The sequence below is a fragment of the Hibiscus syriacus genome, unplaced genomic scaffold (genome assembly GCF_006381635.1).
Source record: "Hibiscus syriacus cultivar Baekdansim isolate YM2019G1 unplaced genomic scaffold, ASM638163v2 tig00003507_pilon, whole genome shotgun sequence".
Taxonomy (NCBI): Eukaryota; Viridiplantae; Streptophyta; class Magnoliopsida; order Malvales; family Malvaceae; genus Hibiscus; species Hibiscus syriacus.
Window position 1 is genome coordinate 974,279 of NW_024061975.1, and position 70,951 is coordinate 1,045,229.

At 35.6% G+C, this 70,951-nt stretch overlaps 3 protein-coding genes and 1 long non-coding RNA gene across 5 annotated transcripts in view; all 4 read right to left on the minus strand.

Annotated features, from left to right (window-relative positions):
• Window positions 1-9,911, minus strand: part of LOC120178804 — an 11,607-nt gene extending 1,696 nt beyond the window's left edge. The window contains exons 1-3 of one of the 2 annotated variants that reach the window (XR_005521547.1): window positions 9,861-9,911; window positions 9,338-9,451; window positions 3,988-4,105 (exon numbers count right to left, since the gene is read on the minus strand). This is a non-coding gene — a long non-coding RNA (uncharacterized LOC120178804). Of the gene's footprint in view, window positions 1-3,987; window positions 4,106-9,337; window positions 9,452-9,860 lie in introns of those variants that run through there. The other variant, XR_005521549.1, reaches the window with a different exon arrangement.
• Window positions 9,912-14,590: 4,679 nt separating this feature from the next.
• LOC120178212 (putative pumilio homolog 8, chloroplastic) lies at window positions 14,591-15,751 on the minus strand. Its single transcript, XM_039184141.1, has 3 exons — window positions 15,748-15,751; window positions 15,467-15,657; window positions 14,591-14,758 (listed from the first exon to the last, which is right to left on the minus strand). The coding sequence occupies exons 1-3, from the start codon at window positions 15,749-15,751 to the stop codon at window positions 14,591-14,593; spliced, it is 363 nt and encodes a 120-aa protein (XP_039040072.1).
• A 6-nt stretch (window positions 15,752-15,757) lies between these two features.
• Window positions 15,758-17,176, minus strand: LOC120178221. Its single transcript, XM_039184148.1, has one exon. The coding sequence runs from the start codon at window positions 17,174-17,176 to the stop codon at window positions 15,758-15,760; it is 1,419 nt and encodes a 472-aa protein (XP_039040079.1).
• Window positions 17,177-20,698: 3,522 nt separating this feature from the next.
• LOC120178232 lies at window positions 20,699-42,293 on the minus strand. Its single transcript, XM_039184154.1, has 11 exons — window positions 42,197-42,293; window positions 41,749-41,971; window positions 39,121-39,246; window positions 38,895-39,056; window positions 38,089-38,218; window positions 37,424-37,468; window positions 37,139-37,253; window positions 37,007-37,049; window positions 36,833-36,927; window positions 26,686-26,763; window positions 20,699-21,046 (listed from the first exon to the last, which is right to left on the minus strand). The coding sequence occupies exons 1-11, from the start codon at window positions 42,268-42,270 to the stop codon at window positions 20,986-20,988; spliced, it is 1,152 nt and encodes a 383-aa protein (XP_039040085.1). The 5' UTR covers window positions 42,271-42,293; the 3' UTR covers window positions 20,699-20,985.
• Between the last annotated feature and the right edge of the window lie 28,658 nt (window positions 42,294-70,951).

Here is a 70,951-nt window from a genome sequence, read left to right on the forward strand (position 1 = left end):
CCAAACGTTGAATCACAATTTCTGTGAGAACAATAAGAAAGGCTAAGTACTGATTGTGAGTTATACTACGTATAGGAGTTTTAGTTTTATAAGAATTTTATTTTTTAATTCTAGTTTTTTTATATAGATAGAGATAACTTCTAACTTAACTAGAACTCTTATCTTAGCTAGAACTTTTATATAAAAGATCTGCTGTAACTATTGATTGATGTATGGAATTAAAAAACAATTTATTTTTAAGTAAATTATCGTTCTACATGGTATCAATTTCGGGTAAATCCTTACTTGTTTTCTCTCACTATGGATCATCCCAACACAGACAAATTTTCATTAGATCAGAGATACAATAAGAAGATTTCAACAAAACCTTAATCCCTATTATTGACTGCGAACCGTCGCAAACCTCCATGGCCACTTCTTATCGACCGCCGCAAGCATCAACACTCGATCTCAATCTCATGTCGTCTCTGCCAAGCATCAGCCTGGAGTGCAATCAGAAAATAGTTCATTGATCTACTATTTGCCTAGCTATAACCCATATGCAACTTGAGCTTTAATGGGGGTTGACGTTCAATGCCTTGGTCAACAACCAAATTATTCATCAGGATATTATCAGCCTCCAGTTTCCTATGGACCAGAGTCCATGCCCTGTTACACATGAGATTCAGCATATGCTTTAGACGTTTTAAATGGGAACTTTGATGGTTTTGGAAATGTAAAATATGGTTCAGGTTCTACTTTTGCAAAGTCAAATGGTTTCAACTCCACAAAATCAAATGGCATTGGTGAAACGCGGCAAATCCTGGGTTAGAAGTATTGGGCTAACCCGAGATGGGCATTGGTTTAATTCCTCCTTGACCCAAATTAAAGAGGATTTGAGCTTGAGGTAAGCCCAATAGTGAATAAAAAGGATGTTTTTAATCTGTAATCAGAATTGAAGGGTCCAAGTAAGCAATTATACCTTGTTCAAAAATAAAGTTGATTTCCATTAAAATTTGGTGATATCACCGTCTGAATTCTAGCTTTTCTTTTCTTTACATTTGTCTTCTTCTCCCAAGTTTTCTTCCTCTTCTTCATCATTCTCTTGAGCAAAGGTGGAAGCTTTGTTTTAGTTTCAGTCTATCATCAAACCAAGGTAAGAATCAAAATCAACACCTCTTGAGCTTTCATTTGAGACCTTAAGATCAAGTTTTGGCCATGGTTATAAAAACGGGTTTTAGAAGGGTTTACGAAATTAGACGGGTCCAACCCATTTTTCATATATTTCTAGCTTTAGGAAGTGTTTTAAAACCCTCCTTAATCCCTAAAAACAGTTAGTAACCCTTGCATTTGGTTTTGTTTAGTATAAGAGGTTGGAGAAGGCTCATAAGCTAAGGGGAAGAAAAAGTTTACCTTGGGTTGAGCATTTGACGTTTCTAGCAATATAACATCAAAGGTAACTCACTATTGACTCAACTATACCATATGTAAGTCATTTAGATGAAATGTAGTAGGCTGCATAAGGTTGAAGCATTCCTATGGTAGATTTCATGTTTCAGAGTTATAAACATGTTTAAAGCCCTATTTATGCCCCTTTGTATCTTCATAAAATATTAATAATGTTTGGGGACCTTACTAAGGTCTTTAGGATAGTAGAATAGGAGTTTTTGCACCTATTTTATGCTCTCTACAGGTTGAGTTTCGATACTAGAGGGATAGTATTGAAACTTGTTCTTCTTCTCGGGCAAACTCGTGAGTTTCTGGGCAAGAGTATTGATACTCTTTCAAGAGTACCGATACTTTGGGTTATAGTTTTGAAACTCCCAGAAAGTATCAAAACTAGGTGGTTCAGAATGTTTAAAAGTATCAATACTTGTAGAAAATATTGAAACTTTTGCAGGAGTATCGATATTCTTGGGCTAGTATCGATACGTTCAGCCTGTATTGGACAAAAAGGCCAATTTTTAAGGGAATTAGACTCGAGGTACCCTAACACTTCAGTATATCCTCAAATAAGACTTCAAGCGAAAATAATATTAATATCAGAACAGTAGAGACGAAATAGTAGGTTTACATAAACTAGCATTGTTTGACGCTCGGGAAACAATCAGGACACGAGTTCCTTCGGAAACTAGGTCGGACATAGCCTTATCTATTAACATTGTAATACATGAAAGATCCTAGAGAAGAACATTTGGAGATGGTATATCGAATTTTGAGGTTTTTAAAGATGACATAAGGACATGGCTAATTTTTAGAAAACATGAAGATAGAACAATCAAGATTTTCTCAGATTCAAGCTGGGTTGGAGAATTAACATATAGATGATCAACTATTGTTCGTTTGTGTGGGGAAACTTAATGACTTGGAGAAGCAAGAAACAAGTTGTAGTTTCTAGAAGTAGTGTTGAAGCAGAGTATCGGGCAATAGCACTCTGAATTTGTAAAGGTGTTTGGTCACAAAAACTCCTTAGCTGGAGGTTTGCAATAGAATAGACTTTGAGCTTCAGAGTGACAGTAAGTCAGCCATAAGTATTGCTAAGAATCCAATACAACATAACAAAACTAAATATGTGGAGATCAACAGACACTTCACGCTGAGAAGGTGAATAGCAGAACAGTAAAACTAAACTATGTCTCTTCAAAAGATCAACTAACCGATGTCTTGACTAAGGCGCTTCCAAGGATCAATTTCGACGAGATCACATCCAAGCTAGGTCTTTATAATATATACTCCCTAACTTGAGGAAGAGTGTGAGTTCTATTGCTTATAGGGGTTTTAGTTTTATTAGAATTTTATTTTTTAATTCTGCTTTTTTATTATAGATAGAGATAACTTCTAACCTATCTAGAACTCTTACCTTAGCTAGGACTCTTAGTAATATCTTGTATAAAAGCTCTGCTGTAACTATTGATTGATGTATGGAATTAAAAACAATTTATTTTTAAGTAAATTATCGTTCTACAGTGATAGTACTTTGTAAACCGACGTACATGCATGGATACAAATATGGTGCAGGTACATTATGTGGATACTTATGGATGTTTGAATGTATATACCTTAAGTAATACTCAGAGACAAGGTCCTAGTGAACCTCAGGTTTTACATAGTAAAGCATAACTGAAAGTTATTAATAATGGGATTTCAAGAACTACCTGTAAATCCTATCGACATCCTCAAAATTTCCAATGTTCCCCCAACCATAACATAGAAGATCACCGTTTTCTTTATCTTCGTATCACCGTTTTCTTTGTCTTCATGGTTATTATTAAAAAAAATCTAATATCATAATTATCTTCAGATATATGATTTAGTGGAAAACGATAGATGTTATTGACAACCGTAGCACAGTTGTCAACCAACACAGGATCATCTACACAGAAATCACTGCTAACTAAATCTATATCGCCAGTTTTGAGACCATGGCTGGACATCATTGGATCATCAAAAACCATGCTTGTTGCCTCTTTGAGTGAGTCATTATCACCCAAAGCGAGAAATATGCCATCAAGTCTGTCAGGACATGGATCCTTTTTTAATATTCAGTTCTTGGTCAGAATATGAGAGCCTTCTCCCTGAAAATACCACATTTAATCGTATAATCTTCAATCCTAGAAACTCTAATCACTTAATGTTGTGGTTTCATTCGACCATCCTCTTGAAGTTTGAATTGAGCCTCATATTCATTAACAGGATGAGGAACTATATGATCATCGGTAATACTAGCATCGAATTCATCCAAACACAAGCATTATCTTCAAGATGTAACATCAATCACTTAAAGTTTAGTCATATTCAATCATTCTTTATCAAAGGAAATGAAAACAGAGAAGATCAAGTTAAAGATACTTCTAGAAGGATGAATTTTGTTCCATCCTATAACTAGCACAAAGTATTCCTTAAAATGGCAATGCAACCAAAAACAAGGTGGTTGCTAAGGCGGCTTGAGGCAAACCTGAAGAGCAATCTTCAAAATAGTAGCCATCCAATTATTATCCCACCAGCATAAATACTGTTACAAATTACTTTTTTTATAAAGCAGACATCTTGTGCCTATGCCTATACTCATGCTCTTGCACACTTCAACCCCAAAGATTTTTTACCATTGCACTGGATGATAATGGCTCTATTATACCAAAAATTGGCATTAGTAAACAAATCTAATATTTGGTTGTATTGTTTTTATCCAAAACATTGCTCCTAATAAGTCCAAGTTAGATCCTAAATCATTAAAGTGTGTACTGGTTGGATATTCTTCACTTAAGAAAGGTTATAAATGCTATCATCCTCCTTCATAACGATTTTTTACCACTATGGATATAACATTTTATGAGCAGGGTCCCTATTTCACTCAGGCTGAAATTCAGGGGGAGACATAGAAGGATTTTCAACCACATCAGGTATCTCCTCCTACTCTTCATTCTCAACCTTCAGAATTGCCACCAATTTTGTCCTTACCTACAGATTTGTCACCTATAACTACTCCCATTGATCCACCGGTAGTACCTATCATTACTTCACCTATACCCACTTTAAATACCCTTCCTAAAAATACACCTACTCCCATTCAAAATATTCCACAAACAATACCAATCAAACAACTTCGTTTCTATACAAGGAAAAGAAAACATATTCCTGAGGCTGTTTTGCAATCTGATGCTTGCCGAGAATTGGATTTGGGTCTAGCTGTCGAAATAGAAGAATAAATCAGTAAGTCCACTTCCCCTACTCTAGATGACTTCCCAATTGCTATTAGAAAAGGGGTTAGACAGTGCACGAAGCATCCTATTGAAAAATTTGCTGGTTATAATTCAATGATGTCGTCTTTTCAAGCATTTACAACAAACTTGGATAAAGAACAGGTTCCCACAAGCATAGCTGAAGCTCTAAAGGATTCAAAATGGAGAAGGGCTGTTGAAGAGGAAATTTGTGCACTAGAGAAAAATGCTACTTGGACCGTTACGGACCTTCCTCGAGTAAAAAAGTTTGTTGGCTGTAAATGGATCTTTACTGTAAAGTATAACTCCAATGGTAGCATCCAACGATACAAAGCGAGACTAGTGGCCAGAGGCTTTACACAAACATATGGGATAGATTTCACAGAAACTTTTGCACCTGTGGTGAAGCTGAATACTGTTCGAGTACTCCTAAGTTTGGTTGTAAATTGTGATTGGAAATTACACCAACTTGATGTAAAAAATGCTTTTTTTAACGCAAGCTAAAAGAAGAAGTCTATATGAAGTTGCCACCTGGCTTAAAGTCTGTTTAAGGAAGTAACAAAGTGTGCAAGCTCAATAAGTCTCTATACGGGTTAAAACAATCACCTAGAGCTTGGTTCGAGAGGTTCACTAAAGTCATTCTAAAAAACGGCTACAAGCAGTCCCTCGTCAATCATACTCTTTTCATCAAGGTAACTTCTACAAATACGAAAGCTATCTTTATTGTGTACGTGGACGACATAATTCTTATCGGAGATGATGAAGAAGAGATTTGCAATTTGAAGAAGTTGTTAAATAAGGAATTCGAAACCAAGGACTTGGGAAAGCTAAGATATTTCCTAGGAATGGAGGTGGTAAGGTCAAAAGGACTTGTGATCAACTAAAGAAAATATGTACTTGATTTACTCATAGAAACTGGTTTTCTTGGTTGTAAGTCGAATGATACACCAATGGAGGCAAGCTTGAAATTTAACAAAGAAGATTGGTCCTTAGTAGACAAAGATAAATTTCAAAGATTAGTTGAGAAACTAATTTATTTATCCTTGACAAGGCCAGATATAACATTTCATGTAAATGTGATAAGTCAACACATGACTAATTCTACTGAAGAGCATATGGCAGCAGCAAATAAAATTTTCAAGTACTTGAAGAAACTCCAGGACACGATTTAATGTTTAAAAAGACACAAGACGAAACTGTTAAGATCTTTACAGATTCTAGTTGGGTCAGAGACCTTACTGAAAGGAGATCCACTAGTGGCTACTGCACCTTTGTTTGGGGAAACCTTACAACTTGGAGAAGTAAGAAGCAATCTGTTGTTTCAAGAAGTAGTGCTGAAGCTGAATTCAGAGCACTAGCATTGGGAATATGCGAAGGAATTTGGCTATTTAAACTACTGAAAGAACTTGTCACTAATCAAGATGATCACTTTGAAGTTTTGTGTGATAATCAATCTGCTATTCAAATTGCCAAGAACCCAGTTCAACATGATCGGACAAAGCATGTTGAGATTGATAGGCATTTTATTGTTGATCAAGTTAACAAAAAGACAGCCACACTTTCATACATTCCTTCAGAAGAACAAGTTGCAGACATTCTTACTAAGGCTTTACCAAAGCCTGTTTTCAATAAATTCCTGGGATTATACAATGTATATTCTCCAGCTTGAGGGGGAGTGTAGGAATTATAGAAATATATGATTCTGTAAATATCCTTTAATTAAGGGATTCTGTAAATATTCTACAACCCCTTATTTTAAGGGATCATATCTCCTAGGATTAGTATTTTTCCTTTCTTAGAGTTTCCTACTTTAGAGAGATGATTTGTATATAAATATGTAATCTATTCTATTGAAAAGAATAAGAAATTATAGAGAATTACTCTGATTTCTACAAGCCTGTCAACTCTGTAAAGTGAATAAATCATATAGAAAACAACATACCAATAAGAAGACTGAACAACGATTCCTGCTAACAAAATCCAGTTTGGGTTAAATTATTAAAAACAACTTAAACTAAAAGAATAAACTCTATTTTGGGGTTCAATTCATTGAAACTTATTAGGATGTCCAAGTTCCAATTAAACGAGGAAAATTAAACAGCCATTCCTAGAACACAGATGTAATATATAATATGATATAACCTAACTTGACAACCAGGCTTAACACAAACACAGAAAGTACCCCCTCCATCGCTGACAGAGAAAGAAACACCAAAATATGACTTAAGTTTAGCATGTTCCAATAAACAATGGGCAAACTGACCCTAAATCCTAACTTATCAACAAAATCCAAGAGGAAACAGAAAATCCATAAAAATGAAACAACAAGCTTCAAACTACAGTACTTGAGATTTTCTTCAAAACAAATCCATCACCCTCAAATTTACAATAAATCCCTCCACATTATCATAACAAAAGAGGTGTTATTCCATGTTATATAACTTCAAGTTGACACAGGAGGTTATATTATTATAATATTTTTATTTCACTTTTATTAAATATTAGAGATATTTTGGATGACTAGGATTATAAGTTTCCTTTATGTTTTAAATCAAGGGCTAGGAATAAATTATCTTTCTAACCCTGATATAAATAAACTGTAAAAACATTACAGCTACAAGTTATCACTATTATTTTCTTTAAATTAAAAGAAAACTAGAGTTTCCGTTAATCCTATGTTCTCTTTAGTTCCATCTTTCCTACTTGTTTGTTCAGCCTTAATCTTTTGATTACTATTGGTTTTCTTCTTAACCACGTCAATATTGATAATCGAAGCCTTGTTAGATAAAGGTTTAAAGTAAAATTTACTTTTAAGCCATGGTTGGATGTCATAGAGGCCATCCAAGAGGAAATCAATGTTAAGAGATGGATTTGATTGCAATACAATGTGTGATAGAAGAATTGTCACGTGCAATTCATAATAGGCCACGACAGGAACCGGTGGGAGCCCGGACCGATCACAATCAGTTATACTGGACGGTAGTTAAATTAAGGAATCTGATCTAAGAGACGAAGAAAACCCCTTCAATGATGCTGGGCATGTAAATCAGGCGGCAAGAGGCATGCCGGAGGAGCGGTTGGCACATGCCCTTGAATTAAATTGGGGCAAAATAGAATTGAAGTTACTGGCTTTCATCATAAGATGCGTGTAGAAGATTATTAGGATTGAGAAGCTAGTTTTGAGACTTAATTCGAGTGGAAGTCTATGGTAGAGGCTAGGAAGGTATTGTCTGTAAAGCTAAAACTGAAAGGCATTGCACTTCGATGGCGGAAGAGAGTTGAAGAGCAGTGTTCACGCCAATGTAAGCCAAAAATTAGCATATGGGAACACATAAAGGCAAAATTGAATAAACAATTCCTACTCATTGGTTAAGAATTGGAGTTACGTGAGAAGTTCCACTCATTAAGTCAAAAGGGATTCTGTAGAAGAGTACACCTTTGAATTTAACACTCGTTCTATTCTAGTTGGGTTGCTTGAGTTTAAGGAACATATGATGTCTCCTTATCTAGCAAGATTAAATCAGTCTGTTAGGGATGAGATGGGAGTGGTTCTATTATTCAACCTTAAAGATGCACAGCAACATGCTTTAATGGCTGAAAGAGTGTTCGGAGATATGGTGCAAGAAAGCATGTGTCCGGAAGAATTGAAGTAGAACAATGAGGGATTAAAGCTGTTCGAGGTGTTAAAATAAAGCAAACACCCTTCAAAAATCATCCTGAGGCTTCTTCTATGAATAGTGGTGAGGGAAATATTGGAAATCTTGAGAGAATTGACAAGGGGAAGGCAATAACGAGATTTGGACCTGAAATAGTTTGACAGAACGTCTCTAAGGCTAGTAGTGACTCTTAGATTCGTTGTTTCACTTGTGGTGAAAAAGGCCATAGTTCTTATTCTGGTCCTCAACGAAGGGTGATTTTGACCAAGATGGAAGAGCAAGAGGACATTGTCCTTGACCCCACTTTTTATGAGTAGGTTGAAGAGCATGAAGAAAATGATATGTACCCTGTTCAAGACGAATCTGTGATTGTTCTTAGAGTGTTGAGTGTAGACAACATCAACTAAAGGTGAACTAGAGGATTGAAGGTAACATAGCATTTTCCATATTGAGGTGCATTGTGGTGGAAAGGTTTGTGACTTGATTATTGATGGTGGTAACAGGAGCTTATATTTCTTAAAATATTTATTTATTTTAGTTTTATTAAATATTAAAGATATTTTGGATGACTAGGATTATAAGTTTCCTTTATGCTTTAAATCTAGGGCTAAGATTAACTTATCTTTGTAACCCTAACATAAATAAGCTGTAAAAGTATTACATCCACAACTTATTATTTTCTTTGAATTAAACGAAAACTAGTGGTTTCCTTTAACCCTTAAGCTTTTCCTGAGTTGCATCTTCTTTCCTACTTGTTTGTTTAACCTTATTACTTTTGATTACTGTTGTTTTCTTTTTACCCACAACACAAGTTCTATTGACATGAAAAATATAGTGAACAACTGATGGTAAAACCAATCTCAAGTTGAATTAATAAGCTGAAAGTATTACATCCTACAAGAATATTTTACACATTGTAGCACTAGACTACTGGAAAATGGAAGTAAACTGAAATAAAAGTAAAAGATAAATAAGAAAACTTACCTCACACATAAAGTCAGACATTCCTCTGAGATCCTTGTCCACCACTAAACTCAAATCCCATCCTTTAATCAGTTGTCACGTTTATGGAAGGCAGTTGTTGTCTGGTCAAGCTTTCTGACCGAGAAAACAGAAATAGCATTTACTTTTCAGCATCAAAGCACGAAACGCAATCTGCATCTATTTAACAGTAAACAAATAGCAAAAAATCATTATTTTCTCATCTAAATCTAGCTCCAAATCAACTTTTTTTCTCATAGAACAAACAACAGAATGATCAATCCTATTGACAGAAAAAATATAATATTTTAGGCGCAAATAATAGTATCAGATTTAACTTAACTTCTAGTCAGCAGTTTATCATTTTTTTAAAAACAATTTAAAGTTCTGTTTCATTTCAAGAATTTGTCAGCAGCTAAACAAAAATATAAATCAACAACCAAGCGAAATCTAAACAGATCGACTAAAAGAAAATTTCCGCAGGAAAAAAAAATAATACAAAAACGATCTCCGAACAAAATCTCACCTGAAACTGACAAATTTCACAAAAATAAAAATTCAAATACTCCAAAGATAACCAGATTTTTCACTAGTAAACGCACAACTTCACCAACAAAATAAATATCCGAAATCTACAGTACGCAGTTATTCACCAGTTAACCTAACCCGCCTTTTTTTTACCCGCGTTTGGTTTACGAAATGTAATATTACCAGTGGGAATAAAAGATTACAGGAATATGATTACTGAGAATTTTGTATTTTGTGTTTGGTTGGTTTAGCAGGAATATAAGATTACCGTGTTTGGTTAAAAGAATAAAAGATTATTGGAATGTGTATTTGACCAAATTGTCCTTATTATATATTTGTATAATATTATAAATTATAAAATATTTATATATTTTCTTTAAAAAATTAAATTCATAATATTTATATAATTTTTTTACAAAATTAAAAATATAAAAAAGGTTTAATGAAAGGGTAAATTTTTTTTAACCCCTGAACTTCATATAAAATTTTAATTATAGATTTTTTTTGTAAATATAAAATAATTTAAGGATAAATTTGTAATTTAACCTTCGTAGAATTTTTATTATTCAACGACAGAAGAATGATATTTTTGAAAAAAAATAAAAATTTAAGGGCATTTTAGTCCAAAACGTTGGTATTGTTCCAATACCTAAGGGAAGGAAGGTAATGACATTCTCGGTAATATACCCAAAAAATCTACTATTGATAATAAAATATTACCAGAAATAAGATTCCCGACCAACCAAACATGGGAATATGAAATTTCCATCTTATGAGAATCCTATAATCCTTGAACCAAACACCTCCTTAATTCAAAAGACGAGATTTCGGGAATGTAGAGAGAACAAATAGATTAATGAAATTTAATATTTTATTAATTATTAAGAGTTTAAGGACGACGCGTGGCGAGAAGGTGAGAACAACGGCGGAGCTAAAAGGGGCGTGATATCAAAATTCGTGGATGAGAGTGGGGGGGCGATGAGATCCGATCAGTTTCACTTTACGTGATTGGTCCACGTCTTTATAGTTCCTTAATGTCGACACGTGTCCCTAAAATCTTCAGACATGGTTTAGGGCCAACCACTTGTTGGTGGCTTGGTGCTGTTGGTTTTTTTTTTATTCTGCTCGCCCACCTCTCAAGGAGTCATGGTTGCATTGTATTGGATCTGGATGTAAGATTTTATATTAAATATTTAAATATTGAAGATGATATGTTAAAATATTATTTGATTAATCCGGATGATTATAAGTTGTACTATTATCTATTTTAAAGAATTTCAACCATTTGATAATCAATATTTAAATAATTTGTAATCGTTAACGTTTAAACTCGGAACCTCTAACTATAAAAATTATCTTTTTAACCACTAAAATCTCTTAATTTATACTTTGACATGTTAAAAGTTTAGAATGTATCAATCTTTAAAAGATTATATTAAAATTTAGAATATAAAAATTAAATAATTAATATAAAATTTAAAGAAAATATATAAACTGTATAAGAATTTAAAATTTAAAAAGAATGTGGCTGCCCAACACCCCTTACTAGAGAGTATTATATTATTATCAAAATTCCAATTAATTTAGTAAGAGTTGGCAACCTAGAAGATGTTTTGTAAAACCATGCTCTATGGGATGATCGTTTTACCTGCTTTGGTTGAGTTAATTTTTATTTTAAAATTTTAAATTCGAGTCTGACTAAAATTTTTAAACTTGTAGTCAAGTCAAGTTAGATTCATGTTTAAAGTGAAAATTTTGACCTAACCTAATAAAATATTATAATTATATCTTATATTTTTAGGAATGATTGTAATAGTATCTTTTTCTATGTTATTATTTGCCATGGTTTTCAGAACCGGACCGGTTAGCGAATCGGTCATGCTACCAGTTCACTGGTTCAACCGGTCCGATCGGTCGGAAGAACCGGACGACGTCATAATTATTTAAAAACATTAAATAAAAATACCAAAAATATTTAATAAAAAATATTTTTTTATATCACAAGTCATATTCAAAGCAAGTCATAACATATATAAATTAAAAACCATAAAATCAAGTGAAACAAAATGATTCAAATTAACTACAACATAATATTTAAGGTAAAACATATTAAATAATAAATATAATTATATAACTATAATTAAAAAAAATTTGGGGTTAAAAAAATCATAACAAAATGATATTGTTTGGTTTAATTTTTTTTAAAAAACAATCCCACATGGCTAAGAAACATAGAAGAGAATCCTAAAAGTCTAAAGAATAAAAATATGAGAACAAAACAATCTCATATTGCTAAAAAACATAGAAGCGCATCACAACTAACTTCTATAAATAATATAGGTAATTTGGCATTCAAAATCATGGAGCCTTTTGTGAGCATTGAGTGAACTATTTTTTCACTTCAATCAAGCTCGAATTTTAGGTTTCAATCGAGCTTCTAATTTTTTTTTTAGTTTAAGCCTTTTTGAGTTCAAGTTTCAATATTATATTTCGAGTTTGAGTTGAACTTGATAATTTTTATCTTGTGAGTTTGAGTTGAGTTGAGCTTACTTTTAAAGTTTTCAAGTTCGAGTCATCAACAATACTCGAGTTCGACTTGGCTCGTTTAACAAACGACGTTGTTTGGTTTAATTTTTTTTAAAAAAACAAAAATCCCGGCTTTTTCCGGTTTTCAGCCGGTCCGGTTCGAACGGTTCAGCAGTTCTGGCCGGTTCACTAATAGCGGTTCAACCGGTTTAGATTGAACCGGACTAAGCAACGATTCCCGGTTAAAACGGCCGGTCCGGTCCGATTTTCAAAACAGAGTTATTTGCAATTAGGTCCTTATTTAACCTAATAAAAATGAGTTTTGTATATATAGGTCGAATCAGGTGCGAGTTTTAATCCTCAAAATCAGGTCAAGTTTCACGTCAAGTGAAATCCTCCTAAAGCTCAATCAGATACAAGTGTAAGAATTTTATTTTTAAGTCAAATTCGAATGGGCAAAAGTCCGACTCGACCCCTGACTATCCCTAATGCCTATGCAAGCTGTTAAAAATGACATCCACGTTGGGGGAACCCTAACAACTCGTATACATTGTACAATTTTCAAAATAAACAAAGATATTTTGACATCCAATGCATAGAGATAAATAAAGACAACAGAATAATACAATGTTCAAAACTTAAAGCAACTCTGAATCAAAATTGTTTTATTCTTTACACTCTCTTCAGAGAAGATGGGCAACAACACATGTTCACCATTTCCTTTTTATGGTTAAATCCACCAGAACAACAAGTAAAGAAAAAGCATTGCTTCTTACAGCGAGACAAGGGCAATTTACATCACTTCTTCAGAAGCTTTGAGAGAAAATCCTCTTGGAATATGGGCTGTTCCGAGAGATTGCTTTCCGGGATCCAATTGCTTCGACAAGTGAGTTGTGCAGAGGTCCCTGACATAGAAAACAAGAGCCGGATCACCGACAGAGACGCCGAAAGAAACCAATGAGAACATTGGCCCCGTCTCTAATATGAATATTGACCAAGACATGATCCTAATGCGGAATCGAGTTTGCGCTATTGTATGAGCATATATTTTCAACCAAAACAATGTGTTGTACATGTAGCAGGTACTTGGTAGTCGGTACAAAAAAACCAAGTGTGGTTCTCTTTTGCGGTATCGATCATTTTTATTCAGAAAAATAGTGTTAATTGAGGGATCATTGCGTTAATAAAAGGAAGAGTATTGACTTTACAACCTTGGACTCACGGAGAGCGGTTTGCACAACGTAGTTTGCATGCGGATCTTGTAGCAACCGTTCGAAGTGAGTAGCAGAGAGCAATTCACGAATGATTCTTGCCCGGCTCTCGTCATTTAATACAACAAGACACCTTTCAACCACATGACTGCTGAACTTTTGCGACGAGAGGTGCACATAGTTCCCTTTGAATTGAGAAATCAAAGTTGAAGTGGCAGATGGGATTTTTAACTCCAAGATAAACTGAACAACATAATTTCTGCAAAATGAAAAAAACGTAAATCTGCAGTGAAAAGAATGGGATAAATTTTATACCATAACAGAAAAAGTATCTATCATAAACTTCATTACAGGGGCCACTGGTCCCCAATTATACATAATGGACAAACCAGTCTTAGGCCAATGAAGTATTCCACAAATGGTAAAAGAAACAAACCAGATCCCATTTCAACAAATAGAAAAGCTTACACAGTTTCTAAGACTTATTTTTGCCATCGTTTTTGTAATGTAGACAAACAAAAGATGACACCCGTGGACCAAACCAACTGTTTAGGCCACCACGAGGCGCAAAAGAACAAGTTTCCTTGAGATGTCGAAAAAAGGGGAAAGGAAGAAGTGATTCATTAACATTAGTGATAAACATTGAAGGGCCTAGAGATGATAAACATTTGTTTTTGAACTACAATATGAGCACTAGACCACACAAGGACTAAATAGCGAAGGACTACCACCATCCCAGAGTTTTTCCTTCCACGCCTTCTGTATTTATAGTTGACCAATGAGTTTGGCTATTCGGCAAACTAGAAATTCTTATAATTACGTGCATATCTATACATTAAGTTATGTATGTCGAGCTTATCTGTTCTTTTTCCTAGAAAAAACTGAGCTGAGAGCTAAACCATGGGTAAAACTGCATTTCCCTTGTAAAAAAAATTTCCCGAGTGATGGTTGATAATTAATCAATTATAGACTAAGAATATAGTACTAATACTTACCCATATGCGTCCTGTGCAAGAAGAAGCCCATTGGTGGATATTTCTTCAACCAACATTTCTCGATATTCCCCAGTTGAGTGGCTAATGCATCGTTGCAAGACGCAACAGCCATGTTGATGGGTTGCAATATCAACACAGTACTTTGCAGCAGCAACAAAGATAAACTGCCAAAACAGTCAGATGAAAATTGTGAAATATCTGTAGAGGAGAGTAACGAGTCCGGGAAAAAACTGAACAGTCAAAATGAACGAGCACTTGTGCATCATTATCTTAACTGAATTTTAGATAAAACTACCAAGTTACATAGAAGGAAACCCTAATAAATCAAGTAGTTTGGCACCAACTACAACATCTGCAAGAAATAGCTAACAGGCAGCACAATGTACATTGACAGCAAAGATAAACGCAGCACTATTTTGCATCAAGTTTGCATTACTTTTCATGGTTCCAAAGACTAGTTGCTGTTATATTGCCGGATTAATTTTCAGCCCGCTTAAGCTTAAGACATCTAACCCTTTATCAAAAAAGGAAAAAGCATAGTCAGATATTATCGAGGACTGCTAATGTCTTGACTTCAGAGTTCAGAAACCAATTAATGATTAACCGAAGAATGTGACCTCTACAGGGACAGCCCACATGACTTGCAGTTATGAAGCACATGCCTTGCAATGCATTGCCTCGAAAGAGGAAGTAAACAAATGTCCTTGGCTTCTGTCAAACTAAGGCTCAATCTACTTGTGATTAAAGGGATACTATCCATTATGACATGTATTCATGCAGACCTCAAAACAGACATTCCGGTACCGAACTTGTACAAGAAAAATAACACATCATAAATTAATGCTCAGCAACTCAGCATATGGAAGGCATACCTTGTTATCTTCACTACTAAGACATTGCAAGCAACGCAGCACAACATGATTTCCATTAAGGTCCTTTATGAGAGATAGGAACCCAGGCTCAAGGGCAGATATAACCAGTGAAATCTGCTGCTTGGTTTTGAGAGTCTCGATCAACTTTTGAACTACACGAGTGCTAAAAGAATGAAAAACAATGTGAGAACCTGTGGATATGAAAATATTATATACACACACACACACACTCTTATATATATATGTGTGTGTGTGTGTGTGTTGCAATGTGTCAGACATACCCATGAGTGTTCAGAGATATTTGACAAGTTGCCCTGGTTCTTCAGTAACCATTAATAAAATCTGCATTCTCTGTTCTTCATTACATACTTCTAATAACTTCTGCATGAGATAGTTCCCAAAAGGGTTCATCATAAGTTCAACTACATGATCAATGATCTCCTTAAATATTATTCGCACATCCAGTTGGGAACCCTCATCAAATACCCGCTGTAAGAACCGACAGCCATGTTGATCTTTTGCTATTAAGTATATGTATCCATGAGCTTCTGCCAAAGAGTTACACTTTGGTGGCAAAGAGAAATGGCTATATAACTTAGAATTCTCAACATTTCCACGAGCTGCTTCCATTTGAGACCAACCATTCAGTTGTGACCTTCTCTCTTGACGCTCACTCGCACCGATCTCCTGCAGAAAACCCTTGTTTTGCTCCCTTGGACAATCAATTCCCTTATGGACCATATAATTTAAATTCTCCCCTTGAATAATGAAACTATCTTCTCTAGTAAAAGCCTTGAGACCTTCGAGTGGGATTCTAGCATTTGAGTGTCCTCTAGCCATCCCATTGGCTTGTGGCAGCCCACGATGTAGCAGATTTTCGACACTTGCACGAGGGGTTGCTTGAATCAACCTAGGAGAAGCATGACCTCCGTTCCAATTCAGACCGTTTCGTTTTCCATGGACTAAAGCATCGTTCACCGAAAGCTTACTCATAGAAGCCCTTAAGTTCAATACAGAATCTCCATCCTGGTGGTGATAATTACATGTATGTTCCTTTTTCTGCCAAGGAGATCCCATTGCACCACTCCAACAACCCATTCCCTGATCAGAAATCAAACCATCATGGGGAAACGCCATATTCATCCCACCATTGAAATTCAATGGAGCACTCATTGGAACAGTGGGCTGAATTCCTATAAAACCAGGAAACCCCTTCCTTATTCCGTCACCGGCCCTGTACTTCTCAACATTGATCGGATTATTGAGTAGGATCACATCGGATTCGAATGGAAAATCTCTAAAACTGGAATCAACCTTCTCTTGATCATTTCTAATATACATTTTACTACGATTTCTAAACAGACCAAATTCACCAATCAAGCCATCACTAGTACTACTGGCTCTGTCCCTGACAGCCGAATCCATGACCAGTGCAGCGGGCAAGTGCTGCGGCTTAAGGTCTTGTAATGGAGGTGATCCTTTTTCAGAAAACAGACTCGAGGAAGAACCATCCGAGTGTAAAGAGAAACCGCTTACAGGGGAAACACATGTATGCTTATGATAACGACTTGACGTTCCTTCGTACCTAAGGCCATACATGCCATTAAATGACTCATTCACATGATTATCATCACGTTTCTTATGTTGATGATGTGATGTTGCATGAGGGATCTCACCTAACAACATTTCAAACTCCTCATCATCCTGCATGTTTCCTCTCTTCTTCTTCCCGATCTCAGATATTGCTTCCAACACACATAAAAGAGAACACCAAGAAACAATCAAGACGCCCACATCAGATACAAATTTAAAAACACTTAAATAACAAATACCCAGAATGAACTTCGCTCAGATTTTGAAAACAAACATCAACAGAGGAAATGGAAGATTGAAGAGTTGGTGAAAATAATTTAAATTTGGGTTTTGGGTTTTCTTCTTTGAAGAGTTCGTGAAGCATGCTAAGATTGAAGGAGATCACATCACCATACGGTTACTCTAACAACCGTAGAAATATATACATACACTCTCCCTATTCTACTGTCTCACGCCATTAAAGCTGGGCTTGTAGAGAAGAACAAAACAAAACGCTATTTATATTTTGCTCCCATACCCCTCTCAACAACTGTACATATAATATTAAAGCACTATATATGATTTTGAATATAAAACTTATTTACAAATTTATAAATAAACAAAGACTTGATGAAAAAATATTTTTATCTTTAACCTATAGAATGTTCGCATCGATAAAATAAAGGTTTCGTTCTTTTTTAAAAGATTTAAGTTCAAACAAATATGTACGTTGTTTGTGCGTTGTCTATGACAAAAAAAAATATTGTGATCATATATTTACTCATAATTACCTCATATTATTTAAAAAATATATTTTATCTCTTGATCATAACTATTTTTAGTTATTTATTGAGAAATCTATTGTGTTACCGTAAAGTTGAATGTTATTTTTTAGAACACTCGAGTTTGAGTAGTTGTGAAGTATAAGTGAATTGTCAATAGATTACGAAAATTTTAAACAGATAATATTTTATAATCATCTTATATTATTTTAAAAAAATAATTATATTATGAAATAGTTATTATGATTGATGTTTTTATTAAATTTAAATTAATTAAAAATTAATATTTATATTATAATAAAGTCGCATATAAAACTATGAATTTAAGTTAAAATATTAATATTTAATTCAATATAATTTAAAATAATAGGTAAAATTGGTCCAATTTATTGCTTAAAATATCAGGGTCAGTTATTTAGATATATTTCAGTATTTTTCATATTTGCAATGCCTAATTTACTAAATATAACTGCAACTTTTAACTTCCAAAAATAGCCTACTACCATTTTTTTTTTAAAAATGTATTAAATTCGATTTTTTAAAAAAAATCCAAGTGATAAGATTAAGCTACAATATTTTAATAACAAATTAATAAAAAGATAATTATTTTGATAATTAGAATTTAGAATTGATATTAATTTTATTATATAAATTTTAAAATTGTTATTTTTAAAACGTGAATTTAACATAATAAAAATAAGACATGGCATATGCTCGCTGCTCTCTCGGGCTTCTTTCTTTCCAAGTAATTTTTCAGTTGAGCGACCTTTTGGCTACTACTTAAATAGGCAATAAATTATTTAGCCTACGCTCTCACTCGTTTACGTGAAGTACAAGCTCTTACCTATCCATTTTTTAAAGTTTTTCTTTTTTTTTTAAAAAAAAAGATTACAATATATGGGTGTTTTACTGTTTTAGTTATTGAGGTCAATTTAGTTTTACTTTTCAAAAGTTTGGTGAAAAATATTTTTTAAAATGATTTTGAAATATTCAGTTTAAAATTGAAGTGATTAGTATTGTTATTAAGATGTGTTTTAAGAAAATAAATGACTATTTTAAAATTTAAATATGATGTTGTAATCTATATATATATATATATATATATATATATATATATATATATATATATATATTTAAATTTTTAAATATTACTAATATGTAAAAATCAACTTAAATTACCATAGAAATATTTTATAAAAATTATAATGAGGATACGTGTTCTATAAACTATGTAGAATTTTAAGGAAAATATTTAAAAGGTTGATATTTTAGGGTTTTTTAGCCCAATAGGACAAACACATAAATTATTTGAGAATATAGACAAGTAAAAGTTTATTTTAATATCTACGATATTTTCTACAGTGTTTATAGAACCAGTCACTTCAACGTAATGAATTACAATAAAAATGTTTTTTATTTAAACTTATCACCTTAAGATGACAATTCTAATAAAATGTAATGTTTTTATTAAAATTTATAATATCGAGGTAAAAATTTGAATAGAAATATTTTTTTATTAAACTCGTCATCTAAACGAGATAAATTCTATGCATAGTAGGAAATGTTGTAGAAAATAAAACTGTGTGCCCTATTTACACAAAAGAAAATGGGGCTGCCCTGTTGGGCCAAAAAAACCCGTTGTATTTGACAACAGCAATGGCATACAATGGTCTCTTTCATTTTAGACTTGTTAATCAGTTGGATTGGATTAACTATTGTTTAAAATTGGATCATTTAGTTTTAAATTATTTTATCTCTAAGCTATTTAGATTTAAAGCACTAAGAAAAATACGAATTATATAGAGATCCAATATTGGAGCTAAATTTTCAATTCAATTTATTCCATTCGCAAATACCAACGGGTTGTTAATAGATTTCATATTTGAATGATAATCGATAGATTTAATAATATATGACATTTAATTTAAGGCCAAATTACCCATTTAATACATAAATTATCAATTTTAACATGTTTTAATACCTAAACTTTCAATTTTTTTAAAACCATAACGTTAATTTTCATTTTATTGTAACATCTCTCCATTAAAAATTTAACATGTTTAGTATATAAACTATCAATTTTGATCTGTTTTAGTACCTAAACTTTCTTTTTATTCAAATTTAACATAAAATTTTAAACGAGTACTAAAATGAAGCAAAAACTAAAATTTTTAATGGCGGGTGAAACAAAAATTAAAGTTTAGGTGTTAAAACGGGCAAAAATTGATAGTTTAGGTGTTAAAAGTATAATTTACCCTTAATTTAACCTTACCAATTAAAAGAAAAATGAAAATAAAGAAAATAAGCCCAAGCTTGATAGGATATAAATAGTTTGGATTAGTAGTAGTGAGGCTGAGAAACAGACAAGCGGGAAGTTATGGAGAAGATGAGGGCAAAAGAAGCAAATGGCTTCAAATCTAGAATTCTCTACAGAAAGTACTGCTTAACGAGTCATTTTTGTGGACGAAGATACCTTTTTCCCCAAAGCCCCTCACCTCGGAACAAGCCCGAACCATTAAGGTTGCTCTTCATAGCTGAATTCCTAATCTGGGTTTTTGTTAGTAATTTGATCTACAATCAATTAGTTCGGTGGATCAATGGCAGCCTCCATTTCATACTTACTGATGTGGTTGAATGTATGTTCTCCAACAAAGGGTGGAGAGGTTGATGCTGCTGTTTCAGCCCCTTCAGGGAAACGACTGCCTGAGGCCGCCCAAAGGCGGCTGAATTGCGCGCTCTGGAGATTACAAAAGTGCTCGACAACACAAGAAGTAAATCCCAATCTCAATCTGTGTTATACCTAGTTTCGTTTCTGGCTGCTATATCAAAACAATGATCGGTTAGTTTCTCCTTTTTCGGTGCAGAAGTATTTTAAGTTTAATAATCAGGAAACGTGATCTTGGTTGGTAAAATAAACCAAGGACAAAATCATTTTGTTTGGGTACAAAAGAAACCGTAGCCTCCTAAGAATGACTTCAATTCGCAACCAACTAGGCTAAGTCTTAGAGTTCGAGATCACTATAACCACAAACTGTAGAATGTTAGATCTCAAATGCAAATAACATTCGAGGAGCCTGTCCTATGAAACATACTTCAAGATGAAAATTTCACACACCTTACTGTACAGCTTGTACAACATCCTACACTGCAGCGGCTACTTTCGATTTATGCAGATGCAACCTCCTTAACTTCGTCATATGTTCCAGTTGCCTCATTAAAGGAATAACTATATCAGCAGAAGAGATAAGACAGATGAGGTTCTAAAGCAGGCATATGCAGAATGTAACCAGGCAAACCACAAACTGAAAACCAGCTTACGATGCCAACGCATTATTCAACTGAATTAATTAAACATGCAATTTCTAAATTTTTTCACTGTTCTAGCTTTGCCAAACAAGTTAAAGAGAACAATTTGTAAGAAAAAACGGTAATGAAAAGCATCCATCGTCCAATGGATTCAGATATTATAAAATTACTTCTGGCTAATTAATGATAATAGATATCTTACAAGTTTACTTTCTAACTAATTAACATTACCCTAATAATCTAAAACGAAAACTCATCAAGTGGCCTCAGTGGTAAAAGGGAATATTGTTCTCCCTAAAGGTCATGTTCCTGTTGAAAAATAAACAAGTGGCCAAGCCACTTTCGGTGGCAGCCACCAATTTTGTCAAAAAGGATTGGCTATTTGTTGAAAATCAATAATGGTAAAATCTCAATTTTAGTCATTGTAATTTAGGGTATTTACTAATTAGTCCTTAAGCTTCAACTATAAATACCTTAGCTCATTTAGCTTCAAAACCATCCCAAAGCATTCTAGCTTTCTTCCAATACTAGAGAGAATTTAGAGAGTTTCTTGAGAGTTGTTTTCTCCTTTTTATCAAGAGAGAATTATCATTGTTTTCTCCTTGGTAGATTGAGAGAAGTTGTAATTCCTATTTTCTCATAGTGAAATTCTTCTACCGTTGCCCGTGGTTTTTACCCTATTTAATTTAGGGGTTTTCCACGTAAATTTTATGTCTCTTTTTATCTTCATTTTTATTTTCTCAAATTATCAATTGCGATTTTTCTCTATCCGATAGCCGTCTTCCGCAACAATTGGTATCCGAGCTAGATTAGAGTGTGTAATATCTGCTTATTGTCTTTTGTTGTTGCCACCAAAAGGTGGATCCTCCAACATAAGAAAGTAAGAAGGTATTACACATTCTTTGAAGGTTCCAGAGAATTATTCACGATAGTGAAATAGTGGGAGCAATCCGTAAACGAAGCAATGGCAACGAAATTTGATATTGAAAAGTTCAATGGGAGAAATTTCTCATTGTGGAAATTGAAGATGAAGGCCATCATGAGGAAAGACGGTTGTCTAGCAGCTATCAACGAAAGGCCAGTAGATTTCACAGACGGCAACAAATGGATCGAAATGGACGGAAATGCTATGGCAAACTTTCATCTAACATTAGCAGATGAAGTATTGTCAAGTATCGAGGAGAAGAAGACAGATAAGGAGATATGGGATCATCTCACCAAACTGAGGCCACATCGTTGCACAATAAAATTTTCCTTAAGAGGAAATTGTACACTCTCCGTATGCCAGAATCTACTTCAGTGACGGAGCAATTAAACACACTGAACACGTTATTTTCACAGCTTACATCATTAAGATGTACAATAGGAGAACAAGAATGTGCTGAACTTCTACTTCAAAGTCTACCTGATTCGTATGATCAACTCATCATCAACTTGACAAACAGTAATGTCACCAGTCTAGTCTTCAATGACGTTGCAGCTGCTGTTCTCCAAGAAGAAAATCGGCGCAAGAACAAGGAAGACAGACAAGTAAATCTGCAACAAGAAGAGGCATTGATAACGATGAGAGGGAGATCAACAGAACGTGGCCAAAGCAGTAGTCACAAACATGGTTGATCAAAGTCGAGGAGCAAGAAGAATTTAAAGTGCTACAACTGTGGAAAGAAGGGTCACTTGAAGAAGGATTGTTGGAGTCTAAATAAAAACTTCAATCTAAAAGGTAATACCGCAAACACTTCAGATGATGGAGATGCACTATGATGTGAAGCGTCAACCACCGTGGAAGGAAGAAAAAGATTTGCAGATATATGGCTCATTGATTCAGGAGCAACATATCACATGACCTCAAGAAGAGAATGGTTCCATCAGTATGAACCTGTCTCAGGAGGATCTGTGTATAGTTGCAATGATCATGCCTTAGAGATCATTGGCGTAGGAACCATCAAATTGAAGATGTATGATGGAACAATTAAAGTTGTTCGAGATGTGCGGCACGTGAAAGGCCTAAAGAAAAATTTATTATCCTACGAATTATTAGATAATAATGCAAGAAAGATTGAAACACGGAAAGGAATCATGAATGTGTTCCGTGGAGCGCTTGTGGTGCTGAAAGGCGAAAAGATAACAACAAACTTGTACATGCTGAAGGGAGAGACATTGCTAGAAGCAGAAGCCTCTGTTGCCTCATGTAGTTCAGATTCTGCAATGCTATGGCATAAGAAACTTGGACACATGTCAGAACAAGGAATGAAAGTCCTTGTGGAGCAAAAATTACTTCCAGGCTTAACAAAGGTATCACTTACTTTGTGTGAGCATTGCATAACAAGTAAGCAGTATCGGTTGAAATTCAACACATCAAATTCTAGAGGCAAAAGTATTCTAGAATTGGTTCACTCTGACGTATAGCAAGCACCAGTAACATCCCTAGGCGGAGCAAAATACTTTGTCTCATTTATTGATGACTACTCTAGGAGATGTTGGGTGCACCCTATTAAGAAGAAGTCAGACGTATTTTCAACTTTCAAAAACTTTAAAGCGCGGGTGGAACTTGATTCTGGAAATAAAATAAAGTGTTTCAGAACAGATAATGGAGGAGAATACACAAGTGAAGAATTTGATGACTTTTGCAGGAAAGAAGGCATCAAAAGACAGTTCACAGTGACGAGCACTCCTCAACAAAATGGAGTGGCAGATCGGATGAACAGAACCTTGTTAGAAAGAACAAGAGCAATGTTGAGGGATGCAGGCCTAGAAAAATCATTCTGGGCAGAAGCAGTCAATACCACATGTTATTTGGTGAATCGAGCTCCATCAACTGCAATAGAGCTGAAGACACCAATGGAGAAGTGGACTGGTAAACCAGCTGATTATTCAAACCTCCATGTATTTGGAAGTATTGTGTATGTGATGTACAACTCCCAAGAAATTTCAAAGCTGGATCCAAAATCTAGGAAATGCAAATTCTTGGGGTATGCTGATGGTGTAAAGGGGTATCGCTTGTGGGATCCTACTGACCGCAAAGTGATCATTAGCAGGGATGTTATCTTTGTAGAAGATAAGTTACAAAGAAAAGAAGATGATGATAGCGCTGAAAAGTCAGAGACTACACAGATACATGTGGAAAATGAGGTTGAACAAGGAGATTCTTCTGAAGCAGAACCAGCACATGATGAACAAGAACCAGGGAGTTCTGAAGTTCCAACAACTCGTCAATCAGATCGTGTGAGAAGACGTCTCAATTGGCACTCAGATTATGTTATAGAAGGTAATATTGCATACTGCCTTTTAACAGAGGACGGTGAGCCATCAATATACCAGGAGGTAATACACAACTCAGATGTTTCACTGTGGATGATGGCGATGCAAGAAGAAATCGAAGCCCTTCATAAAAATAATACATGGGACCTTGTGCCACTACCACAAGGAAGGAAGCCAATTGGTAACAAATGGGTTTTCAAAATCAAGCGAAATGGTGACGATCAAGTGGAGAGGTATCGTGCAAGACTGGTGGTCAAAGGATATGCTCAAAAAGAATGTATTGATTTCAATGAAATATTTTCTCCTGTGGTTCGACTAACAACAGTTCGAGTAGTTTTGGCAATGTGTGCTACATTGAACTTACATCTAGAGCAGCTAGATATTAAAACAACTTTTCTTCATGGAAATCTTGAAGAAGAAATTTATATGCTCCAGCCTGAAGGTTTTGAAGAAAAAGAAAAGAAGAACTTGGTTTGCAGGTTGAACAAATCTCTATACGGTCTAAAGAAGGCGCCGAGGTGTTGGTATAAGAGATTTGATTCCTTCATTATGTGCCTTGGATACAACAGACTTAATGCAGACCCTTGTGCTTATTTCAAGAGGTCTGGTGATAACGATTTTGTTATATTGCTGTTGTATGTGGATGACATGTTGGTTGCAGGACCCAACAAAGATCATATTGAAGAATTGAAGGCACAACTGGCTAGGGAATTTGAAATGAAGGACTTGGGATCAGCAAACAAGATTCTAGGGATGCAAATTCACCGAGACAGAAGTAATAGGAAGATTTGGCTTTCACAAAAGAATTACTTGAAGAAGATCTTGTCACGATTCAACATGCAAGATTGTAAGCAAATTTCTACCCCTCTTCCTATTAACTTCAAATTATCCTCCAGTATGAGTCCTAGCAGTGAAGAAGAGAGGATGGAGATGTCTCGAGTACCGTATGCATCAGCAGTGGGAAGTTTAATGTTCGCTATGATATGCAAAAGACCAGACATTGCACAAGCAGTGGGAGTGGTTAGTCGGTACATGGCGAATCCAGGCAAAGAGCATTGGAATACAGTAAAGAGGATCCTAAGATACATCAAAGGGACCTCAAATGTTGCATTATGTTACGGAGGATCAAACTTACTAATCAATGGGTATGTAGATTCTGACTATGCAGGGGATTTGGATAAAAGCAAATCTACAACATGATATGTGTTCAAAGTTGCTGATGGAGCTGTAAGCTGGGTTTCTAAATTACAGTCAGTTGTGGCTACATCCACAACAGAAGCAGAATATGTAGCAGCTACACAAGCCAGTAAAGAAGCAATTTGGTGGAAGATGTTATTGGAGGAGCTTGGGCACAATCAAGAGTATATCTCTCTGTTTTGTGACAGTCAAAACGCCTTGCATCTAGCAAGGAATCCAACATTTCATTCAAGGACAAAACACATACGAGTTCAGTACCATTTCATTCGTGAAAAGGTGGAAGAAGGGACAGTAGATATGCAGAAGATCCATACCAAAGACAACATAGCAGATTTCATGACAAATGCGATCAACACTGATAAATTTACATGGTGTCGATCTTCTTGTGGCCTGTCAGAGACATAAGAAACATGATGGTACAAGGTAGAAAGAATGGTGTGAAGATATGATTGTTCCAATCAAATCTTCAAGTGGAAGATTGTTGAAAAATAAATAAGTGGCCAAGCCACTTTCGGTGGCAGCCACCAATTTTGTCAAAAAGGGTTGGCTATTTGTTGAAAATAAACAATGGTAAAATCTCAATTTTAGTCATTATAATTTAGGGTATTTATTAATTAGTCCTTAAGCTTCAACTATAAATACCCTAGCTCATTTAGCTTCAAAACCATCCCAAAGCATTCTAGCTTTCTTCCAATACTAGAAAGAATTTAGAGAGTTTCTTTAGAGTTGTTTTCTCCTTTTTATCAAGAGAGAATTATCATTGTTTTCTCCTTGGTAGATTGAGAGAAGTTGTAATTCCTATTTTCTCATAGTGAAATTCTTCTACCGTTGCCCGTGGTTTTTACCCTATTTAATTTAGGGATTTTCCACGTAAATTTTGTGTCTCTTTTTATCTTCATTTTTATTTTCTCAAATTATCAGTTGCGATTTTGCTCTATCCGATAGCCGTCTTCCGCAACAGTTCCGCTATTTTTCTTTTGCAAATTAAGTACTCTTCAAATTGACAGGTGAACCACCAATGATAACCTAGGAGTTGGTATTATCTATGAATGAACCAGTATAAGTGAAAAATGCAAAACACGTCTACCAGAAAAGAAAAATTACCATTGCCCTGATACTGCTGAGCAAAAGAGTCCTGTAGATGGGTCATAATAATATCCCAAAGTGCTACTGTAGTAGTACCTGAAAAAAAACCAGATAAGATCAATATTACCCAACAATCCAACACCAAGATACATATTTATTTATTAACAATTCTGCCTTCAAAATATCTATGACTGCTGCATAAATCACGACAAAACCCTAGAAAAGGAACTCCTGATGTAACATCCTAATTTAGGGGCTAAATTTAAGAAATTATAAAGTGGTGAATTTAATTGGAATTTTGGAAGAAATTGAGGATTAAATTGAATAATTTCAAAGTTGGCAGACCGTTTTAAGAAGTGAAGAAAGTTCAATGGCTAAACCCATGATTTAACTATTTTTTTATATATGTTGAATTATAAAGAGAAAATAACCTCAGTGACCAAAAATACCTTATAATATACGATTTTAACCAAATTTTTTTAGATTTGCCAAAATGAAAAACTAAATCGCAATGCGATCGATAATTCGCAACGCGAATTTCGACTATCGCAACGCGAACTTCGACTATCGCATTGCGATTTACATATTCGCATTGCGATAGTCCAAGTTCGCGTTGCGATAGTCGAAGTTCGCATTGCGATTTTCCAAATTCGTTGCGGTAGTCTAAGTTCGCGTTGCGATAGTCCAAGTTCACGTTGCGATTTTTCAAATTCTTTGCGATAGTCAAAGTTTGCGTTGCGATTTATTCTAAGTTCGTTGCGATAGTCGAAGTTCGCGTTGCGATAGTCCAAGTTCGCGTTGCGATTTTCCAAATTCGTTGCGATAGTCGAAGTTCGCGTTGCGATTTATTCCAAATTCGTTGCGATAGTCGAAGTTCGCATTGCGTTATTCCAAATTCGTTGCGATAGTTGAAGTTCGCGTTGCGATTTATTCCAAGTTCGTTGCGATAGTCGAAGTTCGAGTTGCAATTTATTCCAAATTCGTTGCGATAGTCCAAGTTCGCGTTGCGATTTTCCAAATTCGTTGCGATAGTCCAAGTTCGCGTTGCGATTTATTCCAAATTCGTTGCGATAGTCCAAAATCGCAACGACTGTTGGTATTGCATTTGTTTCTTAAGAATTTTCTCTAAAAAGATAGTATTCGCGCGGACGTGTCGAAGACACGTATTACCACGACCACGACCCGACCCGAGACGAGACGGACGGCGGCGGCGCGCGAGAGTCCCCCTTGTTCTCTATCACTCAACAAGAAAGTGGGAAAGCCAAGCCTTAAATACCATTCCCAATAGTGTTTCCAATACTATGTGGGATTGAGCATTACCAACACTTGTTTCCAATACTATGTGATTATTCAGGAAACAATTAACAATCATGCACCTTAAAATAGCTGAATCAACAACCAATTGCATTAGTATTATACGATTAAATATGTCATAATTAAAAGTCAATCTACAATCAATCGCGATTATTGCAATTTTAAGCAAAACATTCAAAAATAATATCACTATTTAAGGCTCAATCCCACATAGTATTGGGAACAAGTGTTGGAAATGCTCAATCCCACATAGTATTGGAAACACTATTGGGAATGGTATTTAAGGCTTGGCTTTCCCTCTTCCTTATTGAGTGATAGAGAACAAAGGGGACTCTCGCGTGCCACCGTCGCCGCCGTTCGTCTCGGGTCAGGTCGTGGTCGTGGTCGTGGTAATACGTGTCTTCGACACGTCCGTGCGAATACTATATTTTTAGAGAAAATTCTTAATAAACAAATGCAATACCACCAGTCGTTGCGATTTTGGACTATCGCAACGAATTTGGAATAAATCGCAACGTGGACTTCGACTATCGCAAATCAGTTTCCAGATTCGCAACGCGAACTTCGACTATCGCATCGAAGTTCGCGTTGCGAATCTGGAAACTGATTTGCGATACCGGAGACCGCGTTGCGAATTATCGATCGCATTCCAATTTAGTTGGTCATTTTGGCAAATAAAAAAAATTGGTTAAAATCGTATATTATAAGGCATTTTTTGTCACTGAGGTTATTTTCTCAATTATAAATCTCTCCCCCGTCAATTTCCAGAATGATTTTTCCAGTTTTTCCCTCTCCAACAACCCTTCTTTCAACTCCGATTTACTCACCGTCCGACGTCCGATCGACGAGCTGAAACCACCATCGTGTTAATTTTCAACCAAGGAACAAAACCCCTCAAACCTTTCGTCATGAATCGTCGCCGTTCGTCGTTAATTTCAGTCGGAAGTATCGTCGGTAATAACTCGATTTTAGTTGGTTTTTCATCGATTCACGACGATCGGGTCATCCGTTTACGACACCTCCCGCATCATCGTGTTCGTTGCATCGTTCCGAGTTCGCCAGTGTCATCCTTGGTCTCCGTCGACGGCGGCACGTGAGGAGGTGAAGCGGTCAAAGTTTCCGATTTGTTGAAATCGAGCTCTCCGCCGTTCAAAATTGTGAACCGAGCTTTGTAAGTATCTTGAAATCACTCAAAATAATTTTTAAGAATTTTTCCGTGATTTTTAGGTAGCCAGAAGGGGCCCCAAGCGCCCCTACGCGCTGCCACTGCGCGTGGGGATGGTCCAAATGACCGGTTTGACCGGTTTTGGTGTATAGTTAACCGGTTTGACCGGTCATAACTCGACCCGGCACGACTCGTTTACCCGACCTGCTGACCCGACCCGACCCATTGACCGTTAACTCGTTGACCGTTGACCAAAACTTTGACTGGCTTTGATCGGTATTAAACGACCTTTGACTTCGACTGAGTATACCTATCCTGACATTTTTCGATGTTCCAAATCCGATTCCGCTGTTCGCTTTTCAAAATTCAAACCCGAACGCCTCGAAATTACCGGTCAAACCCGTTGACTTTGATTTTGACCAAAAATTTCAAATTTTTGAAAAGTCATATTTTATACTTTCGACGTCCTGAATCCGAATCCGAAGTCCGTTTCGCCAAATTCGAACCCAGTAAGCTGTCTTTCATTGATTTATCACCTGATTCGATCCGTTTATCGCAATTAAGCACCGTTTCTGATATAATTTATATTGATATGTATCTGAGGAATTATTGGAAGTTGAATTGAAGATCAAAGGCGTTAGAATGGAATTTTTATGGTTGATCAGTATTGCACAGAAATTGAGGTAATACTTTACTACCTCTTTATGCTTTTTGGAACATGTGAATATTGGTAAATGCATGATTAAGATAATGTTGGTCTCATTTGTGTAGTTAATTAGTTTCTACACTCAATATGAATGTGGTAGAAATTCGATATCTGAATACGGATCGAATGATTAATATAAGAGATTGAAAGATTGTTAGAATTAAATTACAAGTTTGTGATTAGTGATAAAGAAATCAGACATAGATTTGTAAATTATATTATTTTCGTTAAGAGATAATATCGAAATTATCTTGTTAAGAAATTATGAAAATGCCCTTAAGAGGTAGAATAGTCAGAGTTAACCCTGAATGAGAAAATACTTAGAGGATTCGTACTTAACTCAATTAAGTATGGATTTGATTGTTAAAATCATGACTTAGTGCAGGAAAATTCCCGATGTTCCGTTTGTAAAATCTGAGAAGGCACTTGACTCGGAAATATCCGAGTTATGAGTAAATACCTGAAGAACAATTTGTCGGGGGTGTTCTGTTGTCAGAATTGTTCGAAAGGACTGAAATAAATGATAAGATTGAATTTAATAGTAAGATCAGACGGAAGGAAATGATTAAAGTACACTGAATCTGTACAATGACCAAAATACCCCTGTAATGGAAATGACCCAAGAATATCACCAAGCTCAGGAGTAATTGGATATCCTCGAGCTCTGAAATAAATGGAATAAAACTGAACACCAAAATTACCAAAATAACCTTATGGCCTAAACTAAGTAAATACCTTAGATTAATTAAGGAATCCAAATAAGCATAGGTATTGGACTACCTTTAAAAATTATGGAACATAACTTAAGTGAGCCGATCAACCTTAATAATATGTCAGTACCTGAACGACATAGATATTACTTGAATGTATGTTCGTCTACTCAAGTTTAGCTCAATGATAATTTTGGAAGTATTCAGCTCAGCTCAACTCTAGATCGCATTCAATAATAAGAATTGGACATTTGTTCGACAAATCAACCACGAAGACCAAATTGAATGTAACGGAAATACAACATGTATCTGAAATTCAGGAAAGTTTGAATTACTCTGGAAAATCCCGAAGTAACTGGAATGGACATGACTGCTAAATGAACTAGGTAACTTCAATGATTGAGGATTTAGTAAGTGATTTGGATAAGTCTGGAAACTCTGATGAGTTTACATAGTGTATAATTACAATGGGTTATGAATAAATTAATCAAGTACGTCAGTATTACATGATATTGTGGAAGCGTGGAAATGAAATTAAGAGCATTGGAATATTTTTTTAGTCTCCTTAAGATCTGTTCAGTGATGACTCAGAAGATGATCTATGGATAATAATATTTGATATTAAAGAGTAAATACCATGGAAGGTTAATGAATTAACAAGTTGATAAGTATTGTTTCTAGGAGCTATTCATTTGGAGTTATTCGATAAATTGATTAATCGACATAGATTGTAAATGTCCTGAACATTCATTTCTTCCTTACCAGCTCAAGTCATATTCTGAATAATTGATGATTTTGTCAGTTATTGAACTCTTCCAATAGTGATTCTGAATTCCGATATTCTATCAGTATACTGAAGATCTGTGTTTTTCTGTTTGATAAGATTATCCAGTACCTCTGAATAATATTTGTAAACTCTGGTGTGTTCCCTAATTATATAAATATTTTATCTGATTTCCGACTTAAATTCTGTTCTGATACATTACCTGAATTCTGTTCTGATTTCTGATCTGGATTCTGTTCTGATATCTGATCTGAATTCTGTTTTGATTTCTGATATCTCCGTTTACCGACGGAGAAATGTTTTATCTGGGGGGTTTATTGTTGGAGGAAGATTATCTGCAGGCTTCTCGGCTGTGTGCTCAGGGCCTTACTGGTTGTGCGGGGTGTATGGTTCCGGGGAACCTACACAAACAGATTGTGAAAGGATGGGGGTGTATATATATATGTTTTAAAATAAAAATTTGTATCTTTTTACTGGTTTTATGGGAACACACTAGATAACATATTTTGATCTCCTGAATTCAGTCATCCAAAATATTTCCATCTGAACTAAAAGTTCATTGTCTGTTACCACCTGAAATATCAGTAGGATCTCTGCTCAGCATAAAAATCTGTAAATGTTCGGAAACAATAAGGAAATATATATTTATCTGTATCTGCACGTTCATCAGCATCATCTGGTAGTTCTGTATTACTGAGCTTTTCGAAGCTCACTCTATTACTCACATTTTCAGGTTAAAAGAATTGTACTAGTGCAGCTTTCGACATCAGTAAGGGAGTTCTTCCGGCGTTGTTGTAGAGTATGGTACATGTGATTAGAGGGCATGTAATTGTATTTTGATTTATATACGAGTATGGAAGTCTGTTTTATTTTTAAATAGTGACAACTGATTTTATAAGTTACACGTTTCAATAAAAGTTTTAAATTTTCTGCTATTTTTACAGTGGGTCGCTCCGGTGGCCCAAATATGAAACCTCGGATCGGATCTGGTTACCCTTATCGGTCTGTGGGGGTTACATTTAGTGGTATCAGAGCTATGGTTTGAGTCAAAAATTTTCAAGATAGACCGGCCAGTCGAATTTCAAAAGATGCTTGATCAGTACATGCCCCTAGACTACAATCGTACTTCTCTGAGCCGGAACTCTAAGATTGAGTCTCTATCTGTAACGAGCGAACCGAAATTTCTATCCGTTAAGGCTATACTTGTACAAAAAAGAATACCAGTAACATCTGTCTAAACGCTGTAACTATTTCTTGAGCCATGTGAGAGTTATTCATCTGAGAAATTCTGACTCGACTCCATAAATGAAATTGGGATATGCTGCTGCTCTATGAGCCTATGAGCCTATTCACATAACCAAGGATGAATTGATTTCACAAGGATAAAGTTGTTTTGATTATTTACTTGGACTGAGAGAGAATTCTGATGAGAATGTATACTTAGCTGGTTAAGGATTAGTGGAGAATCCGTACTTTTGTAAAAGCTACTTAAAGATATGAGAGAACTGATGAAAGTTTTATTTCTGCAATTATGCGACATGAATGAATTTCGAGAACGAAATTCTTTTTAAGGAGGAGAGAATTATAACACCCCAATTTAGGGGCTAAATTTAAGAAATTATAAAGTGGTGAATTTAATTAGAATTTTGGAAGAAATTGAGGATTAAATTGAATAATTTCAAAGTTGGTAGACCGTTTTAAGAAGTGAAGAAAGTTTAGTGGCTAAACCCATGATTTAACCATTTTTTATATATGTTGAATTATAAATCTCTCCCCCGTCAGTTTCCAGAATGATTTTTCCAGTTTTTCATTCTCCAACAACCCTTCTTTCAACTCCGATTTACTCACCGTCCGACGTCCGATCGACGAGCCGAAACCACCATCGTGTTCATTGTCAACCAAGAAACAAAACCCCTCAAACCTTTCGTCGTGAATCGTCACCGTTCGTCGTTAATTTCAGTCGGAAGTATTGTCGGTCATAACTCGATTTTAGTTGGTTTTTCATCGATTCACGACGATCGGGTCATCCGTTTACGACACCTCCCACACCATCGTGTTCGTTGCATCGTTCCGAGTTCGCCAGTGTCATCCTTGGTCTCCGTCGACGGCGGCGCGTGAAGAGGTGAAGCGGTCAAAGTTTTCGATTTGTTTAAATCGAGCTCTCCGTCGTTCAAAATTGTGAGCCGAGCTTTGTAAGTATCTTGAAATCGCTCAAAATAATTTTTAAGAATTTTTCCGTGATTTTTAGGTAGCCGGAAGGGGCCCCACGCGTCGCCACTTCGCGTGGGGATTGTCCAAATGACCGGTTTGACCGGTTTTGGTGCATAGTTGACCGGTCATAACCCGACCCGGCCCGACTCGTTTACCCGACCTACTGACCCGACCCGACCCGTTGACCTGTTGACTGTTGACCATTGACCGGCGTTGACCACCGTTGACCAAAACTTTGACTGGCTTTGATCGGGTATTAAACGACCTTTGACTTCGACCGAGTATACCTATCCTGACATTTTTCGACGTTCCAAATCCGATTCCGCTATTCGTTTTTCGAAATTCGAACCCGAACGCCTCGAAATTTCCGGTCAAACCCGTTGACTTTGATTTTGACCAAAAATTTCAAATTTTTGAAAAGTCATATTTTATACTTTCGACGTCCTGAATCCGAATCCGAAGTCTGTTTCGCCAAATTCGAACCCGGTAAGCTGTCTTTCACTGATTTATCTCCTGATTCGATCCGTTTATCGCAATTAAGCACCATTTCTGATATAATTTATGTTGATATGTATATGAGGAATTATTGGAAGTTGAATTGAAGATCAAAGACGTTCGAATGAAATTTTTATGGTCGATCAGTATTGCATGGAAATCGAGGTAATACTTTACTACCTCTTTATGCTTTTTGGAACATGTGAATATTGGTAAATGCATGATTAAGATAATGTTGGTCTCATTTGTGTAGTTAATTAGTTTCTACACTCGATATGAATGTGGTAGAAATTCGGTATCTGAATACGGATCAAATGATTAATATAAGAGATTGAAAGATTGTTAGAATTAAATTACAAGTTTGTGATTAGTAATAAAGAAATCAGACATGGATTTGTAAATTATATTATTTTTGTTAAGAGATAATATTGAAATTATCTGGTTAAGAAAATATGAAAATGCCCTTAAGAGGTAAAATAATCAGAGTTAACCCTGAATGAGAAAATACTTAGAAGATTCGTACTTAACTCGATTAAGTATGGATTTGATTGTTAAAATCATGACTTAGTGCAAGAAAATTCCCGATGTTCCGTTTGTAAAATCTGAGAAGGCACTTGACTCGGAAATATCCGAGTTATGAGTAAATACCTGAAGAACAATTTGCCGGGGGTGTTCTGTTGTCAGAATTGTTCGAAAGGACTGAAATAAATGATAAGATTGAATTTAATAGTAAGATCAGATGGAAGAAAATGATTAAAGTACACTGAATCTGTACAATGACCAAAATACCTCTGTAATATAAATGACCCAAGAATATCACCAAGCTCAGGAATGATTGGATATCATCGAGCTCTGAAATAAATGGAATAAAACTGAACACCAAAATTACTAAAATAACCTTATAGCCTAAACTAAGTATATATCTTGGATTAATTAAGGAATCCAAATAAACATAGGTATTGGACTACCTTTAAAAGTTATGGAACATAACTTAAGTGAGCCGATCAACCTTAATAATATGTCAGTACCTGAACGACATAGATATTACTTCAATGCATGTTCGTCTATTCAAGTTTAGCTCAATGATAATTTTGAAAGTATTCAGCTCAGCTCAACTCTAGATCGCATTTAATACTAAGAATTGGACATTTGTTCGACAAATCAACCACGAAGACCAAATTGAATGGAACGGAAATACAACATGTATCTGAAATTCAGGAACGTTTGAATTACTCTGGAAAATCCCGAAGTAACTGGAATGGACATGACTGCTAAATGAACTAGGTAACTTCAATGATTGAGGATTTAGTAAGTGATTTGGATAAGTCTGAAAACTCTGATGAGTTTGTATAGTGTATAATTACAATGGGTTATGAACAAATTAATCAAGTACGTCAATATTACATGATATTGTGGAAGCGTGGAAATGAAATTAAGAGCATTGAAATATTTTTTTAGTCTCCTTAAGATCTGTTCAGTGATGACTCAGAAGATGATCTATGGATAATAATATTTGATATTAAAGAGTAAATACCATGGAAGGTTAATGAATTGACAAGTTGATAAGTATTGTTTCTGGGAGCTATTCATTTGGAGTTATTCGATAAATTGATTAATCGACATAGATTGTAAATGTCCTGAACCTTCATTTCTTCCTTACCAGCTCAAGTCATATTCTGAATAATTGATGATTTTGTCAGTTATTGAACTCTTCCAATAGTGATTTTGAATTCCGATATTCTATCAGTATACTGAAGATCTGTGTTTTTCTGTTTGATAAGATTATGCAGTACCTCTGAATAATATCTGTAAACTCTGGTGTGTTCCTTAATTATATAAATATTTTATCTGATTTCGGACTTGAATTCTGTTCTGATACATTACCTGAATTCTGTTCTGATTTCTGATCTGGATTCTATTCTGATATCTGATCTAAATTCTGTTTTGATTTCTGATATCTCCGTTTACCGACGGAGAAATGTTTTATCTGGGGGATTTATTATTGGAAGAAGATTATCTGCAGGCTTCTCCGCTGTGTGCTCAGGGCCTTACTGGTTGTGCGAGATGTATGGTTCCGGGAAACCTACACAAACAGATTGTTAAAGGATAGATGTGTATATATATATGTTTTAAAATAAAAATCTGTATCTTTTTACTGGTTTTATGAGAACACACTAGATAATATATTTTGATCTCCTGAATTTAGTCATCCGAAATATTTCCATCTGAACTGAAAGTTCATTGTCTGTTACTACCTGAAATATCAGTAGGATCTCTGTTCAGCATAAAAATCTGTAAATGTTCGGAAACAATAAGAAAATATATATTGATCTATATCTGCACGTTAATCAGCATCATCTGGTAGTTCAGTATTACTGAGCTTTTCGAAACTCACTTTATTACTCACATTTTCAAGTTAAAAGAATTGTACCAGTGCAGTTATCGACATCAGTAAGGGAGTTCTTCTGGCGTTGTTGCAGAGTATGATACATGTGATTAGGGGACATGTAATTGTATTTTGATTTATATACGAGTCTGGACGTCTGTTTTATTTTTAAATAGTGACAACTGATTTTATAAGTTACACGTTTCAATAAAAGTTTTAAATTTTCCGCTATTTTTACAGTGGGTCGCTCCAGTGGCCTAAATGTGACACCTCGGATCGGATCTGGTTACCCTTATCTGTCTGTGGGGTTACACCTAAAGAGAAAAATATATATATCCAAATCCCATTTGAAACTATAGCATATGGAGGCAGAAAAGGATCAAAGAATGGTTACCCTGAAGACTCATCATAGACATAATCGCTATAGACATCTCCGGCTGCAAAGGAAGTGAACGAAAAATTAGACAAGCAGGTCAAGCAACATTTACTCTTTATTTAATCCAAAATGCTTCGTAATATTCAAAAAAATATATAACTGACAATACAAACTCTAAGAAAAAGTGTTGACAGCTTCTGATGAATCATTGTCATCATCTGCAAACATATCATAACTGTGGGCAGCATTGCTTGAAACTTCTGCAGAAGTTATATTTGAATTAGAAGTACCCACAGCCGAGTCAGAAAGTACCGAGGAAGCTACTCCAGGATAATTTGCATCTGTGAGTACATCACTTCCCAAGTTGGGATGAGAATATGCCAGACCAGCATCAGTAGATAAGCTTTTGCCCCTGGCCGAGCTAACTTCTCATATCCCTCTGCAAGAATAGATATCAAGAGCATAGTTAATAAAAGCTATTCAAATATACACCTGCCCTAAGAAAAGTACAAGTAATACTTATATATGACAAAATTTTCTGCATAAACCATCAATAAATATATATAAATAAAAAAACACATTAAAAGAATATGGAAACATTGCACCAACCAGCAGCCTCACGCTGGAAAACTTCTTTCTTCTCATAGTACACATCTGCATAAAATAAATACAATAATGAGCACAAATTATGGCCAAAGATACATACACCTAAAGCTATGCTCGCCCAGTGGCGGTTGCAAAGCATCCTCAAGGTGGGCACGTGCTTACTCTGGAATCCGAGTTTCTTTATATTAGATGTTCATTTTACTACGGGTGCCCACCCTGAAATTTTACTTGTGCCTACCCCATGCGAAAATTTTCAATAATTAATATGTGTGTACCCACCCTAAAAAATATTTCTGGATCCGCCACTACGCTCGCCTACACCTGCTTTAAAAGTTATCACATGAAGAAGAGGGAAAGTTAAAAAAAAAAGAAACAGATTCACTTTATTGGAGATTTCCGGCTATTGGTGGTCAAGAAAACCATATATCTCAAGCTAAGATTCAATCTTAAACATGTATAAATCTGCTAACTAATCCTCTTCCGGGATAAGTTATCATATCCATCGGCAAGAACCAGTTCAACTTTAACTTTGCCTTAACGGTTTAAAAACATTAGTCTTCACACCTTCTTTCGTTTAGATTGGACAGATAGTGGCATTAAAGCTAAGAATATTTAAGGTAACTTCTCAGTCCAAGTGAACTAGAAGCACAAGGAAGTGCTGACTTAACTGAAATCACCATTCTCCATCAACTTAATGGCATCCTCAGTTAGCTGATCAAATTCACGCTTTGTCTCAGCCGACATTTTCTCTTTTCTGTTATTTGAAGTTCCTTTCAACCTTCTCAGAGATTGTAAAACCTGTCAAGAGAAAATAAAATTAGCTTTAAACTGTTCCCTTGTAACCTATTTAATTACCACATAGATAAACATGTCTAATATCCTGTACATGTGGGATAGAGCTTAGAACTGTAAATGAGAGGTTCTTTTTCCCAAAAAAAAACCTCTCTATCTACCATTCAAAAGCAACCATGACTTTTACCAAAAGAGGAAAAAATACCTAGAAGAGACTATCTACAATACTTGACAGCCTTAGTAAAATTTATGCCCTAATGTGAGCAGGTTTATGAACCCAGACTAGCCACAGAAGTTCTGACCCTGAATAGAATGACTGTTAACATCTAAAATAAGCATTACAAGTCAAGTAAATACATTAGGTTCCAGCATAAAATCATAATCTAATGTAATCACCAGGTACGGCATCTGCCATTCACTTTATATATAGGATACTGATATCATGAAAATCAAAGCTAAATGGAATCCAAGGTTTAGTCCAGTTGGTACATGCAATTCTTAAAATGTGACATTTAGCATGTTGTAGATTCGAACCCCAGCATCTGCAACTCCTTTCCTATCCTAACTGTAGACTTTTCTGTATGGGAAAAAAATGCAAATTCTGGAACGTGTAACACAATTGTTCTTTGGAAGAATCCCATTTTTTTCTCTCAGAAAAAATATTCATCATGATTTACATTACCGTTTCTCCAGGTTCTAGCACATCAGCAATCCGTCTCTTTATTTTCCCAATGTCTTGGGCAGAAAGGCCCTTTGCCGCAACTTCATTATTTTCACCATTTGTTGTTACAGATGCTTTTCTTGTATATTTTACATCAGCTTCAACACCATCAAGCCAGGCATCCTACAATAAACCCGTGAGGTAGTCAATAGAAGTTCTGGTAATTATATTTAGCATAACGCTTTACCTTGATTTCCTTGTTGGCGACATATTCAACAAAGTTTCCTTCCACATCAAAGTATCCTTCTTCTCTTTCTTTGTCAAGATTGAAGGGTTCTATTTGAACTCCATCATCAATGAAGTTCTCGTTATCCTGCAAAATGAATTTCCTCATCATTAGATAATCCTTTCCCCTGAACCAAAAATTTAGGACTCTAGCAGTTATCTTGACTGCAAAAAATGCTCCCAATTCAGGAAAAATCATCCTAAAATTACAAACTCGCTCAATAACAAAGTTCAAATCCAGGTGCATGATAGCTCAGAGTGGCACTAAATATTGTAAGAGCCAACACCTAAGCTACAGCAAATTGAAGATGGAAGGCTGCCTCTCTTTCTTTAGCAGGGAGACTGGTCTTGGTTAAGTCGGTACTATGTTCACTTCCTATTTATTACTTATCTCTTTTTAAGATACCAGCTTCGGTTCTTAAAACACTGAATTCACTGATGTCAAATTTCCTATGGGGAGGGGGTGTTGGAAAAAGTAAGATCTATTGGGTTAGCTGGCCGAATGTATGCATACCAAAGATTGAAGGGGGTTTGGGTGTGTTGAATATGAATTTGATGAATAGAGCACTTCTAGAAAAATGGTCTTGGAGGTATGCTAATGAAAGGGGGTCTGTCTGGAGGGATTTTATTTGTTCTAAATATAATTTGGATCCTTCTTTGTTATTGTTTGACAGTAAGACTACAAATAAAGTATCTTGGATTTGGAGATCAGTGGTTAATAACCACTTTAAAGATGACCCTATTGGCTCAAAGTTGAGAAGTATGTATTCTATTCTAGTTGGAGAGGGTAAATTTATTCGATTCTGGCAGGACATTTGGGCTATGGATTGTTCGCTTCTGCTTATTTTCCCTAGACTTTTTTCCATCTCGATTAACAAAACAGGCAAGTTATTTGAGTTTGGGGAGTATAGCACTTTCGGCTGGATTTGGAATGTGCAGTTTCGTAGGAATTTAAATGACTGGGAGATAGAGCAGTGGGCTAATTTGATGGTTGTCATCTCGGCTTTTGCTCTAAATACGAATAATTCGGATGGAATGATTTGGAAAGGGTCTGAGGATGGGGTGTTCACGGTTAAATCTGCTGTCAATCTATGCTCAGCAGGTTCTTTAGGTTCGGATGAGGCATACTTTTGGAGTAAAATTGTTTGGAGGGGTCAGCTGCCACCAAAAGTTGAGTCCTTCTTGTGGCAGGTTGTTCTAGGGAGGTTAGCTGTTAAGACAGAACTAGTGAAAAGAGGAATAACAGGAATTCAGAACCTGTTATGCCCTCTTTGCATGATGGAAGAAGAGTCTCCTTCTCATTTGTTTTTCTCTTGTTCGGTGGTGTGGTCTGTTTGGAATAAATTTATCAACTTTTGGAAGTTTCAATCTGTTTTCCATTATAATGCTAAAAGTTTTCTCTTGGCTTGGGATGTTTTGAAGTCTGATTCTACGATTTGGTCTCTCATACCAGGGGTAGTTATTTGGACTACTTGGAAATTGAGGAACTCAATTGTTTTTGAAGGAGGGAAGTTGGATGAGGTTGAATTCTTCTTCTTAGCAAGGTTTAGGCTTGCTTCATGGTTTCTAGAGAAGAATAAAGGGGTGTATATTCTTAAAGACTCTCTTATTTCAGACCCCTCCTTAGGGGACGCTTGTTCCATCCATTCTAACTTGATTGTGTCTACTATTCCTTGGCATCCTCCTCCAATGGGTTTTGTGAAAATTAATGTTGATGCAGCTACAACTAAGGATTGGAAGAAGAGTGGTTTAGGAGGAGTTTTAAAAGATTCATCTGGAACTACCTTAGGATCTTTCAAGGAGCCTGCAGGTTCGGGGCCTCCAACTTTTATGGAGTTAAAAGCTATTCAAAAGGGGCTTCTGTTCTATTCTGATTTTCGAGAGAGGATAAAGGACAGGTTGATTATTGAAAGTGACAACAAGATGGCAGTGGATTGGGTTAAGGGGGCTGAATTATGTCCTGATGTTTATGCTTATTTGGTTAGAGATATTGTTCACTGGCTTAATATGTTTGATGGTGTGGTTAGATGGGTAAGCAGGACAGCCAACCTAGAGGCTGATGCCTTAGCTAAAGAAGGAATTGGTTGATTAAATGTTTTGTATATAGGTTGTCTTGTGTTGACCTGTCTGTACTTTCCTTACTTTTAGGGATGTATCTTATGTATTTTATTGTTTTGTTCAATAAAATCCTAAGACACTCTTTTCCTTCTTCCGCTGATTAAGGAGCTTATCTACAAGCACCTTCAATCAAGAAGGAGGTTTTTAATGAGGCATGAAATTCTTATAAAAAAAAAAAGATGAAGATGTTTTTTTTTTTGAATTAGAAATGAAAAGGAAACTACCCTTCCACCAATTATTAGTCAGAGACTAAACTTGGAGAAAGGTGCAGTACATACATAACTGACAGACCACCAAAAACTATATAAGAATACAAATATTGAGAATAATATTCTACCCTTTGAACAGCTAGGATAAATTGACATTAATTCAGAAAACACGGAGCGCACATTTAACATCTTATGGCATGTTCATTCTATCAAGTCTGATATAGAATCCAAAATTGGACAGACTAAAAGCACAATAAACTTACCTCATATGAAACTTCAGCAGCCGAGACATCATTAAGCATTCCTCGTCCATCTTCAGCGAATAGTTCTGTAGTAATTTGACAATGGCGTTTGGCACGTTCCTTAGCGGCAAAACGAGGATCCGTCAAGTCACACGAACCGTCTACAATATCTACTCTATTCACTGCTTCTTCTCCAGGCTTGACCTTCTTTCCCCTGGGAAACCTAGCCCTCTTTTGTCTGTAACTAAACGTGTTAATTTAATTCTAAGATTCAAACAGACAACTAAGCCACTCATAAGCACCCTAAGACATATTGACAGATAAAATTTTCAAGAAGAGAATAGGAGAAACGGAGAACGAGCATAAAAGAGAAAACGAGTATAACTACAAGATTAAACAGCTGCATCAAGATATTGAAAGGGGAAAATAAAAGGTAAAGAGAAGGGAGGATTTGAAGAAAATAATTTACGCAGGGGGCTTGTCGGAGTCTTGGTCTTCGAAGAATTGGAGCTTGAGATGAGAGCGCGGATGGTTTTCTTCCATTAACGTTTTTTTTCTTTTTTCAAATGATGAACTGACTTTGAGAAACAAGAGGGAAGTGTCGTGACGCCCAGAAGTGAGAGTGAACGAGAAAAATAATGGGTAAAATACGTAAATAGTCACTAAAGTTTAAGTAAATTTCACTTTACCCCATTAATGCTTTAAAAGTAATGATTTGATCACTTTCACTATCGATTTATAATAAATCAATCATTCAGACTTTAACAGTTGTTACTGGAGTAACAATAGTAATGTGACACGTTGATACATTAAATCAACCTACATGTCACTATTTAATCACTCGAAATAACTATTTTGACTAACTTTGGCCATGTATTTTAACTAAGACATCCAATTTTATAAAAACCCATAAAATTAAAGTAAGATCTCCCTTAGTGGTGGATGAATGACATTCGAATTTTGTGTGTTAGTTACCCATTTTACTGGTGATATCTACCTTGAAAATTTATTTATGTTCGTCCTATAAAAAAATTTCAGTATTATTAATATATATATATGTCCACCCTGAAAATTCCATCTGCCACTAATTCCATTTTAATTTGTCTGAAACCTCTGTTCTAGGCAATAACTAATACATTCAGGAGAGTTCAATGCTCAGCTTGAAGGATAGAACATTGCCTGATGTTTCGATGGTGACCAGTTATCTGTTCACCTTTGTTGTAAACTTAGTTTTAAAAGGCATGCCTAAGGCATTGGGTGCATGTGGGCATTGTAAGAATCGCATCCGGTGACATAGATGCAGCCCAACACGATGAGCGCATGTTTCTTCTACTTTTGGAGCTTTCCGACACAAGTGTGGCGCTTTTTGTGCCTATGCAGGGGGAGAGAAGAAATGAAAAACAATGAAGAGACAGAGAGGAAAGCCAGTGAAGAACGACTTAGTAAAACCAGTCGCAGAAATAAATGAGAAATAAAAGAATAGTGGAGGAGAGTGAAAAAAGGCTTAGAGAAAGCAAAGTCAATATTTTATTAATATTTTTCAATTCCTTTAACCCTAATGTTAAGTTTTATAAACTATTACAAATAGTAGCCCAAACTTATTGCCCAACTAAAGAATGCCCCTTACAGATAATGTATTTAGCTAATACTCTCTCTGTCCTATTATTTGTGTTTGATAGTGACTATGCACATAGTTTTAGGAGATATATTTGACAAAGAGAAATGACAAAACTATTCTTAAAAGGTAATTGATAGATTTGACAGATTTTTTTAAATTTATAAAATAGTGAGATATAAGGGTAAATGTGATCCCTTTTACCCGACCTAAAGGGAAAAGATCAGATCCAAGAAGTCCACCATCTTGTTTTTCCAATTCGAACCCCAAACGTCACTTAAAATATATTTAAAATTACCCTCGCATATATTGTAATCAAATACTTAAAGTAACCAAAAGTGTGCCAAGAGGGGGTGAATTGACTTTTTGAGTTTAGGGAGTAAGGAGTAAAAAGATATAGATAATTTTTACAATGATTTACAATGGTTCAACTTCTCAACTAAGTATACATCCACTACCTAAGCTCCTCACTTAGGATTTTCCAACAAATTCACTAATTTGTTCTTTCTTTTTCAAGGATCAAGAGTAACCTTTACAACTCCTTAGTTTTCTCTTGGCTAAACTAGAACCAAAACTCCTTTATAAAAAGAAAAGAAAGTAAACAAAGAAATCTCTAAAAGGTAGGTGTTTACAAATTGAAGCTCGTAAAAACACAACTATTTACAAGAAAAATGAAATAAAGAGTCAAAAACGCTTTTCTTGTGTTTGAATGCTTGGATAGGTGTTCTAACCATTCTTCAAGTGTCATCAACTTGTTTTGATAGGTTGAAATATGTTTGTGGTCGTTTCTAGCCGTTGGGAGTGATTTGGAGCCGTTGGAGATGTTTTCTCTGCAAAATAAAATTACCCAGGACCGAGAGTATCGGTACTCCTTTAATAAGTATCGATACTTCCTTTATATTTTTAAATAAAACTAGTCATTAAATACCATTGGGCTTACCAGTATCGATACTATGACCATGGTATCAATACTATTATGTGAAGTAGTATCGGTGCCCCATTGGGTATCGATACCTATTTTGCATTCTGGAATTTGAGCAAACTGGTAGTATCGATATTGCCTAGAGAGTATCGATACTTCTCTTACCTTTAGTATTGGTACTACGTGAACAGTGTTGTTACTGTTCATGCAGTATTGATATTGTAAGAACAATATCGGTACTTCGTACCCAAAAAAGCATTTTTTGTGCTCAAATTCAATTTTAATGGACTTTGAATTATTTTTAATAACTTTGAACAAATTTAATTTAAGTCCAAAAATATTTTGCCTTAATTTGTTATATCAAAATATTATGAAAACATAATTCAACAAACTCCCACTTTTTGATATAACAAAACATTTGAAAATTTGTTTTTGATAAAACTCCCCCTTAATAAAACATTTAATGAAAAAGAGATATAGTTTGGAAGATATTAAAGCTCCCCCTTTTTCATTGAAAAATTGATTTTTTCAAACCATACTTCTCCCCCTTTTTGTTATATAAAAATCATTCAACTTTAAAGTTCAAAAATAACATTGGAGAGTAAGTAGTAAATTTGACATTAAAAGCATTTGAAAAATCAAAGTTTCCCCTCAATAAAAGCATTCCAAAAAAAATTGACTTCAAAAGTTTGACACTTAAACAATTTTTAAATTTCAACAAAGATGAACAAACATGTTTTAGTAGCACATGAAATTCAATATATCCAAGTCTAAATTACTTTATGTAATATCAATTGTTGAATTTAAGTGCATGTGCATAAAGCTATAAAAAATGTTATGAGTTAGAAAAATTGATATCAATTGTTAGAGATATATCATTTACAATAAATCACATGCATAAGCATTTAAATTAAGGTCAAAGCAATTAAAATTTATAAAAAGCATTTGAAAAATTGATATCAATTGTTAGAGAGATATCATTTGTGTTTAAAACCAATTTTGACCAAAAATCATTATGATGAACTAAAAATTATGAAAAATCATTAAAATTTTAAAATGTTCATCATAACACACTTTTCAACATACATGAGATGAAAAACAACGCATAATCAGTTAAGATAAAAAAACTCATGCATGCTTAAAAATCAATAGGCAACCAATTATGTAAGATGATCAAAAAAAGCATAGAGGCTACCTATTCTTTTTCAAGTGTGGCTAGAGCATTTGAGTATCTTCACTTTCATCATCATTCCCACACACCTACAAGAGACACTTATGTGAATTTTGGTATCCAAATTGATTTGGATCCTTGAAAGTTAGTTGCAATGCTCCTTGTTCCCTTAGGAACCCATACTTGTCTAATTTTAAAACATTTTCCTTTCTTTAAAGGACAATTATGTTCCTTGTGACCATGATAATGATAATGTGAGCATTTTGTCATTATGAAATTAGGTGAATTATTTAAAATGTTTTCCTTTTATTTTGTTAAGCATTCAAGCTTAACTTTTAGATCAAAGCATTCTTTTTCAAAATTTTCAATTTTTGCTTTTTAAAGCTCTAAATCCTTTTTCAAAATTTCATTTTGATTTTCAAAATCCATTTTTGCTTTCAAAAGAAAATTATTTTCAACTTTAAATTTTGAAATAATTTTTTATATTTGGAGTTCACGGTCTCAAACTCTAAAAATAATTCATCATATGCATCTTGTAAATCATTAAAAGAATATGAATTAAATTCACTAGAGTTAGAAGATACCTTGGGCTCTTCAAGAGTTATTAAGCACACCACCTTTATTGGTTATTCTTTCTTGTTTCCATGTATCTCTTCGATCTTATTCCAAAGGTCATTGGCATTTGAACAAGAAGAAACTCCTTCATAGACATCGGGACCAAATGCACAAAACAACATGTGCATGGCCTTAGCATTTTGTTGAGCTTTCTTCCGTTCTTGGCACTCCACTCCTTTGTCTTCTTCTTTGGAGAAGAGTAGTCGTTCTCAGTTATCTCTCATACATCAAGATCATTTAATTAGATAAATAGCTTCATTAATTTCTTCCAATGATGGTAGTTGGCTCTATTGAAGTATGGAGGCTTGTCGATCGGTGGGGAGTCTTCCATGTTGAACGAGCCTGAGGTGGAAGTCATATTCTCGGTTGTGTCGAAAATAGATAGAGCTTCTTCAAGTATCGCCTCTAGGTTGTTAGACCTTGTAAGGAGTCAAGCCATGATACCAATTTTTGGGATATTTGAAGCTCGATTAAACAACCGAAAGTGTGCTAAGAGGGGTGAATTGGCTTTTTAAGTTTAGAGAGTAAGGAGTAAAAAGAGATAGATAATTTGCACAATGATTTATATTGGTTCAACTTCTCAACCAAGTCTACATCCACTACTTAATCTCCTAACTTAGGATTTTCCAACAAATTCACTAATTTGTTCTTCTTTTTTTCAAGGATCAAGAGTAATATTTACAACTCCCTAGTTTTTCACTTGGCTAAACTAGAACCAAAACCCCTTTACAAAAAGAAAAGAAATTAAACAAAAAAACCTCTAAAAGGTAGGTGTTTACAAATTGAAGCTCGCAAAAACATAACTATTTACAAGAAAAAGAAAATAAAGAGTGAAAAGTGTTTCTCTTATGTGTGATTGCTTGGATAGGTGTTCTAACCCTTCTTCAAGTGTCATCAACTTGTTTTTATAGGTTGGAATGTGTTTGTGGTTGTTTTTAGCTATTGAAAGTGGTTTGGAGCCGTTGGGGATGTTTTCTCTACAAAATAAAACTGCCCATGATAGGGAGTACTGGTACTCATTTAATGAGTACCATTACTTCATTTATATTTTTAAATAAAACTAATCGTTAAAGTCCATTGCGCTTGCCAGTATCGATACTATACCATGGTATCGATAATACTATGTAAAGTAGTATCGATACCCCGTTAAGTATTGATACCTATTTTGCATTATGGAATTTGAGCAAGCTGGTAGTATTGATACTACCTAGAGAGTATCGCTACTTCTCTTACCTTTAGTATTGGTACCACATGAACATTATCAATATTGTTTATGCAATATTAATACTGTAAGAACAGTAGTGGTACTTCATACCCAGAAAAACATTTTTGTGCTCAAATTCAATTTTAATAGACTTTGAATTATTTTTGAAAACTTTGAACAAATTTAATTCAAGTCCAAAAATATTTTTCCTTAATTTGTTATATCAAAATATTATAAAAACATAGTTCAACATGTATGCATAAAATAGTGAGATATAAGGACAAATGTGACCCCTTTTACTCAACCTAAAGAGAAAAGGTCGGATCCAAGAAGCCCATCATCTTGTTTTTCCAATTAGAACCCCAAATGACACTTAAAATACATTTAAAATTATCCTCGCATTTATTGTAATAAAATACTTAAAGCAACCAAAATAAATTTACAAATATTATAACATAATACGAGAATTTATAAAATCCAAAATTCGAGTCCCAAAGTCCAAATAACATTTAAATCTAATATCTCAAGTATTTAACATATTATTCATTATCCAAATAAAATAATAAGATATAATATCTGAAAACCAAATAAATTTCATACTGAGAAGATACTAAAATAAAAATAAAATAATATCAAACTCCTAGTATCGGTTGTCTTAATCCGAGAATCTGAAAGAGAAAAACTATGGGGGTGTAACCTAATAGGCTTAGTGTGTTTCTATAGAGCATCTGTAATACCCCAAATATCGGGTTTATGACTATATTGAAAGGATTTAAAATTTAGAGGATTAAATTGAATAAATGGTAAAGTATAATAAATGAATTGGGAAAATTGTGTTTAAGACTAATTAGTCAGAATGGAAGAATGAAAGGACATTTTGGTCCTTTAGATGAAATAGATTTAAAATTTATTTTATTAGGGATATTTAAGAAGAGAAAAAGGGAAAAGTTAGATAAGTTGTCATTTTCTTCTCTTTTGCTTGTCCCGTGCTCTCCCCCATAGCCAAATGTGAGTTTTATTCAAGTTGGTTTTTCCTTTAGGTTATGGGCTAGTTTTGAAACCTTAAGTTATGTGGAAGCTTAAGGAAGGTTTAAAAAGGATTAAAACTAAGATATGAATGATTTATTTGAGATTAAAGAAAATGGGTTTTTGAGTGAGATGATGAAATATGAGTTTTTATTGAAGTTTACAAGTAAATTTGACTTGTCAAAGAAGTAAATAAGAGATTAGACTCCTTGGATGTGATTAAGAACATGTATGAAAAAGTAGTGTGATTCTTGGGTTGGAGTGTTCTTTGAAGATTTTAGATGTTATAGAAAGATTAATGAAGGAAAGTTAGTTGGGCTTAGTAAGGATAAATTTAATGGTATTGTTGGAGGTAAAAGTAAGAGATTTAAACGAAATTTGGGTAAAAATCGAAATGAAAAATGAAAAATATGGGTAAGGGTATCGGTACTGGAAAAACAATATCGATACTATAAGTTTAAATATGAAGAAATTCGATTAACAATGTCGATACTAATGCAAGTAGTATCGATACTGCTTTGGGTATCGATACTAAGAGGAAGGTATCGATACTATGGATTACATAATGTAAAAATGGTATCGATATTGAAAGGAGTATCGATACTTGGTTTAACTGAGATGGTTTTAAATGGTTCTTATGAAGTATACGATTTATTTCATATTTTGATAGTCATGATATACTTGTGTATGAATTACAATTCATTTATATTATTATGCCTCACTATGTAAATACTTAGCATGTGTTGATTTCACATGTAGGAAATAACAAAGAATTGCAAAGTAAGGAGTGCAACAGAGATCATCAATCCAAGGTTGACTCATCAGTAACTTTAGGACATTTATATCTCATTTTTATAATTAGATGGCATGTATTTGAATTTAAAAAAATGCTCTGGAATGTATTAAAGTTATAATTTTTGTAATATGTTACAACGAATGTTTTATTTTATATTAAAATGTTTTGTTTTGTTTTCAAAACAAAATTTTAAGGGTTTACAAATAAGAAAACGTTTTTAAAAGTCATGTGACAATTATGACTTGTGTACGGAAACATATACGGGAAATAGGTGTTATATTTATTGGTATCAGAGCTACAGGATTAGCCGATTCTCGGTCGAAACCGTGTTTATTTTATTTTTAAAATGGTTACATGCCACTAAGATTGTGAAGGGTTACTGATATGATGTCATTAGAGTGTGATTGATGTCACTTCTTACTAACTTGAGTGTTATTATTATGTATGTCTTATTAGATGTCGGAATCTTCGAACTCGCGAAGAGCGACAGAACTAGAAATTAGAGAAGGATCGGGTAGCGAAAGTTATGAGCCTAATAGTGAGCAGCCGATTCCATCTGAAAACGCTAGTGTACCTGCACATCAGGGTATGTCGGTGCCTAAGTTTGGAGTTTTTATGCAAGCTCTCGATGTCAATCTGACTCGGTTCTAACCTCCCCTGTCTCCCGATGCTCCTCCAACACCACATATATTGATCCCAAAAGAGCTGAAGAGTTTAGGAGCTCTTGAGTTCCAGGGAGAAGAGGATGAAGGTCCTATAGAGGATGACTTGCGGCTAAATGATGTTATGGTAATGGTTGAAAGTCTTCACTGCTCGAATTCGAAAAAGTTGGGTGGAGTTGTATCTTTACTTCAGGGATCAGCTCAAGTATAGTGGTCAAATACTACGATGTATTCACCACCGGAGAAAGTGACCTGGCAGTTCTTTCAGGAGGAATTTAAGAACAAGTATGTTGGTAAGCAGTTTAGACGGGTGATACTGTTAAAGTTCCTTAATTTGAAACTAGGTGATCGAGCAGTACATGAGTACGATGTTGAGTACAATAAGTTGAGCCATTTTGCTACTGAGGTAATTCCCAATGACAAGGCTCTACGTGATTGGTTCATTGAAGGTTTGAGGCCAAAGTTAAAAGAGATGATGTTGGCTTTGAACTTGCCTAGCTTGCAAGAAGTTATAAACCGAGCTAAGGCTATTGAAAGATCTTAGAAGGAGACTCTAGCAGCTGAATAGAGTTTGCAGACGGGGAAAAGAGTTGGAATGTCTTCAACTTCCCATCATGCTAAAATAGGCAAGGGCTCGAGTTCTAGATATACTGATAGAGATAGATCTGATGTAGCTTCGCAGAAAACTAAACAATACAGTCTTTTGCTACTAGCTCGGGTAGAGTTTTTGGAGAGAGAACTCCATGTCATACATATGGTAAATTTCACTGTGGAGTATGCAGATTTCTCAATGGAGCTTGTTTCCAGTGTGGTGAAACTGGTCACTATGCCCGAAACTGTTTTAAGAAATCTGGGGATAATTTAGCATAATTTGAGAGATCTGTGGCATCTTCTAATCAGAGTAGAGGTAGATCCAGAGGGAAATATGAGTCAATGTCGCGACAAGAGACTCGGGGAGTAGCCAGGATTTACAACATTAAGACTAATAAGGATCGGGATGACCCGTAGATCTTAACATGTACATTCCATCTTTTTTATGATCTTATGTGTGTTTTGGTTGACCCTGGTTCTACATATTCTTACATTAGTACAAAGTTGGTTAGAACAAGATGAATTCCTTTAGAACCAATTTTTAGTGAGATGATAGTGGTAAACCCTATGGGTCATAGTGCAAGAGTAACGCCAGTATGTAGAAAATATCCGATAAAGATTCAAGGGGTTATGTTCCCAACAAACTTGATAGAATTTCCCTTCGATGAGTTTGAAATCATTTTGGGCATGGATTGGTTGTATCCACATCATGGATGGATTGATTTTCGCAAAAAGCGATTATTTTTTAATGATTTGGAATACTCCGAAATAGTAATGATAGACTAAAAAGTGAAATCACTATCCAATGTGATATGAACCATGACTGCAAAGAAAATTATGTAAAAAGGGTGTATAGCTTTCCTAGCTAACGTGGTAGACACTCGAATTTTTGAAGCGAGGCTAGTTGATGTTCCAACAGTTAGGGAATTTCCAGATATTTTTGTAGAAGAGTTACCAGGATTACCTCTAGATCGCTAGGTGGAATTCCAGATTGAGGTTTACCCGGGTTTCGAACCTATTTCTAAGTCTCCATATCGAATGGCTTCAATGGAGTTAAGAGAATTAAAAGCCCAATTGCAAGAGCTACTTGATAAGGGATTTGTTAGACCTAGTGTTTTACCTTGGGGATCATCTGTGCTTTTTGTGAAAAAGAATGATGAGTCTATGTGATTATGCATCGACTATTGTCAGTTAAATAAAGTGAACATAAAGAATAAGTATCAGCTTTCGATGATCGATGATCTATTCGATCAACTGAAAGGCGCAACATTGTTCTTTAAGATAGACCCGAGGTCTGGGTACCACTAATTAAAGATAAAAGAATTTAATATTTCAAAAATAGCTTTTCAGACTCGGTATGAACATTACGAATTTGTGGTAATGCCATTTGGTTTGACTAACGCTCCTACGACATTTATGAACTTGATGAACTAAGTATTCCAACCTTACTTGGATAAATTCTTGGTGGTATTTATCGATGATATTTTGGTGTATTCCAAGTCAAGAGAGGAGCATGATGCTCATCTTCGTGTTGTTCTTCAGACTCTTCGAGAGAAGAAGTTGTATGCTAAATTTTCCAAGTGTGAATTCTGGTTAGCAGAGATTGCTTTCCTTGGCTATATACTCTCCGCATAAGGCATAAAAGTAGATCCTAAAAAGATTCAAGCTATAGTGGATGGGCAACCCCCAAAGAATGTGTCGAAAGTTTGAAGTTTCTTGGGGCTTGCTGGTTATAATGGACGATTTGGGAAGAACTTGTCTATGTTAGCTTCACCGCTAACTAAGTTATTACAGAAAGATGTGTCTTTTGTTTGGTCAGAGAAATACTAAGAAAGTTTTGAAATGTTAAAGAAGATTTAAACATAGACCCTAATGCTTGTACAACCTGAGTCGGGTAAGGACTATGTAGTCTTTAGTGATGCATCTCATAATAGGTTGGGATGTGTGCTTATGTAAGATGAAAAAGTTGTGGCTTATGCCTCGAGACAACTGAAGAATCACGAGATAAATTACCCGACACATGACTTGGAATTGGCAGCGGTCATGTTTGCTTTAAAAATTTGGCGTCATTATCTGTACGGTGAATGGTGCCATATTTATATTGATCACAAGAGTTTATAGTATTTGTTGACTCAAAAAGAACTGAACTTAAGGCAGAGATGGATCGAGATTTTAAAAGATTATGATGTGGTGATCGATTATCATCCAGGAAAAGCTAATGTGATAGTTGATGCACTTAGTCGAAAGACTTTTGCAGCTCTATGAGCTTTGGATGCACGTATGTCAGTAAATGAAGATAGCATCTTAATTCCTGAGCTTAAGCTAAAGTCGATGCTTTTGGATCGGATAAAAGAGCTGTAAGGACAAGATGGAGCATGTTTGACTAAAATTGCTCAAGTAGAAAAAGATGAGTCTAAAGACTTCAAGATAAGAAGTGATGGATGTTTTTATTATCGTGGAAGACGTTGCATTCTAGATAATGAAGAATTGAGGAAAGATATTCGTTCCGAGACACATTATAGTCCTTTGACAATGCATCCAGGCGGGAATAAGATGTATCAGGATATAAAGAGTCGTTATTGGTGGCATGGTATGAAAAGAGCTGTAACGGAGTTTGTTGTAAAATATTTGACATGTCAGCAAGTGAAAACTGAACATCAAGTGCCTTCTGGATTGCTACAACCGATATCCATTCCCGAGTGGAAGTGAGAATGAGTTACAGTGGATTTTGTTTCGGGGCTACCTTTGTCACCCGGTAAAAAGGACTCAATATGGGTAATTGTAGATAGATTGACTAAGACAACTCACTTTATTCCAGTTCGGGTATATTACTCGATGGATAAATATACGGAGTTGTATGTAAAGGTGATAGTTCGGCTGCATAGAGTGCCTATATCGATAGTGTTCGATCGAGACCCACGGTTTACTTTGAGATTCTTAAGTCTTTGCATGAGGCATTGGGTACTCGATTGTATTTCAGTACAACTTTTCATCCACTGAAAAATGGGCAGTCAGAACAAACTATTCAGGTATTGGAGGATATGCTAAGGGTATGTGTGATCGAATTCAAAGGATCATGGGAAATGTATTTGCCTTTAGCAGAATTTGCTTATAATAATAGTTACCAATCGAGTATTAAGATGTCCCCGTATGAAGCTTTGTATGGGAGGAAGTGTCGAACACCATTAAATTGGTTTGAACTAAAAGATCTAAACCTAGTTGGCCCAGATTTGATGAAAGAAATGGAAGAGAAAGTGAAAGTTATCCAGGATAATATTAAGATAGCCTTCGATTGACAAAAGTCTTATGCTGATTTGAAAAGAAAAGATACTGAATTTCTAGTGGGAGAAAAGATATTTCTAAAAGTACCGCCTTGGAAGAAAGTATTGAGATTTTGGCGCAAAAGAAAGCTGAGTCCGAGATTCATTAGACTTTATGAGATTTTGAAAAGGGTTGGACTCGTGGCTTATCAGTTAACTTTGCCTCCCGATATGGACAAGATCCACAATGTTTGTAACCCCTAGACTCGACCTATACGTTTCAACTAAGTCTAATAGATTACATTCATGATTCTTAAAGACATTTTCTAAAAACGTTGTTTAATCGATGAAAAATCATATTATAAATGACATTTATGAAATGATAATAGATTATACTATAAAAACCCAATTCATAAATATAGCATTAAAAAGTAATAAATTAATTTAAAAACGTCTTAAAAAATCCCAATTACGATAAACCAAACATAAATAGCAAAAGAGTAATCATTATGGAATCCAATATTTTGAAATAAGGCCCATGTTATCAAAATAAAGTCAATTTGAAAGATAAAACATTATAATAAGATATACTTCAAGAGATATGTTGATCCTCCAAGTGCTTGATCAGACTATCTAACCAACAGTATCTGAAAGGGGAAAAACATTTTGAAAAGTGAGATGCTCAGTGTGTCCCATTATTTCAATAAAAACATCATATGAAAAACCATGAATTATAATCCTGACAAGTATCATGGAAATCCTGTTAAAGTATAAAATATTAAATCATATAATATACCCTCCTCCGTACACTATATACAATTCTCATAACTGTGTCCATGGGGCAACCTTATACCCATTAGTATAAGGGGTAAACCTAAGAGAACATCTTGGGGCCCAAAGCCTACCTAAATGCTGCCTTAGGTCCGTAAAGATTTACCAGCTTGATCAGAGTTGTACCTCCATGCTTCAGCCTACCCAAATAATATCCCCATAACATATTTCAAATAGCAAGTAAAGATTTCCATGATCTCTATTCGGTAAATTAATATCGTCTATTAAAACCAATTATTCAAATATCATATATAAAGTTTCATCATAGTTCATGAACCATCATCCATTGAATCATAAAATTTCAGTGAAATATGTATGTATATATATATATATATATATGTATGTAAACATATATATTTATCAAATCAGTGAAAACCATCAAATAGTACATAGACACCTCGATAATGAGATCAAACTATAGATCTACTGAGTACTAGCCTCGCCACGCTCTGCTACAGTTTTCGAACCTAATTCATAATAGCACTATATTACTAGTGCGTAACATAATTAATTCTGAAATCATAAAATTTACGGGTCATATGGGTGAATACTGGCCCATGTGATTTAACTGATCTAGAGGAGCTGGGTCGAGCTGTCGAGCGATCAGGAGAGTCTCTTGTACCTTCAAACAATAATCATTTATCAGTCTCAAGTCTTACTTAATCATTCAAAGCTAAAACTCTTAAGTACATATGCATTTTTTGGGTTTGACTATTAATTTGGAAACTTTCGAGTTTGAATTTGACCAAACAGATTGCGAAATTGGAATCAGGATGTCGAAAAACATAAAATATGACTTTTCGAAAATTCGAATTCTTGGTCAAAATCAAAGTCAACGGGTTTGACTGACGATTTGGAGGTATTAGGGTTTGAATTTGGAGAAACATACTTCAAAAACGGATTCAGGACGTCGAAAAATGTCAAGTTAGGTATACTCGAAAAAAATCAAAGGTCGTTTAATGGTCGGTCAACACAGGTCAAAGTTATGGTCAATAGTGCTCACAATACAATCAACTTTTACAATAATAGCACCCTAACAGAATTAATTACGAAACTAACACACTTTTAAAAATATTTACAGAAATAGCATCTTTTTAAAAATATTTATGAAAATAGCACATTTTTAAAAATATTTACGAAAATATCACACTTTTAAAAATATTTACGAAAATAGCACCTTTTTAAAAATATTTACTAAAATATCACTTCTTTAAAAATATTTACGAAAATATCACTCTTTTAAAAAAATTACAAAAATATCACCCAGTTCGGGTCAACGGGTCGGGTCAGGTCAACCCGGTTCGAACCATCGGACCGATTAAGACCGGTTCAGACCGGTCAAACCGGTCAACTATGTTATCATCCAGTTCACAGCTCCCCCACGCACAAGGGCGGCGCGTGGGGGCGCGTGAGGTCTCTTCTGGTCTCCAAAAATTATTTTAAGCGATTTTGAGTCACTTACTAAGCTCGGTTTAAATTTTTGAACGGTGGAGAGCTCGATTTCAACTCGGTCGAAACTTTGACCGCTTCACCTCCCTTACGCGTCGCCGCCTACGGAGACAAGGACATCGTTGGACTCAGAACAACATAAGGAACACGATGGCGTATTGGAGATGAATTTAAGATTTTCTCGGCGGTGGTGCTAAAAAAATGTCGAGACTTTGGCTCGAAATTTATGACGCTTCGCTATAATTGGTTTAGTGGATTTATTTCACGGGTCGAAGATGAAAACGATGGTGGTTTCAATTTTACGATTGAAGGTTGGACGGCGTCGAAATCAAGCTTGAAAGTAAGGGTGCGGGAGGAGTTAAAGTTTAAGAATATGCTTTTGTGTTTTCTGATTTCAATCAGAAAACACGTTTGGTTTATAACCAAGCCTGTCGACACTTCTTGGAGGAATTCAGGGCTTGGTCCCTGAATTTCCTTCAACTTCTAAAATAGCCTACATGTTTTGAAAACTTTTAATTTAGTCACTAAAATTCACCAATTATATTATTTTTTTCTCGATTTTCCGGTACAATTTTCCCCCTCTACAAGAAATTTCATCCTCGAAATTTACCTTATGAGAATAGTTGAGGAAACTGAGCCTCCATTGACTCCAATGTCTCCCAAGTAGCTTCAGAGGGGCCTCGGTTACTCCATTGAACCTTTACCATTGGGATACGCCTATTCCGAAGAACTCGCTCATCACTTTCTCATATCTAAATGGGCTCCTCCTCAAATGACAAATCAGGTCTCAGCTCTACCTCCTCAACCTGAATAATGTGACCTGGATCTGGACGGTATCTCCTCAACATTGATACATGAAAGACATCATGAATACGACTGAGCTGGAAAGGCAGCTCAAGCTGATATGCAACAGGTCCTACCCTCTTCAAGATACGAAATGGTCAAATAAACCTTGGACTCAATTTACCCTTATGCCTGAATCTTAGTACTTTCTTCCACAGAGATACCTTTCAAAAGACATGATCTCCAACCTCAAACTGAATATCTTTCCTCCTTTGATCTGCATAAGACTTCTGTCTATCAAATGCCTCTTTCAGACGGTCACGGATCAATCTGACTATGTCCTCCGTATCGCGCACTAACTCAGGTCCCAAAGTCTTCTGGTCACATAACTCAGTCCAACATATCAGAGTGCAACATTTATGCACATAGAGTGCTTCGTAGGGTGCCATACGAATTCTGGTCTGGTAACTATTATTATAAGCAAATTCAGCCAAAGGCAAAAAGTTCTCCCAGCTACCACAAAAATCAATTACGCAGCCTCGCAACATATCCTCCAAAATCTGCATCACTCTCTCAATTGACCATCAGTTTGTGGGTGGAATGATGTACTATAATCCAATATTGTTCCCAAATTCGTATGTAGCGCCTTCCAAAATCTCGAAGTAAATCTCGGATCTCGATCAGAAATAATAACAATGGAACATCATGCAATCTGACAATCTCCGAAATATATAATCTTGCCAACTTTTCCAAAGTATAATTTACCCGCACATGATTGAAGTGAGTTGACTTTGTAAGTCTGTCAACAATCACCCAAACTGAATCCTTTTTCGAATGAGTCATAGGTAAGCCAGTAACAAAATTCATAGTAATACGCTCACATTTCCATTCAGGAATCTTGATAGGTTGTAACAAACCTGATGGATATTGATGTTCTACCTTAACTTGATGACAAGTCAAACACCTAGCCATAAAATCCGAGATGTCCTTCTTCATGTTAACCCAATGATACATCTCTCTTAAATTATGGTACATCTTATCTCCACCGGGGTGCATAGCATATAGACTAATGTGAGCCTCATTAAGAATAATCTGCCTCAATTTAGCATCATCAGGCACACAATATCGACCCTTAAAGCATAAAACTTCATCCAGATCAAGGGCGTAATCTGAGCTTGCCCCCTGCTCTACTTGCTCAAAGATGGATAGCAAGGAGCTATCAAGAGGCTGCTTAGCTTTAATTTCATCAACCAAAGTCGGCTTAACTTGTAATTCTGCTAACAAAGTGCCATCGTCATATAAATTCATCCTGACCATTAAAGACCTCAACTCTGATACCGCCTTTCGACTCAAAGCATACACTACAATGTTAGCTTTACCAGGGTGATAATCTATCAAGCAATCATAATCCTTCAGAAGCTCTAGCCAGCGCCGTTGTCTCAAATTAAGCTCCTTCTGGGTTAGAAGATACTTTAAGCTCTTATGATCAGTGAAAATGTAACACTTCTCTCCATAAAGATAGTGTCTCCAAATCTTCAAGGCAAAAATCATTGCTGCTAACTCCAACTCATGGGTCCGATAATTACACTCATGCAGTCGCAGTTGACGGGACGCGTAAGCCACTACCTTACCCTCCTGCATTAGAACACAACCAAGTCCTGAGTGTGAAGCATCACTATACACTGTAAAATCCTTCCCGGACTCTGGTTGAATCAACACTGGTGCTTGAGTTAAAACCGCCTTTAATTTCTCAAAGCTTCCTGTTGTGCCTCGCCCCAGTCAAACGACATGTTCTTCCTTAACAACTTTGTCAAATGAGCAGCAATGATCGAGAAGTCCTTAACAAAACATCGATAATATCCAGCCAAGCCCAAGAAACTGCGGATCTCAAAGACGTTCTTGGGTCGTTTCCAATTCACAATAGCCTCGATCTTGCTTGGATCAACTTGAATACATCGCTCATAAATTATATGCCCCAGAAACGACACTTCATGAAGCCAAAACTCACACTTGCTTAGTTTGGCATATAGACTATGCTCTCTCAAAGTTCGTAGAACGATCTTCAAATGCTCGTCATGCTCCGCCTCAGTACGAGAATAGATCAGAATATCATCAATGAAGATAACCATAAATTGATCCAAATATGGTCGGAACACACGATTCATCAAATCCATGAAAGCTGCAGGAGCGTTCGTCAAACCAAAAGGCATTACTAAGAATTCATAATGACCATATCTAGTGCGAATGGCCGTTTTTTCAACATCGGACACTTTAACTTTCAGTTGATAATACCCCGAACGAAGATCAATCTTAGAGAATACAGTAGTTCATTGTAATTGATCAAATAAGTCATCAATCCTCGGTAGTGGGTACTTATTCTTGATCGTATTCTTGTTCAACTTCCGATAGTCAATACATAACCTTAGCGACCCAGCCTTCTTTTTAACGAACAGAATGGAGCTCCCCGGGGTGAGGTACTATACCGAATAAACCCTTGATCGAATCATTCTTGCAATTGGACCTTCAACTCCTTAAGTTCCTTTGGAGCCATGCGATAAGGTGCCATAGAAATAGGTGCAGATCCTGGATAAGTCTCAATCTCTAACTCTACCTCTCTATCAGGATGTAAACCAAGCAACTCCTCTGGAAAGACATCAGGAAACTCGCTAACTGTACGAATCTCCTCAATCATGGACAATGAACCTTTAGTGTTTAAAATACAGGCAATGAATGTCTCATATCCCTTCATAATCATACGATCAATTTCCATAGCTGAAACTATATTGGAGAGATAGCCACGTCGTTCACCAATTAACACAACTGTCCGACCATCTGAAGTCTTCAGAGTAGCTCTCTTGTATTCGCAATCTAGATTTACCTTGTGTTTATTCAACCAATCCATCCCAAGAATTAAATTGAACTCCTCTAAAGGAAGCTCCATAAGATCAGCGAGAAAAATTTCTCCATGAACCTCCAGAGGACAACGCCAAAATATTTAATTCACTAAAACTGCTTGTTCTACTGGACTTGTAACCGTAACAATATTATCAGTGTTCTCAATCAGAATCTGAAGGTTTCGAGATACTGAACTCGATACATAGGAGTGGGTGGAGCCATTGTCCAGTAATGCAAAGTATGGGATAGAATAAATAGTAAATGTACCTGCATTAACCTCAAGCTCATCTCTGTCATCACAACATCTAGTGGCGTAAACCAAAGCTGGCTGTCTAGCCTCAGAAACTGCTGGCCATCTGTTCTGCTGAGGTCGGGCTCTACTATCTGTTCTAGACACTGATCCACGAGCTTTTTATTGGCTACGATCTCTAATTAGGGTCTGTACTGTAGTCTGAGAACACACAGGAGTCTGGGTAGCGATCCGCTCAGACAAAGCTAGTTGGGGACACTCCCTCAGAAAATGACCACTAGATCTACACTGATAGCAAAGACCCATCTTCTTACGACACTCTCCTCTATGTCGATTAGCACAATAATCACAAAGGGGCACATGTGGCAACCCTAAAAAACCACCACGACTAACCGCTGGAGGTGAAGATGCAACAGGTCTAAAACATGTATTACTCCTCTGAGGGGCCGAAGTACGAGTCCTCTTCTCGGATCGTGCAGATGATTCAATAGGGCTCGAGAATTTCTTAGATCACTCCCGATCAACCCGCTCTTTACCAGAAGCTAAATCCTCCATCTCCTCAGCATACTTGGCTCTACCCACCAGCACATCAAAAATATCATCTTGGTGGGTAACAACCTGCCTATGTAGCTCGTATCTGAGTCCGAAGGCAAATTTACGACATCGATCCCTCTCAGTAGGCACCAGACTGACTCCATACTTAAGAAATTTCAAGAACTCTATCTCATATTCTGAAACAATCATGTCATCCTGAACCAGGTCCTGGAACTGTTGTCGTCTCTTAACTAAATAACGCTCTCCCAGGAAATGGCTCCTAAAGCACTCCTTAAAGAAATCCCACGTCAAACGATCGGTCAGAACACTACTGACCACGGATTCCCACCATGTGTGGGCATTGCCATCTAACATCGCTATTGCCCCCAAATATCTTTTAGTTGGGTCCAAACCCAACTGATCCATACGTCTCTCAATATCTTGGAGCCAATCTTCTGCTTCAGTAGGAACTCAACCAATCTGTCCTCCAAAAGTTCTGACTCCATTGGCGATCAGAGTCTAAGAAATAGACACCTCGGATCCAACACCAACAATTCTGACCACTCCTTGAATCAACTGTAGAAACTGTCTACCAAAATATTCATCAAGTGAAACTCTGGTAGAATCAGGCTCAATATCGGTCGCTCCTATGATCGATGTAGTCATGCCAATACCAGCAGCATGAGACAAATTCGTCGGGTCGCAAAAGCAGGATCACCTGTCGGAAGTGGGGAATCTACTCGAATCTCATTGATTGGGTCTACAAATCTAGCCACTCGACCTCGTCCACGGCTAGTTCGACGTCCACGTCTAGCACTCATTTTGGTGGATCTCAAGTTTACTACAGAAGATAAAAGTTAGGGTTAGATAAGCACTTGGAGTCTCGAACACAGTTAAAACTGTAAAAATTTTGTGACATAGCCTTAGTAACTTGTTTTGTAAACTATTTCAAAACCATATTTTCAATTTGGACTCACACAGTCCGAGGTTTAAAAACCAAAAGCTCTGATACCAATTAAATGTAACCCCCTAGACCTGGCATATGCGTTTCGACTAAGTCTAATAAATCATATCCAGGATAATCTTAAGATAGCCTCCGATTGACAAAAGTCTTATGCTGATTTGAAAAGAAAAGATACTGAATTTCAAGAGGGAGAAAAGATATTTCTAAAAGTATCGCCTTGGAAGAAAGTATTGAGATTTGGGCTCGAAAGAAAGCTGAGTCCGAGATTCATTGGACTTTATGAGATTTTGAAAAGGGTTGGACTCGTGGCTTATCAGTTAACTTTACCTCCCGATATGGACAAGATCCACAATGTTTGTAACCCCTAGACCCGGCCTATACGTTTCAACTAAGTCTAATGAATTACATTCATGATTCTTAAAGACATTTTCTAAAAACGTTGTTTAATCAATAAAAAATCATATTATAAATGACATTTATGAAATGATAATATATTATACTATAAAACCCCAATTCATAAATATAGCATTAAAAAGTAATAAATTAATTTAAAACATGTCTTAAAAAATCTCAATTACGATAAACCAAACATAAATAACAAAAGAGTAATCACTATAAAATCCAATACTTTAAAATAAGGCTCATGTTATCAAAATGAAAAAAATTTGAAAGATAAAACATTACAATAAGATATACTTCAAGAGATATGTTGATCCTCCAAGTGTTTGATCGAGTATCTAAACAACAGTATCTGAAAGGGGAAAATATTTTGAAAAGTGAGCTAGGCTCAGTGTCCCATTATTTCAGTAAAAACATCATACGAAAAACCATGAATTATAATCCTGTCAAGTATCATGGAAATCCTGTTAAAGTATAAAATATTAAATCATATAATATACCCTCCTCCCGTACACCATATACAGTTCTCATAATTGTGTCCATGGGGCAACCTTATACCCATTAGTATAAGTGGCCAACCTAAGGGAACATCTTGAGGCCCAAAGCCTTCCTAAATGCTGTCTTAGGTTCGTAAGGATTTACCAGCTTGATCAGAGTTGTACCTCCATACTCCAGCTTACCCAGATAATATCCCATAACATATTTCAAATAGCAAGTAAAGATTTCCATGATCCCTACCCGGTAAATTAATACCGTCCATTGAAACCAATTATTCAAATATCATATATAAAGTTCCATCATAGTTCATGAACCATCATCCATTGAATCATAAAATTTCAGTGAAATATGTGCGTGTGTGTGTGTGTGTGTGTGTGTGTGTATATATATATAAACATATATATTTATCAAATCAGTGAAAACCATCAAATGGTAAATAGGGAACACACCTCGATAATGAGATCAAACTGTAAATCTACTGACTACTAGCCTCGCCACGCTCTACTACAGTTTTCGAACCTAATTTATAATAGCACTATATTACTAGTGGGTAACATAATTAATTCTGAAATCATAAAATTTACGGGTCATACGGGTGAATACTAGCCCACGTGGTTTAACTGATCTAGAGGAGTTGGGTCGAGCTATCGAGCGATCAGGAGGCTCTTGTACCTTCAAACAATAATCATTTATCAGTCTCAAGTCTTACTTAATTATTCAAAGCTAAAACTCTTAATTACATATGCATTTTTCGGGTTTGACTATTAATTTGGAAACTTTCGAGTTTGAATTTGACCAAACGGATTGCGGAATCGGAATCAGCATGTTGAAAAACATAAAATACGACTTTTCGAAAATTCGAATTCTTGGTCAAAATCAAAGTCAACTGATTTGACTGACGATTTGGAAGCCTTCGGGTTCAAATTTGGAGAAACGGACTTCAAAAACAGATTCGTGACGTCGAATAAATATCAAGATAAGTATACTCGAAAAAGTCAAAGGTCGTTTAATGACCGGTCAACGCAGGTCAAAGTTCTACTCAACGGTGCTCACAATACAGTCAACTTTTACAAAAATAGCACCTAACAGAATTAATTACAAAACTATCACTCTTAAAAATATTTACAGAAATAAAATCTTTTTAAAAATATTTACGAAAATAGCACTTTTTTAAAAATATTTACGAAAATAACACTTTTTTAAAAGTATTTACGAAACTATCACCTTTTTAAAAATATTTACGAAAATATCACCCGGGTCGGACCGGTCAGACCGGTCAGACCGGTTCGCACCGGTATGTCGGGTTAATGGGTCGAGTCGGGTCAGACCGGTCAAGCCGGTCAACTATGTTATCATCAAGTTCGCAGCTCCCCCACGCGTACAGGCGGCGCGTGAGGCCTCCTCCGGTCTCTAAAAATTCCTGAAAAAATTCCAAAAATTATTTTAAGCGATTTTAAGTCACTAAGCTCGGTTCAAATTTTTGAAAGGTAAAGAGCTCGATTTCAACTTGGCCGAAACTTTGACCGCTTCACATCCCTTACGCGCCGCCGCCTACAGAGACAAGGAGGACACCGTCGGACTCGGAACGACACAAGGAACACGATGGTGCGGGAGATGTCGAAAACGGATCAACGATCGGAGATGAATTTAAGATTTTCTCGACGGTGGTGCTAAAAAAACGTCGAGACTTTGACTCGAAATTTATGGCGTTTGGCAGCGTTTCGCTATAATTGGTTTATTGGGTTTTGTTCACGGGTCGAAGATGAAAACGATAGTGGTTTCAGTTTTACGATTAGAGGTCGGACGACATCAGAATCAAGCTTGAAAGTAAGGGTGCGGGAGGAGTGAAAGTTTAAGAAATATGCTTTTTTGTTTTCTGATTTCAATCAGTAAATACGTTTGGTTTATAACTAAACCTGCCGACACTTCTTGAGGAATTCATGTCTTGGTCTCTAAATTTCCTTCAATTTCTAAAATGGCCAACATGTTTTGAAAACATTTAATTTAGTCACCAAAATTCACCAATTATATTATTATTTTTCTCGACCAGAGGAAATAGAGATCGGACCAGATCTGACTTGCGAGGAAGAACCAGTGTGGATCTTGGCTTAAGAAAGCAAAGAACTGTGTATCAGGTACTTCTTTAAATTTGAGGACAAATTTTTCCTAAGGGGGAGAATTGTAGTACCCCAAATATCGGGTCTGTGACTATATTGAAGTATTTAAAATTTGGAGGATTAAATTGAATAAATAGTAAAGTACTAGAAATGAATTGGGAAAATTGTGTTTAAGACTAATTAGTAAGAATGGAATAATGAAATGGCATTTTGGTCGTTTAGAGGGAAATGGATTTAAAATTTATTTTATTACGGATATTTAAAAAGAGGAAAATGAGAAAGATAAGTTACATTCTTCTTCTTTTGCTCGTCCCGTGCTCTCCCGTATAGCCAAATGTGAGTTTTATTCAAGTTGGTTTTTCCTATAGGGTATGTGCTAGTTTTGAAACCTTAAGTGATGTGGAAGCTTAAAGAATGTTTAAAGAGGAATAAAACTAAGAGATGAATGATTTATTTGAGATTTAAAAAAATGGGTTTTTGAGTGAGATGATGAAATATGAGTTTTTATTAAAGTTTACAAGTAAATTTGACTTGTCAAAGAAGAAAATAAGAGAATATAACCCTTGAATGTGATTAAGAACATGTATGATAAAGTAGTGTGATTCTTGGGTTGGAGTATTCTTTGAAGATTTTAGATGTTATAGGAAAATTAATGAAGGAAAGTTAGTTGGGTTTAGTAAGGATGAGTTTAATGGTATTGTTAAAGGTAAAAGTAAGAGATTTAAATGAAATTTGGGTAAAAATCGAAATGAAAAATGAAAAATCTAGGTAGTGGTATCGGTACTGTAACACCCCCAACCCTTACCCGACCTGGATATGAGTCTGAGGTGTCACATTGACCTTTCAAACTTTGACTCTTGATGAAAACCAAAGAATTTTTCAAACTTTCTTTGAAATAACATTGTTACTTTACATAAGTTAACCAAAACAAAACAAAATCGATCAGAGCATTCGTAACTAACACATTACTTACATGTCAACACACTATACACAACAAAATACATACGTATCAATTACTTTTGATCTGGTCTTCTAGCAATGTTGTTCTTGTCACCCCTATTTCTGCTCTTCTGGATTCTTGATACCTACGTGTAAATCACTTACACGCTAAGTAACAGACTTAGTGAGGCATAAATAAATATATAACAATAATATCACAAATATACATTACTATCAATCCACTAAGACATTGCGATGCACATGTAGATACCACACTATGACATATGAATAGGATATGCATGAATCAACAATTATGTTTCATAAGAATTTCCTTTAGTTTATTTTTGGATGCCCATACATTATTGAGAACAGAAGGTATGCGAGTACACTAAGGTTATGCACAATGCTGTCACCACAGCTCGAATAAAATCCCACTAGGGGGACTGAATATTTGTCCTGAAGGACCACTAATAATCCATCGACTCTTGGCATGCCAATTATACCTACAGCTCTCACATTAAATAACATGAGCTTAATTATAAATACAATTCTCATTTCCATATCTCTTTTATCACTTTTCACATAATACATAATTCACTTCAGATGAATACACATGTTCATTTCCATTATTTCCCATACCTGAATGGGTTCTCATATAATTGCATTCATTCATATAAGTTCATATTAAAGCATGAATGAATTAGGCATAAAATCACCATAACATTAATACCTATATAAATATGCATGTGCATGAATATGAAATTATAAGTTTAACTATAGGAGTTAGACTCATCGCATGTCTTATCTCAATACAATTTCATCTATGATATATACTCACCTTAGTCTTGCTTTGACTCGATTCTAATCATTCGATTGTTCCGGAACAAAATTACGCTCTATATCTACATAATAATACATTGATACATATAAGTATACTAATTGATATATTCTAAACTATCACTTCTTAAGCTAAAAAAAAAGTTATTTTCATCTTTTAATTAAGGTATGCATCGATGTACTCTACAGTGTATCGATGCATTCCTTAACGTATGCATGATGTTTTAATCTTAAGGGTTGCATCGATGCACTCTTCATGCATCGATGCACTAATTGCATTCGATGTTCATTTATTTGAGAGTGCATCGATACACATTAAAGATGCATCGATGCACACAACCCAGAAATTCCATTTTAAGCACGAAATTCACTCTCTTTTCATCTCAACTCTTCATCTTTCACCTCCTTTAATATTCCTAACTTGCATACACCTACTTAAACTAATTTATACCCATTCAATATCTCTCTTAAACTTCAAAATTCAATCCTCCACATAAAATTCAAGAATCTCATTCAAATTCCAACATGTTCTAAATCTAATTCTAACACTTCATATTCCTTAATCAAGTTGGTAACAATTCAAATTCAACTTCCAATTCTCATTATGAACTTTATTTCAAAATTTCATTCAAGAACTCCTAACCTTTAATTATTCCTACACCCTTCATCTTGTTGTTTTAAGATAAATTAAGTTTTCCCTAAACTTAATTAGCATCTAATGATCAAAACCAAGGTCCAATAAACCGAGGACTTAATTAGCATCTAATGATCAAAACCAATGTCCAATAAACTTAATTAGCATTGAAACAAGAAAGACATCATAAATTTTCTCCATTTCAGGTGGCAACGCTAATTGATATGTCACTGGTCCAACTCACTTTACAATCTCATAAGGTCCAATGAACCGAGGACTTAACTTTCCTCTTCGACCAAACCTCAACACCTTCTTCCAAGGAGAAACTTTGAGAAACACTTTATCTCCAATTTGATATTCTATCTCTTTTCTCTTTAGATCTGTGTATGATTTCTGTCTATCAGCTGCTGCTTTGAGATTACTTTGAATTACTTGGACCTTTTCTTCTGCTTTCTGGATCAACTCAGGTCCAAAAATTTCTTTATCTTTAAGCTCGAACCAATTTAGGGGCGTACGACATCTTCTTCTATAAAGAGCTTAATAGGGAGCCATTTTGATGATTGATTGATAACTATTGTTGTACACGAATTCAGCAAGTGGCAAGTATTTCTCCCATGATCCTTTGAATTCTATAACACATGCTCTCAGCATATCCTCCAAAATCTGGATAGTTCGCTCAGATTGTCCATCTGTTTGAGGATGGAACGCAGTACTAAAATTCAGTCGAGTGCCTAATGCTCCATGCAAGGTCTTCCAGAATCTCGAAGTTAATCGAGGGTCCCGATCAAAAACTATGGAAACAGGCACTCTATGCAATCTAATGATCTCCCTTATATATAACTCAGCGTATTTATCCATGGAGAAATCAGTCCGCACTGGAATAAAATGAGCTGACTTAGTCAATCTATCTACGATCACCCAGATTGAATCTCTTTTGTTCGGAGTTAAAGGCAACCCCATTACAAAATCCATTGTTACATTCTCTCATTTCCACTGAGGAATAAACATGGGTTGCAACAGTCCTGACGGAACCTTATTCTCAGCTTTGACTTGCTGACACGTCAAACATTTGGATACGAATTCCGTAATGTCACTCTTCATTCCAGGCTACCAATATCGACTCTTGAGATCCATATACATTTTGTTTCCTCCCGGATGCATGGTCAATGGACTACAATGAGCTTTCGTTAACAAGTCTTTCTTCAACTCATTATCATCTGGAATCACTAGCCTCCCTTTATAATATAGGTTCCTATCAGCCTTTATTTCATAATCCATAACCTCTCTATTTCTTATCTGTTGTAGCTTCTTTGAATACTTTTCATCTCTAGCTTGCAATTCTTTAATTCGATCTAGGCGTGATGGCTTGAGAGTCAATTTCACACATATAGCACCGTCTCCTCTTAACGATAATCTGGCATCCATAGCTCGTAAGGCTATGAACGCTTTTCGACTTAAGGCATCTGCTACCACATTTGCTTTCCCCGGATGAAAATCAATCACTACATCGTAATCTTTTAAGAATTCCACCCATCTCCTCTGTCTTAAATTTAACTCCTGAATCATCAAATATTTCAAACTCTTATGGTCTATATACAAGTAGCATCGTTCACCATACAAGTAGTGACGCCAGATCTTAAGAGTGAACACTACTGCAGCCATCTCCAGATCGTGCATTGGATAGTTCTTTTCGTGTGGTTTTAATTGTCTCAATGCATAAGCCACCACTTTACCTTCTTGCATTAACACGCATCCCAAGCTATTATGAGACGCATCACTATATACTACAAAGTTCTTGCCAGACTCGGGTTGAACCAACACTGGAGCTTTTGTCAAAATCTTCTTTAACCTTTCAAAACTCTCTTGGCACTCCGGAGTCCACAAAAATTTTATCTCATTCCTAAATAATTTAGTTAGGGGTAATGCTATTATCGAAAAGTTTTTAACGAACCTTCGGTAATATCCAACTAACCCCAGAAAACTCCAGACTTCTGACACATTCTTTGGAACTTCCCATTCTAAAATAGCTTTAATTTTTTTGGGATCCACTCAAATGCCTTCTGCGGAAATCACATATCCAAGAAATGTCACTTCCTTCAACCAGAATTCACATCTGGAGAGTTTAGCATAAAGGTTCTTTTCTCTCAAAATTTGTAGAACAATCTTTAAATGTGAACTATGCTCTTCTTCTGACTTTGAATACACTAAAATATCATCGATGAACACCACTACGAATCGATCCAAATAAGGTTGAAATATTCGGTTCGTGAGATCCATGAAAGCAACAAGTGCATTGGTTACCCCGAATGGCATTACTATGAACTCATAATGACCATATCTAGTTCAAAAAGTTATCTTCGGAATATCTTTATCTTGAATCTTCAATTGATGTTAACTAGAACGTAAATTAATCTTCAAAAACACTGAATCTCCCATTAACTGATCAAATAAATCATCAATTCGGGGAAGGGGGTACTTGTTCTTGATGGTCATTTTATTGAGTTGTCTATAATCAATGCAAAGACGCATGAATCCATCCTTCTTTTTAACGAATAAAATCGGAGCTCCCCATGGTGAAACACTCGGTCTGATAAACCATTTGTCCAGTAATTCTTGTAATTGGATCTTTAATTCTTATAACTCTTTTGGGGCCATTCTGTATGGTGCCATGGCGATAGGTGCAGTTCCTGACATTACCTCAATCTAAAATTCTACCTCTGTCTGGAGACAAACCTGGTAATTCTACAGGAAAAATGTCGGAAAACTCTCTGACTATAGGAATTTATTCAATCCCCTTATCTTTAGCTCTAACATCTAACACACTAGCAATAAACCCTTGACATCCCTGTAACAATAATTTCTTTGCCGACATCACTGATATTACATTAGCCAATGGGTTTCATCATTCACTAAATACAATGACTTCTATACCTTATGGATTTCTCAACGTTATTATTTTCAGTCTACAATCAACATTAGTGTAGTAACAATATAACCAGTCCATTCCAGTATCACCTCAAATTCGTCAAAATGTAATTCCATCAGATTAGTAGGGAATTCAATTCCCTGAATCCGTATGGGATACTCTCGACACATCATATTGACCCGAGCACTGTGCCCTAATGGATTAGTCACTATCACCTCACTGCTAGTAGCTTCTCACGGAATATTCAATTCTTTTACTAACTTACTGCAAATGTAAGAATAAGTAGACCCCGAATCGATCAGTACAAACACATTCTTATCATACAACTGAAAAATATCTGCGATAATCTCTGGGTCATCTCGATCCTCGCTAGTCTTGAGATTATACACACGAGCTGTAGAACGTATCTCTTGTGAAGTTAAGGACTCTGACTGTCTTCTTTCTCTGCCTCTAACTCTTCCCCTCTGGTAGCCGAGGCAGACCTTTCTGGCTGAGCAGATTCACTAGCTAACATAGGACAATCCCGAACAAAATGCCCGGTATCCCCACATTTAAAGCAGGCTCCAGAAATCATCCTACATATCCCCGAGTGATTCTTTCCGTAATGTGGACATTGTCTTACTTGACTTGGGTTAGATCTCCCAGCTCCATATCCCATTGACTGTGTCTGTCGACCCCATCTGATTTGATCCCCTCGCAGAAGATGTAACTGACTCTGATCTTGCTTGGGGTCGAGAACTCACATCTCTGCCCCTTTTTTATGGTGCAGCATTCAATGATGCGACCGATCTTTTCGAAGTCTAAGCTCGGGAATCTCTGAACCTCTCATTCTGAGCTCTTTTCAGAGCTTTAGCACGATTCACCACTTCTTGAAATGAAGATAAATTTAACATAATTAGCATTTCTTTCAGCTGAGGACGCAATCCCTCTACAAACCACTCGCAAGCATCATTCTCTGTAGGAATTAACTTAACAGCGAAGCGGCTTAACTTGTTGAATTCACATTCATACTCATACACTGTACGATTCCATTGCTTCAAGTTCATGAACTCTTGCTTCATCTGTCGGATAAATTGCTCCGATGTACTTATGCTTGAACTCTTCTAAAAACAATGACCAAGTTACCTGATCACCAGACATTCTCAATGTAACATTGGTCCCCCAAATCCTAGCTTGCCCTCGGAGCAAATTTTCACATCTAATTTTCAGCATAATTTTCACATCATTAAGCCAAAGGTCTGCAACAACAAGATCTTCTTCGGCTTCACCTCTAAACTCTGGTGCTCCTAAACCCTTCAACTCCTTT

Coding starts and splice junctions, on each gene's coding strand:
- LOC120178221 (XM_039184148.1), bottom strand. CDS start 17,176: ATGCAGGATGATGAGGAGTTTGAAATGTTGTTAGGTGAGATCCCTCAT.
- LOC120178232 (XM_039184154.1), bottom strand. CDS start 42,270: ATGGAAGAAAACCATCCGCGCTCTCATCTCAAGCTCCAATTCTTCGAA. Junction 38,219..38,894: donor TGCTAGAACCTGGAGAAACG/GTAATGTAAATC, acceptor TTCTCTTGACAG/GTTTTACAATCTCTGAGAAG. Junction 21,047..26,685: donor TCAGCAGTATCAGGGCAATG/GTAATTTTTCTT, acceptor CTGCTGATATAG/TTATTCCTTTAATGAGGCAA.
- LOC120178212 (XM_039184141.1), bottom strand. Junction 14,759..15,466: donor TTAGTAGTGAAGATAACAAG/GTATGCCTTCCA, acceptor CTGTTTTGGCAG/TTTATCTTTGTTGCTGCTGC.